Genomic DNA, 72,089 nt, shown 5'->3' with positions numbered 1-72,089 from the left:
ACCATTCCAAACCATCATAGAATTGGTACCTAAGTATGGCAGTATACATTTAGCATCAGTAGAAGTAGGAGCCACATGTTGGTTTGCTCCTGTATCCAGATACCAAACATCATCCGAAGTATCACCAGTTCGAATGGTAAGAAAAGCTTGATAGCTTTTGGCTTCTTCATCAGTAGCACAACAATTGTCGACTTTGTGGCTAAATCCACCACAATAGAAGCACGTTATATGCCCATTATGTACAGGAGGCTTGCCATTGCCACAGGAGAAATTTTGTTGAGAGTGGCTGAAATTGGTGCGACCTTGGGACCTATCAACCCCACGATTTGACTTATATTTGTGCTAATTATTCTAATAACGCCCACAAGAAGATGAGTTTTTAGCATTACGATTTGGAGAAAGGATAGTTCTATTGGTGTAGAAAGCCACAGCTGAGTTTCTTCCTGCTTGAATCCAAAGATCAAAGTCCCTTACCTTTGCTGATTACAACTTCAAGTGAGGGAAAACTATCTCTTATATTAATAGCAACCACTATTGGATCAAATTCAGATCCTAATCGTCTGAGTAAACAAATGATAAAATCATTATCTTCCATCGGTTTGCCAGTACCGCAGAGTGCAAGGGCGAAAGACTTTGCTTCATGAAAGTAATATTCTATTGAAGCAGTATCTTTGGTGAGGGATTGGAGCTCACCTTTAATTTATTGGACACGACCTTGAGTATGTTGACCATACAGTGTTTCCAACACATCCCAAGCTTGATAGAATGTCTCACTATTGATCACTTGAGAGAGAGGAGCATCGGACAGCAAGCTGTTGATTCAGCGAGGATCAGTTGATCAATGCGTAGCCATTTGACAGCAACGGGGTTCTCAGTTATAGTACCATCAGCAGCAGCAACAGTTGTAGGTGGGCAAGAAAATTCATTGGTTACATAGCCGAGGAGCCCATGGCCACGTAAAATGGGAACAACGTGGGTTTTCTATAGTAGGTAATTTGTAGAGGCTAATTTAATTGAAATGTCTGGGAGATGAGTTTTGGAAGAAAACCGATCAAAGGGGGCCAGCTCGTCCATAGGAGGGATCTAAGAGGAAGTAGAGGAGGAAGACATGTTTGACAAAGTTCCTCATGTGTGGCTCTTGATACTATATAAGAATGAGAAAAATAGTCTACATGTATGCATGGCTCGTATTTCATTTATATTTACAAGATACAAAAATAGAGGATAAAACAAAGGTTTACAGTTGTACAAGAAATAAAGAATGAAACTATACAACTGTGAAAGAATGCTATGGAAGTTCTATTTATAGTAGTGCAAGACTAACGTTATGCTTAAAATAAGAAAGAAATCACATCAGTTGTTATTTGGAGAGATTTGAGAAGAAAATCATGGAGACCCGAGAATTATGGAGTTATGGCTGATATGTCTCTTCAAGGTTCAACATTATGGTCTCAACTTTTCTTCATTTGTGTTTTCTTTGTTTGGCCTAATGGTTGGGGCATCAAGATTGTGGTATTGATTATTCTTCATTTGTGTATTATTCGTTTGGCCAAATACATGGGACAGTCAAAATTGTGAATTTGGTTCTTGTTTTCTCTAATTTTTTTTTTCTACTTTTAGAAAAAAGTAATAGCCTTGGTTTTTCTGTGCTTTTTTACTCGTTAAGTTTTATTGCATTTATTTATATAAAGTTTGTCAGACTCTTTATTGTTGAGCGCTTTAAAGTCTACATCTACGGTTTATGATAAAAAATGTTTGTGTAACATATATATTTTGCATTCTATTTTGGGTTTAATTTGTGCCTTTTTTTTCTTGCCTTTATCTTGAGCCTTTCTCCTCGTTAATTACCGTTGTAACTAAATTGGACAGTTATGTTGCTCCAAAATATCGATCCATATGAATGATTATGCGATGGACACGTTTAATTTGTCGCAACTTTAAAGTTAATATTATAGATGTAGAAATTGTTATTGGTCACTATCAAGGAGAAAATGTTACTTATTTTAAGAACACTATTTTTATTTAATGAAACTAAAAATATCCCTTTCGCATTCATAATGACCCAATAAATAATCAAAGTTTTGTCATGACAATAAATAAAGGGCAAGGTTAGATACTTGATTATGTTGGTATTTATCTTTCCCGACTAGTATTTGCTCATGGACAACTATATGTTGCTTTGTCTAGAGTGTGAACATCAAAATTGATAACAGTTTTCATTGGACCAACTTTGATGATTAATTATACCTATAATTCAACAATAAATATTATCTATAATGAAATGCTAGAACTTATTAACATACTTTGATTAATGAAGACACATTTACTCTTGAATAGGTATAATTACTATGTAAAAGTAATTTGTTTTTTATCAATTCATCTTTAATTCTTTTAATGAACTTATACATTTCAATCCATTCAAATGTAGTTATTCGGTGATAATAACTATTTCTTTTTTCATTTTTATAAGAACATAATACTTTTATTCATCTATTCAAACATTACAAAGATGAATCAACCCAAATAGCTTGGGATATACAATCTGGAATTGAATCCCACCAAAGAGATACATCATCAAGATGCCAAGCAAATTTAGCCAAAGCATGAGCTACACCATTTGATGCATGACCTCTATGTTGAATAGACCAATTAGAGTGACTGTTGAGTAGAGTTTTGATTTCTTGAACAAGGCTACCCCACAGAGTTGTTAAACACCCATCCTTAGTCAGTTCTTCTACAACAAGGAGTGCATCACTTTCAATTTGTAACTCAGCTAGGCCTAAGGGAATACACAATTGCAACCCTCTCAAAATAGCAAATAGTTCAATCTCCATCGAATCAGCAAGTGCATTTTCTGGTTTACTAGCAGCAAAAAATCACTTGGCCTTTATCATCTCTTAAGACCACACCAAAACCAGATCTACACTGATCACTAAATGTTGCTCCATCCACATTAAGCTTTGAAACACCTGCTGGAGGTAGTTGCCAACAACATCTGTACTTCTACTTTTGCTTTTGTGCCTCTGCCATTGCTTTATGTTCCTGATGTAAAGACAATGCATACTCTATGACTTGATTTGGTGACAAGATATTCTCATCATACATCTTTTGATTACGCTTATACCGTAGTCCCCATGCCATCAAAAATAGTTTCTCTAACTCCCCTTCAGTTTTTCTTCTCATAACAATGTGAACTAATTGTAAGAAGTCCAACCTGTGAGTTGAGTCTTTGAGAGAAGGAAAATACTGGATCCAACTGTCTATAATTTGAGGGTAGTAAACTAATGCATGGTTTAAGTCCTCTTCTTTTTGACACCAATGACAACTTGCATTCTCAAGAACCTTTCAAGTCTTAATATTTTGAAGTGTAGAAAGAATATTATTTTTGCATACCCTCCATGCAAAAACTCTTACTCGATGAGGTATATGGAGTTTCCATAAATTCTTCCATAACAATTTCTACTCTGCAACACTAGAACTCTCAGCCATCTGATGTCTATTTTGTTTCATAGTAAGGAAAAAATCATAAGCACTTTTAACACTATACTTCCCACTTTTCTCATGCTCCCAAACAAGTGTATCTGGTATATGTTTCAGAGAGTAATTTGATACTAAGCACCTCATTTGCCTCTCTCACTGGTAATAAACTCCTCACCTTCTCAATATCCCAACATCTGATATTATCTTTCATTAGAGAGAAGCCATTGTATTTCTCATATCTAAATCTGTAACATTAGCAACTGCAGCAGGAATAGGAATCAACTTGTGGTTTGGAAGCTAGAAATCAGTCCAAATGTTAATAGATATGCCATTCCCTACAAGCCACCTACAACCATTGAGTAAACTGTTTTTAGCTTCCTAGATTCCTCTCCAAACATAGGAAGGGGCACCACCGAATTTAGAATCTTTAAAACTAGATATTGGGAAATATCTAGCCTTAAAAATCTTATGAAGTAGAGTGGTTTCATCATTCATAATCCTTCAACCTTGCTTTGCTAAAAGGACCATGTTGAAAATCTGCAAGTTCTTAAAGCCCATACCACCACTTTGCTTTGATTCACACATTTTCTTCCAACTAACCCAACACATCTTCTTTTCTTCTTTTTTTTTCTGTCCCCACCAAAAATTAGCCATCATTCCCTCCAATTCTGAACATAAGGACTTTGGGAGCTTAAAACAACTCATAGTATAGGTGGGTATTGAGAGAACCATTGTTTTCAACAAAACTTATTTCCCTCCTTGAGACAGTAATTTCTCTTTCAATCCTTGTAATTTTGACCAAACTCTATGCTTTAAAGATGAGAATGCTTGATATTTTCCTCTTCCAACCATTGGTGGCAAGTACTTTTCATATTGCTGGATCTGTTGGACTCCCCAAAATTGCATTATCTCTTCCTGTTGAGATGGATGGATATTGTTACTGAACACCATTGAAGTCTTTTCTCGATTTATTTTCTGATCAAATGCTTTCTCATAGATGTCCAGCTTGTGTTGAAGAGTTAAGCAGGTTTGCAAATTAGCTCTGCAGAAAAGAACACTATCATCTGCAAACAACAGATGATTTAGCTTAGGAGCCCCTCTACAAACTCGAATCCCCTCTATTTGTTGATAACCATTAGCCTGGTCTAGCAAAACTATGAGACTTTCAGTACATAGACGAAAGAGATAAGGGGAAATGGGATCCCCTTGTCTCAATCCACAAGATGGAAAAACAAATCCCTTTGGCTCTCCATTCACAAGAATTGAAAAAGAAACTGAGTGGACACAAAACATCACCAACCGCATCCATTTTGAACTAAATCCCATCTGTTTCATCACTTCCTCAAGAAATCTCCACTCTATCCTATCATAAGCCTTGCTCATATCCAACTTCAAAGACATAAAACCATCCTTTCCACTTCTCTTCCTCCTTAGAAAATGAGTCATTTCATAAATTGTCAGTTATTAATCTACCAAGAACAAAAGCTGTTTGTGAAGGTGAGATAATGACAGGTAAGATTCTCTTGAGTCTATTAGCTAGAATCTTTGAAATCAACTTATAGACAACATTACAAAGGCTTATTGGCCAATAATCAGACACTAACTTAGGCTTTTTTTTTTTTCTTTGGTATCAAGGTCACAAAAGTGTGGTTAATGTCAGTTGGAAATTGATCACTATTACGAGCATGAAGTACTGCATTAGTGACATCTTTACCAACCACAAACCAGAATTTTTTATAAAAGAGAGGAGCCAGACCATCTAGTCCAGGTGCCTTTATTGGGTGCATCTCATTTAAAGCCAACTTCACCTATTCCACTGTAAAGATCATATCCAGTTGTTCCACCATATCAGTTGTTAATCTGCCATCTAGTCCTTGCAAAAAATCCATGCTGCCAAGATCATCAGCAGCTTTAAAGAGAGTATTAAAATATTCGAGTATGGCTGCATCTCTTCCTTCATCAACTTGCCATCTTTGCTTCATCTTGTAAATACATTTTTAATCAAAAATACTATAAGGCTTTATGAAGACACTATAAACTTGGTGGAGTTAGAAACTGGTTATTTTCAATAACTCTCCCACCAAGCTCTAATAACTAATATTAGGGATAAACAACCATGCAGTTTAGTTTTGATCTAGTGATTGTTACTTAGATTGAAAAATAAATAAATAAATTCGAGGATCCAAATACGGGGTTCACAAATGTGCAAAGAAATCTATAAGTTTTCTCAAACTCAATTCTTTGGGTGTTAAAAGACATGTATGTGTAAGAAAATGAGTTAGAAAGAGTACCTACAATTAAGCTCTATGCCAACCCTAATCTAGAGGCTGACTGAAGTGAAGGTCATCTAGAGGCCTAATATCTTGTTAACTTACAAGATTGAGAACAAATCTAATCCCATGTGTGTTTACATGGGATTAGATTAAAAAGTATCTTATATTTGAATTTCGCTTTTCCTAAATTTATGAATTGTTACGAAATAGTTCGCTAGAAGCACACAACACGATCAAGAAAACCTAGTTGCATCGAAATGTACAAGGTTTATAAAACCCAATTAATTTTTGAGTTTGTTTTGAGCCAAATCGTTTGATGATGCATGATTTTCAAATTGTCTTGGGCATTATGTCAACAATTACATGTTTCTTTCTTATGAGAGAAAACCCCTTTTGTGACATAATGTGCCTATTAGCCTAAACAGTTTTCTCTCGTGATACATAAACCATCACCTAGTTGATCTTTGAATCATTGTATTCTTAAGAGTGCCAGTGAGTTCATTGGTATATTGGAGGTCTTAGTTTCTTTGTGGGAAAAATTATAAAGATCAGTAATATTAATTGTTGAATAATTTTTATAGGGTTTGGCTTGCCTCTGGTTGTCTAGTAATGGAATATCTCCGTTGGATTTTACAACATCACAAGCTTTCCAAATATACCGTTGTTGGGCATATTTTCACCACCCCTGGGCCCATAAAAAGCCCACCAAACTGGAGCCCATTCAAATACAACAAGAAGAAAAAGTAAAGCATGCCAGCCAATACTTAAAAGGAAATGATTTATATAGTTTGCTATTCATATTACTAGCTTAACAATGACATTTAATAGATAAATGTGCCAATGTTATGGATTTTATTTTATATGTAATATACTCCAAAATATGCTTGATATTTTATTTTTTTAATTAACAAATTTAACCATTCCGCTAAAACCCCAATTTCTTTGGATGATACGACATACAATCAGGATTCTTAATATAGTTAAATCTAAGAATCTAAATCATTGAATTCTGTCCCAGTTGTATAATGTTTGCTATATATATATATATATAGGACATAGGAAGATCATTGTCATAGAACGGCAGCAACAACCGAAAACAGTATCTAACAAACCATTTGAATATGACGAGGGCCCATAAAAAGAAAGATAAAAACAAGTCAACCTCGGCCACCTAAGCCGGACCACACGTGAAAGACAATATCCAAGATCAGGAAGCTTCATTGCTTCTTCCAAAGACAGAAGAATCAAAACCACAAACAACCTACCCCCACCCAATTATTAAACAAATAGGGAGGGGCGACAAGAATATCACGGAAGATAAACCAACATTACTTGACATTATCTCAATGCAGCACAGCCCTACCAATCCCAACTTCCATTTATGCATCAAAAACCATAAAATAATATGCATCATATATGTTTCTGCATTCTGGCTGGTGAATCTAATTTCAGGGCGGCCGCAGGCCGAAAAAGAAATGCATACACACTTGGATACTTCACCAGTAAATCCCCATAAGATACAATTTCTTTGGGAAGTAAATCATAGATTCAGAGCATGCGCTGATAACCGGCTTTTATAATTTACACATCTGATATGTATGCAATGGGAGATGGGCAGCCAGTATTAGATTTCAGCTTAAGAAAGCTGATGCACCATTCTTCAACTGTATAAGATGACATCATAAGTATTAATCAACAAGTGTATGTTATCATCTTCAAATATTGAAAGGCAAGTCACTTGAGAAGTAGAAGAATATCTTCAGCACACCACATGAAGTAACAAGTATGTTGTGTAACAAGGAAATCACAGCTGGACTGGAACTTGGAACTGTAAAAACTAACTACAATATGCGTAAGGAGAACTGCCCCAGATTTCAAGGTTTTAGAGAAGCTCGGCATCCTGAATCTTGGAAAAGCAATTTTCCTTCCTAGACAATTCAACAATCTGACTCCCCAATCTCCATAGCAAGTGACATTCAAAGAGTTCTCCAATGATAGTCTACCGTCTACTGCAACTTCAGCGAGGGCATGCAGCAATATAACCAAACAGTTGTGCCCCCCCACCCCAAAAGAGAACTGTAGATGCAAAGTGTAGGGGTTTAGTGTAGCATCGGATAGAAGAAAGAAGGCTACAAAAGAGATTCAGAAGCTAACCAAGTTGAACTGTCCATTCAGCGAAAAAACGTACAACTGTCTACTACATCCTTGCAACGATATTATAAGCATTATTGTTTATAACTAAAAGAAAATAAGGCAGATTGTGGAGCTAGAGTAAGTAAGGTAATTGTTCGTAATTGCAGAGGTTGAGTACAAGCACCCCAATATGAAAAGTACACATCCAAGAACAATCTCCATGAATTGTACGTAAGCATGGTCAGCATCTACAATGTGACCAAATAAATCTGATATCCAATGAACCTTACACGGTGTTATGCATGTCGAAGAAAACATAGGCAAGAAAATAAAAATCCAGTATGAAAGCAAAAGAATCTGGTCCGGTGAGCATTTTGAAATGAAATCCTACATCAAAAGAAATATCATGTTTCAGATTTGAAGTGACCATGTAACCCGAAAATAAAGGAATAGCAAAAGCAAAATAAGTCTTACTGATACGAATCCCTTCAATACACAAAGCTTCTTTCACCAGATAACTCTGTATAATAATGACATCATAACTAATCATACTTAGCAGAAGAGAAAAATTCAATAAGCTACTAGAATGTCAAAATACATTCTGAAATGCAATCACTGTCCCTTAATCTTGAGCCAACATAGTTCTGAATTCTTGCAATTTTGTTCAGCTTTTATCCAAGACATATCAGAAGAATAGTAATGAGAAATACAAAAGGTTTTAAGAGCATACAGCAGTTTGTAAGACACAAGTGCTGGCGATGACCGCTCTTAACTACAAAGAACTGAAATTAAGCATCTGGCCAGCCAAGCTAATAAGCTTCTAGGTTCATACTATCTCATCTCACTTTTCAGGGAACGAAGACGACAGCTAGAGATTTACTTCCCGCATTTGAGCTGGTTGGCTTCCCAGGAAGGCTGGTTCATCCTATTTCGGGTAATAGAATGCTGCATTGTAGCTAAATAATTATGGCTGTGGATATATAGATTTGTGTAGTTAAATTGCCGCTATTTGAAACTTCCCCAAAACAGGTAACAAAAGAGCTAACCATTCATTTCATCTTTATTTCACAATGTACAAGATACAAAAGAACCATGCCCCCCTTCCCCCCGCAAACAACAACCACCCACCCACCATCATAATCTAATCGGTTTTGTTTGTACAGAAACTATTCAACAACGTTCAACCAATTAACCAAAAAACCAACTCACCTCCAAAGCGATCACAACCCCAACTCTATGCCCGCAAAATCGAATTTTCCGACAGCAAATTCACCGCATCGACCCTCCACTCAGAACCCGAACCAAACTGGAAGCGTTTCGCCTAATCTTCTCATTATCACCCTCCACAAAGCCCATACAAAGATCCAGAACCCCTTCGCTCCTCGCCTCCGCGCACATTTCTTCGCTATGGCAACAAAGCGAGTTCAGCGTTAACAAAGCATACTCAATCCCTCTCGAGTTCCCATTCTTGACCATTCTCACCAAAACCATCACACACCCATTGAACCTCTCCATTGCCTCCCTCCCTTCCTTACTTTTCGCCAGAAGACCCAAGACCTCCACGGCTCTCTCAAGCCCCGAGTCCGCAATTCTGATCAAAATGGGTACCGATCCACACTGCACGGCTCGTCTCCGGTTATCGGGAAAAGAACATAGGGCGTAGAGCGCCGTCGCCGCCTCCTTCTTCCCGCGGCCTTTTCCGTCACGAAGAAGCAAAACCAAGGCTCGTATAGCATATGGGTATGCTCCAATCGTGGCCTTGTTCACCTCCACAACAGCTAAACTTGTTATAATCGTAGCCGCCAGGGCGCGCGAATCAGCCGAGCCGGTTTGCAGAGCGGCAACTATTCGCGAAATCGCGCCCTCGGCGACGAGACCCACTTTGTTATCGTCGTCGAGGCTGAGATTGAGCAGCAGAGAGAGCGACTTCTCTTGGAGACTAGAGTAGTCGGAGGCGGCGCAGTTGAGGACGGCCGAGACGGCGCCAGCCTCAGTGATTCTCCGTCGGAAGGCCGAGTCGCGCTTGGAGAGCTTGGTGAGTTGGTCGAGAGAGTCGAGCTTGGAGTCGAGACAGGAGGAGGGGGAGGCGAGGTTGGAGATCAGGGCCTGGGGCTCGGGGTAGGGTTGAGGTTTTGGAGGGAAGACGAGGGCAAAGTTGGAAATGAGGCTGCGGAGGGCGTGGTTGGGAATGAGGGAAGGGTTATCGGGGAGGGGCAGTTTGGTAACTGGGCAGGAGCGGTGGCCTGCGTCCAGCCACCGCTGGATGGATGGACGATCGAAGGTGTGACCCGATGAGAGGATAACCGGGTCAGACATGATCTCGAGTGAAATCGGGCACTTGAAATCGTCCGGGAACTGAGTCGCCATTTTCCTCCGCTCGCAATCCTTTTGTGTGCGCCCTCTTTCAGTCTTTCTTTCTTTCTTTCCTTTCCTTTCTGTCACTTTGTTTGGAGGAGGGTTTTCATGGGGTTTTTAAGTGGGAAGACCTTTTCGCGAGCCTTGAAAATAACAAAAAATTATATTAAATTTAGAGATATGTTTATTTTTTTAGAAAATTAAATTAATATTATTTTCTAAATTAAGATCCGATCAAAATATTTTTATCGTATCTCATTTTATATTATTATTATAATTTTTTAAAATTTTTATATAAAATATAATAAATAATTTTATTTTTTTAATTTTAAAATAATAATAATATTAAAAAATAATATTCTAACAATATTTTTTTAACTTTTATCTTTCATTTAAAAACCTCTTATATCATACATGAATCCAAACTAACTTCTAAAATGTCTCCTAATTTATAAGATGTTATATTATTAATTTGGAACATTATTTTTAAATTTATAAAAAAAATAAGAACGATTATGACTCAACAATATATAAAATAGAAAATGAAATTAAAGACTTTGATGTAAGAGTAATATTATATATTATATTATATTTTACTAAGTAAAATATATCATATATATTATTATTAATTATTTAATAATAATATATATGATATATTTAATATAATAAAATAAAAATAAAATAATAATATGATGTATAAAATTATATAATATATTTAAATCGATTGAAGTTTTTATATATATTTGAATGGGGATATGCAAGAAGAGAAGAAGAAGGTAGGAAGGAAGGTTTAAACGGTTGATAGGGATATTAAATAAGCATAAAAACCTGTACACGGTATCATAAATTTCTTGTCGGTTACTTTTGCCGGAAACTAGAGGGTATTGGAGGAGGGAAGGAAGGAGACGAAAAAGAGTGGATAAAGTCATCATTGCCTCAACTTTTTCATTACTGACAAAATAATTAATAATAATAATAAAAGTACTGGAAGGGCATTTCTGTAACAAATGCCGAGAATAAAAAGCAAAAGCAACGATCTAGTGTTCAATACAGATCGGGAGTGTGTGCAGTATTCTTCCTCCGCCTTAAAATATCCGTCTACCCCTTGAGAAAAACTTGAAGGATTATAATTTAAAAAAAGTAATTTTTTTTATATATATTTTTTTATTTTAAATAGAATACGTAAAAACTGTAAAATATATAGAAATTCCGACTCTGAATCACGAACCTTTCGGTACGGTGCGAATTAAAATGGGCGTTACTTCATGTCTCTCTTTAGTCCAAGATTGTGTGCTAAGCCTCTGCGTGGAATTGTTGATACGCGTTTACGTTGAATTCTAACAAACCAGAAGCAATTTTCTTTTAGCCCTTATTTGTTTTGCCAGAAGAAGGGATTGGTTTAGATTTATGGATAAGTTAAGATAAGTTAAAATAATTTATAAATAGTAAAATAAAAGTTAAATTATTTATTATATTTTATATAAAAATTTGAAAAAATTATTTTAAGATTTGAAAAAGTTAAATTATTTATTATATTTCATGTGAAAATTTGAAGAAATTGTAACGATTAGATGAGCTGAAGTGAGATAAAAAATTAAAAGTTGAGATAAAATATTGTTAGAATATATTTTTTTAATATTATTTTTGTTTTGAGATTTATAAAAATTAAATTATTTATTTTATTTTATGTGAAAATTTTAAAAAAATTATAATAATTATATAAGACAAAATATTTGTGAAAGTGAACAAGGCCTTAGTAATATTAAATACAATTATGACTTTATAGATCTTATATTTATTTATTTATTTATTTAAAAGAAATGCGTGATCTAAGACTATAAATATAATTTTATATATATGTATCTAACTTGATTTAAATAAATATATATTTGTTGAGTTATTCTATTATATAATCAGATATGCATATCATTCATGTCATTGAAATGATAAAATTATATTTATAAAATTTAAATTAAAAAATATTTATAATCTTAAAATATAGAAACGTAACGTAGTTATTTTAAAAAAATAAAATTCATATAAAAAGTTATTATTATTATTTTAATAACGAACCTACTTTTAACGGTGGATGATACTTTTATTTAGGCGTGGAACATGCTGTTGCTTTTTATATTGGAAACAAGCTTTCCGGAGGATTGATTTTAATAAACTAAATTGTAAATAAAGGATAAGGAAAGAGACTGACCTATGACGAGGAGGAGAAGCGGCACCGTGGTCATCTGACAGGTGTCCAGAAAACGACGGCTTGATTTATTTGAGAGAAAGTGGGGGTGGAGGAAATGGACGGATGGGACCGGTTCAAGATTCTGAACCTCAAGTTTGAGGCCAACGTGGTTGAGAGAGAGAGAGCGTAGAAATTAAAGAGTAAAGAGGGAGGACACCGCGTGCCCATATTTTCTTCATCTGCCATCTGTATGGACGTTGGGGGCCGTTTATACAGGTACATGATGGCCGAGTCAAAGACCATCATCCGCCTTTTATAAGTGTAAATTTATGCCAAATTTATAAATTAATATAATTAAATATTAAAATTTTTTTTATAATATTTTTTTTAATAATCTAAGATCTCATATTAAGACATCTGTTTATAAATTTATTTTTATAAAATTCTTGTCTATTTTGTTTTATAGAAAATGCAAGTCTTGCACTACTTAGATTGCAAATATCATTTAGCTTTATTTTTTATTTTTTTAAGAATAATTTTACATACAACTGTAAAGTATATAAACACTGCATAATTACTTTGAAAAAAATGAGATCTATTATTAAAAAAATTAATTTTTCATGTAAGGCTAATATTTTATTCACTTTTTTTAAAACGATTACGCGACAGTTACATAATTCACATATACAAATATATTTTTTATTTTTCTTTTTTAAAGACATTCTTTCTTGTCTACAATTGCCTGTGCCTTCTCACCAAAATGGAAACCATGTCCATAATAAGCAAAAGAAAAATTCTACTTATCATTCCCTACACCATACACCAACATGTAATTTGTCATTTTAACCCTTCTATTTAAACACACATATTGATGTGTAAATATGTATGTTTAAATAGAAAGATAAAAATGACAAATCACATGTTGGTGTGTAGTGTAGAGATGATAAATAATATTACTCAAAAGTAAAAATAAAACTGAAATTGTCAAACAATTTAAACATATATATTATAAACACACTGTGACACCAATATATTTTATTAAATCGTTGAAAATTTTACCAAAAATACAAAAAAAATTAATTCCTTTGTGGAGATCAAGTGTTCAATATATACAAACTAACGGATCTTTCTAAAATATTGTAAACAAAACTTGGTCATTTTTATTTTATTTTATTTTATTTTTTTCTGAAAAAGGTTGAAATCCGCTTGTTCTATCGTCCATCTAACATTGTGACAGTCAGCTCATTAGCTGTATGAGGATTTTTTCCGCTCGATGATGTATCCATTCCCTTAGAGGAACCTTCAATACAAAAACCAGGTTCTTTGGGTTGAGGCACAATTGCATTCTCATTTGCCAACATTAGCAACACAGACGACATCGTTGGCCTGTCTTCCACACGTTTCTGTACGCACAAAAGACCAACTTGTATGCATCTGACAACTTCATTTACAGAGTATGGCTCCTCCATCACTGCATCCACCAGTTCCAATGGAATCCCTTCATTCCACAATTTCCATGCCTGTAGCAATTTTAATAACTGAATTTGTCAAAGTAGAAACCTGAAGTCCATACCAATGAAATATGCAACAACTTATTTACCTAGAGAACATGGAAGGAAATAACTTGGTTTTGTATTCTTACATGTCCAAGCAGGTTGAGGTCATGGTCAGGGTGCCAGAATCCCCAGTTTTTCTTCCCGCTTATCGTCTCCAACACTAACACGCCAAAGCTAAAGACATCGGATTTCACTGAAAAGTGTCCGCTCATTGCATACTCTGGTGACATGTAGCCGCTGCATACAAATACGTACAAGAGTTTCAGCATTATTTGTAAGACAGTAGAATGCATTTTCAGAATATTCTTTAGGAAACATACTATGTCCCAATTACTCTCTTGGTCCTTTCCTGGGTCTGTTCTGCTCCAAAAATTCTTGCTATTCCAAAGTCTGAGATCTTGGGGTTCATCTCACTATCTAGTAATATGTTGCTTGCTTTGAGATCCCTATGGATGATTCTTAGCCTGGAGTCTTGGTGAAGATAAAGCAGTCCTCGTGCGATTCCCAAAATAATGTGAAAGCGCTTGTTCCAGGCCAGTAATTTCCTTCTAGTTGGATCTGGAAGAAGCATGTATTAACTGTCATTTATTGAGCAGCATGCATATAAACAAAATCTGCACTCCATTAAGTAGGATGAAACATATCGAGTGCAAGATGCTCGAACCAAAGATAAAGGAGTCCAAGCTTTTGTTCGGAAGGTACTCATAGATTAGCATCCTTTCTTCTTCATGAATGCAGCATCCTAAAAACTTAACAAGATTCCGGTGTTGAAGTTTTGCAATCAAGATAACTTCGTTCTTAAACTCTCTAAGACCTTGTCCTGAATCCTGAGAGAGCCTCTTCACTGCAATTTCTTGTCTGTTTGGTAGCAAACCCTATTATGAGCATGTCATGTCAAAACTTAGCAAACCTATGAGATAAAAGGAAATACATAGCTTCATTCTCCCAAATTTGATATGTCCAGTTCATTTTGTTTCTACATTATAATAGTTTCAGTACTCTCATGATGAAATTACCTTGTAGACAGGCCCAAAGCCGCCCTGTCCAATCTTATTTCTAAAAGAGAACTCGTTGGTAGCAGTTGATAGAGTCTCTAGACTAAAAAGAGGCAGCTCAAGGTCTTCCTCCTGAGTTTCTTCTATGAAATCTCTATAGGGATTGTTTAAGCTTTCTCCTGTTACAATACAAATTGATCAGCCGAAGGAAGATAAATTTATTACACTTCTTGTTGTAGCATACTCGAGCAATCCGACCATAAATATATGCAAAATAAATAAGGATGCGAACACTTCCAACTCAGAGTTCCAGAATTACGCTAAATGGCTAAAATTCAGATAATTTAACAGCAGATACAAAATTTGACAACAAATTCTCAAACCTGGCTTTACACAAAACAATTATTGGTGAAAGAATGGTCGATCTTGAATAATAACAATCATTGGTGAAAGCCAGGTTTTTATAAAATAATAACAATAAAGGGAAATTACATTTTTGACTCCCGAGCTACCACTATTTTTTCAATTTTCTCCTTAAACTATCAAAACTGGCAATTGACATCCTAAACTACCAAATTTGACAATTTACACCATTACTTAAGAGTTGACCCTTATAATGGTGCCACATGTCCTCTTTTTCGTTGATTATAGTGGTTAGGTCTTAACCAATTGTACAAAGTCCAAAAATTCAGAAAAGGATTGTCGCTCATGGCTGCAAAGAACGATTCTCCACAATAAATAACAGCATTTCTCTTTCAGCACAGTGCTATCAAAACTAGCAATTGACATCCTAAACTTCCAAGTTTGGCAGTTTGCACTCTTACTTCATAGTTGACCCTTATAACTGTGCCACAAGTCCTCTTTTTTGTTGATTATAATAATCAGATCCCCTTAAGTTCTTGCCCGAACTTGAGGGCCTGGAGTGGGAGAGAGTGATTTTTTTTTTTTTAATCAAGAGAAGAGGTCACATGTACAAGAGTGACCTCCTCCCAATTTATTAAAAACACCCTAACTTATGGCGGAGGAAAACCGTGGTAACAATCAAGCCATCCAATAAACACCAAGAAACATAATTAAAATCTAAACAACCAATAATGAAATCAAAACCAGAGAACAACAAACCCAAACGGCTTGACGGCAAAGATAAGGCAAGCCTAATTTATCCAAACGAATGATGCCCCTCAATTGACTAGGGCATTGAAGCCTCTCCCTCAAAACAACAAGTCACCCCTTCCTCGCCTTGACGTGCCAAAAAATCCGCAACTTGGTTAACTTCCCGAAATTGATGCCGAATTGAGAAACTAACACCCTGTAATTCCTGACAAACTTCCTCCCAGAAATCCCAAAGGTACCATACTGAACAACTCCCAGCAAGGACCCAATCCACCACAATTTTTGAGTCACACTCAATCTCCAACGAAGATAACCCAGCGATTTACATAAAGCCACCCCCTCTTTAAGGGCTCTAAGTTCAGCCTCATTATTAGTCCCCTGACCAAAACAAGCTGAAAACCCCCCCAAAACAGTACCCACACTATCCCGAATCACCCCTCCTCCACCACAGGTTCCTGGATTTCCTCTACAACTACCATCAACATTTAGTTTTACACAACCCGACGCTGGCTTATTCCAAGAAACAGCTCTAGAAATTCTGTGATTAATGGGTTGCAAAGGTAAATCTAACCGTTGTATAATTCGTTCATCCAAAGCAGAAAGGGAGCCCACCTTTGCATAAGTACTGGACAGAATTTTCAGCCAATATTTTAGAGACCACCAGACACTATCAACTGCCACCACACAACCCTCCATGAGCACACGGCATTGTCTATGCCATAACTTCCAGGTAATAAGACAAGGCAAAATGCCAAGGAGCATACTCTCTGTGAGTTCCTCTTTGCCAGCGCAAACCACTGGGAAACACATCCCCACCAAGTTCTCGGTGTCAAAACCGAAATTCCCACTTCCCTTGCTGCTTTTTGCCACAGCTGAGATGCAACCTCCCCTGAGAATACATGATCAAGCGATTCAACCTTCCTATCAACACAACAATCACATCGGGATGCCATGGAAATCCCACAAGACTAGACCCGTGTATCCACTGGTAAACACCGAAATCTAGCCTTCCACATACACACCGAAATCTTCTTCCGTAACACTATTCCAAATCCACTTCAGAGAAGAGTCTTGATCCGATTTTACTCGGATCAAATCCCAAGCACTGGCCGACGAAAAACAGCCATCCGTGGAAGGCTTCCACACAATAATATCCTTCCCCTCTTTCCCAGCAGCAAACGAGGACACTATTTCTCCCATAATGCCTGCACCCACCAAGTTTTCAAGAAGCTCAACATCCCAAGAATTGTCAACCCAGCACTCTCGAATTTGAATCAAAGGGTTTGATACTTCTGGTACTCTTAAACACAGAGGACCATTATCCATCCATCGATCAAACCAGAAAGAAAGCTTACCAGTTCTAACTTTCCATATTATATTATCACACACATCTGGCAAAACAGACATAACAGACTTCCAAAACCAAGAACAAGAAACTGTATTTTTAGCAAGCAATAAATGCCCACTCCTAGCATACTTAGCCTTGAAGAAACGGGTCCACAGATTATCCACTGCCACGAGACGCCATGCAAATTTCATGTGTAGTGAACGTCGGACCTCCTTGAAGTCCCGAAGCCCCAAACCTCCCTCCAACGTTGGTCTGCATACTTTGGACCAAGAAACCCATTTTCTCTTAACATAGCCATTAGCATCACCCCAAAAGAAAGAGGATAAGATGGAGTTTAACCTCTTCAAAGTCACCTTAGGCACATTGAGCACAAATAAGAGATGTGTAGCCATGCAGGATAGTACATGTTTTAGCAAAATAAATCGCCCACCTTGTGACAGTAATTTAACTTTCCACCCAGCTACCTTATCACGAATTTTCTGCACTAAGGGTTCTAGCGAACTCGCTGTGAGACGACCAGATATCAACGACACTCCCAGATAATAAGTCGGAAACGATCCTTCCGTAAAACCCGATACTCTTAGAAGACTACGACGTCGTGCAAGACTGATATACTTAGAAAGAAAAAGAGCCAATTTCCGTTCATTAATAATTTGGCCAGACCATTTCTCATACAGATCAAAGATTTTAATCAACTTTTTAACCGATCGAGAATCCCCGTTAACAAAAACAAGGAGATCATCCGCATAAAATAGGTGAGAAATCAAAGGCGCGCCTACCGGATGATAAAATTTTCCAATGCTTCCATCTTCAAAATTTTGCTTGAGTAATCTCGATAGAACTTCCTCCATAAGAATAAACAAATACGAAGAAAGAGGATCACCTTGTCGCAACCCCCTAGAGGGCTTGAAAAAACCTTTGTACGTCCCGTTCATCATCACAGAAAACCAAGGAGACTTCACACATTGCGCAATTAACAGGCAAAACTTTTCGTCAAAGCCAAATCCCTGCAGAACATCTAAGAGGAAATCCCAGTGTACTCGATCATAAGTTTTAGCCATATCAATCTTCATAATAATATTCTCTCCATGATTTTTCCTATGAAGTGAATGAACCATCTCTTGGGCCAAGATGATGTTCCAGGACTTCCAACTTCTCTTCGAGAGATTTAATATTTTGTTCCACCCGACCAAATACTTGGATATTCCAAGAACGTAAAGCCACCTTCACTTTTTTAAGCTTAGCAGCCAGTCTAACTAAACCAGTCTGAGGCTCCGGTTGTTTCCATATGGCTTCCACACATGGCAGGAAAGTAGAATGAGAACACCACATGTTCTAAAATTTAAACGGCGAGGGACCATAGGAAACTCTCGGCACATCAAAGAAAAGTACCATAGGACTATGATCAGAAGTTTTCCGAGGCAAGTATTCCACATAGGAAGACCCGTACACATTAGCAAAAGCGATATTCATCACCGCCCTGTCCAACCAAGCCCACTTCCGAGACCAACCCTCCTACCCATTGCACCACGTCATTGAGCAACCTTGAAATCAAATTTCCATAAGGCCACAAGAATCTAAACATTCATTAAAATCCGTCATAGACGATAAAGACTTGGGATTGCCTCCAAGCCGTTCAACATCAGACCGAATAACATTAAAATCTCAAATCACCACCCACGGGTATTCCTCCGTATGAATATCATTTAATTCATGCCATAGCCCCCTACGATTTGCCTGAAGACATTTTGCATAAACAAACGTAACCAACATTCTCATATTAGCCACACATAACCAACCAGAAAGTGATTGATCCGTGAAGCTGGAACCCACAAAATCATAACCGTCCTTCCATAGCACCCAGACTTTGCCACCAACGACTGCATTACTACAAAAATTTGGTAGACCAAAAAAAGAGCCAGTTTAGAAATATTTGTCTCCTCCTGAAATGGCTCTAGGACCGCTACAACCGCAACTTTTTTTTTCCTCACTAGCTTTTTATCCTCCTTCTAGAACGTCTCAAACCTCTGACATTCCAGACCAAGAAAGTTTCAATCATAGGTTCAGTTTTGATGAGCGAGTTGACACTAGCTGTGATTTTCGCACACTACACTGCAATTTATCCTCCTGTTGAGAGTCTTTACCAAAATGCTCTGGCTCTGAATCATAGGCCTTTTCTCTAGCCGGGTTTGGAATCTGTCCCTCCTCTTCATCCGAAACATATGTGATGGCCTTCTCTTTCCCACGTCCACATTCCCACTCCAATATTTCAGTAACTGCACCCCTTTGGCTACTCTCGAAGTCTGTATGAACAAACACGTCGTCAACCACCAGAACCTCATTACTAACTATTGGTCTCCCCTGAATTACTTCCCTTTCCATATTCACTGGAACAGGACTTCCATTCTCAGTTATAATATTCGTTTCACACTCAATCTCTTCACAGTCCTCTTCCTTTTCTACATTTACATCCACCAACAAAGGATTCATCATCCCAACCTCCGCCACCTCAACTCGGACATCTGTTAGAGTCTGACTACATATAGGGTCCTGTTCTCTATCATCGCCCACAATATTCTTCCCCTTATCTCCCCTATCATCCGTCACCGTCACCATGTCCCCCTTCTCCACCCCACTGTCTGTCACCTTCACCTTGTCAAGGGAAATCTTTTTTTGTTTCTCCTACCAAATACGACGGCTCTGTTTAAGCTTCCCCACAACCTGGTCCCCCTCATTCCTCCTCGAACCTACACGACACACCATTGATGTATGCCCTTGTCTATGACACTTCAGGCAATAGAATCCATGTTTCTCATACTTAGCCACTTGCCAGATCTTTCTATTAGCTGAAACAACAAATAGGAAAGCCTTGAACTGGGTCTGCCGATAAATCAACTTCTACACAGATTCTGGCCCCAGACGCACGAGTTTTATTCAGAGTAGCGTTGTCAATGCCTAAATACTGTCCAAATCTCGTCGCCAAAATTTGTAAACAATCCTTCCGATACAAGTGCATCGGCAGACCTGGGAGGAAAATCCATTGCGGTGCAATAGGCGATTCTTTCATCAAATCAAATTCTTTCGTCCATCTGAACAAACGGAAAGAATACCCACCAATCATACGCCCTTCAAGTGCCCATCTATGCATAGAGTCATGTTTATTCCTCATCTGAAGGAGGACATGGTGATCATCCATGAAACTAACAACAGGAACTTCTAAGAGGCCCCATGATTTAATAACAGCGTTCCTGATCACATCAATGGACGGCCATGTACGCATGAATTTCAGTACAAGAGCAAACTTGAAGTCATCAGCAGCCTTAGCCATCTCCACCTCTGCAAACACGAATCCTGGTTCACCATCAACGTCAACCGGGTATCTCATAGGCAAACGAAAAGTAGACGATTCCAAAGAATTCGCCGTTGCTTGAACATACGTTTTCTTGCCCGCATCCTCCGAAGAGAACCCCTCCGAGGGTGGATCCAACGGCAGAGCCATGGCCGCCACTCATCCAAGCCTCGCAAACAGTCGTAAACCTACCAAACAAGGTAAGTCCGGAAAAAACGAAATAACCAAAATAAACCCAAAAGTCGCCTCAGAATCGCCTCAAAATTTTTGAGGTTTGTAGTGGGAGAGAGTGACATATAAAGTGGGTCCTACAACATTTATTGTTGCCCACATAAACATTTTGGACGGAATTAAATTAGCAATAAATGTTGTAGGGTCCACTTTATGCTTCTCTCCTCTCCCACTTTATGCCCTCAAGTTTGGGCAAGAACTTGAAGCCCTTAAGTTGGGCCTTGATACCAGATCTTAACTAGCAGTACAAATTTCCCATATTTGGTAGTTTAGTGTGTTAATTATAAGTTTTGATAGGTCGGGTACAAACTGAGAAAAAGAATGGTCATTCATGGTTGCAAAATATGATTTTCGACAATAATAATAATAATAAATTACTGCATTCCCTTTCAGTACAGTGCAACAAAACATCTGGTAGAAGCAGGGGAAGTCTGCAGTGACAAACCTGATTATCAAATAGAAATTACTATAGATAAGCTCAAAACATTTGAGACATTACTCAAGCCAATACTGTGAGTTGATTGAACATATACGGAAAAACATGCAAGGAATTCTAAATTGACATTTTCCCGACAAGTTATTCATTTGAAGACAACAGATTGAGGTCTAACTCTATTATAAAAACCATCACATGTAAACTTCATAATTCTCTTTAACAAAATTATTCTATGGTTAAGGTGCCATACACACATTTTGTTAGGAACAAGGGGCATCCAAATAAAAGTTGCTTCTTTATATTATTAAGTGTGTTCCACTCAAAATTACTTGTGTGAACCAAAGACTCCTCGTATGCATACATATACAGTGGCAATGTATTAAGATAGGAGCAAAAGTAAGCAAACAAAGAACTTCAATCAATATCTGAACATCTATCTGCCAAGAGAAAAAAGATCTTAACATCTTAGTGATCAAGTAGGGTCAAAATTTGTGATATTTTATCAACCACTTCCACAAAAATGACAATACCATGACAGTTTATTAGCTGCTGTTTTACCTCTTCTCTTTGCTCTTATCATTCGAAAAGTACACCAGCCAATGCCACCAAATAGAAGCATCCCAGTAATTGCGCATATGACAATGATGATAATCATCTTAACTCGTTTATTCCTCTTAGCATCAGCAATTGACTCTGGACACCAAAGAAGTTGACAGAGTAAAGCATTTTGCAAAATGACGAACACATTGTCAGCAGCATCAAAATTGCTTGAAGTTTTAACCGACTTGGGCCATATTTTCAAGAGAAATGATAGAATTACTACTTTATAACAACTTGTTTACAACTAAGTAATAAAATAATATTATTCTAAACTTTATTTTGACTTTTATTTTTCATTTGATGGGTTTACATATAATAAAAAATACTATTATATTTAAAGTTGTATAAATTGTGATTAGGCTTAGTTGTATAAATTGTGATTAGGCAGTAAGCCTATCACTACTCATTCCCAAAACTTAAGCTAGCATAGCAGACTAGCACAAGGTACCGCATTTTGTGGCTTTAGATGTACAACCTTCCATATAAAAGACACGCACACAAAAATTGAGGCAAATACTAAGGAGCCAAACACCCCTGCAATAAAAGAAAAGGCTGGATTGAAAACAGTCTGGTTAAGCCAATGTTGGCCCTTCATTATAAAGTCTCAGGGACCAGTCTCTCGTTATCCCACTATCTAGTTCATCAGAGCAAAAAGACTTTTACAATGTGCCATGCAGATTCTCTGGGAAAAAAGAATGATGAAATAAGATGATTAAAAGCAATGCATCCGCTAATTTTATACACAACTTCAAGAGAATGTCAATAGCCATGAAGACCATATCCTGATATCACAACTTTGATTGTTATTTTGAGGAATAAATTATATCTTTTCCTCTATGAACTATCACCTCCGTGTCACCTACCCTCTCAAACTTCAACCAGACAAACTCCACCTCCATGTATTAAAAGTAATAACTTCAATTTGCCCCTCCCTTCGAATTAACACTGTTTCGGATGGAGGGGACAAATTGATATTGAAACGTCAAAATAAGGTCCGTTTAGTTGAAGTTTGTGGGTAAGAAAAGTGATCTTCACCTTAATTTTGTCCCTAAAACCTGATCTTTGCAGGTTGATCCGTATGCATATGTGAACTATTCTACTGCAAGAAACTATCACAAAATATCTTTTATGAAAGTTACATACCTAATTCCTTTTTTGCCATTCGTATATAGAGATCATCCCCACCACTGGGAAAGTTTCTCATATCAACCAAATCAGCAAACCACATCACACAGTCTCCCCCATTTCCATGGATATCTATTAGAGTAAAAGCCATACACGAGCAATTCCTTGAACACTCGGCCTCGCATTCCTCAAGGCTCAAATTCCTACTAGCCGCCAAATGTGAATGATCAGGTAACTTCTTTCCTCCATACTTGACAAACCCATCTCCATTTTCACATTCCAAGTCCCAGTTCCTCACACAGCCACCTGACCAATCAATCCTCGACCAGTCTTCCGGCGACTTTGGCGTAAAACCTTTCAAGCATTTACAGCTAGGGCCATCATTGTAACAATTCCCATAGGGCCCACACGTCCCATACCTATCACAACTGTCCCTCTGAAGGTTCACCACGGCCACCCACTCATTGTTACTTTTACCCCATGTTAGGTACTGAATCAAGCCGTCTTGAGTCACCACAAACCTTGACAAAAGCGACGCCTGATCTACAACCTCGAATGTGTAATAAACTTCATCACGGCTTGAATTGAACATGGGTACGAAGACAGGGTTGGACCTCAGCTCATTGCTGCCACTGAACCTGACTCCATCCCAAGGACCCCACCTGTACTGCTTCTGGGTCCCTTTGCTGAGCACAAGCTGAGGTGTCTCAGGTGAGTCTAGGCTGAAACTATAGTCTCCGGCAGATGGATCATCCGCGGACAACCATGATGTCATATTCCGGTACAGGCCGGTTTTCAGGTTCCAACCTAGCTTCATACCTGGCAACAAGGTGTCGGTTATGTTATCAAAACTTTGCCAGACATACCCCTCTGGATCATGATTGTTTTCCTCTCTCAAAACAAGATTTCCATTGTCCAAGAGCTGCAAAATGGGGCTCTCTAGCACCCTGGTGGAATTCACAGACCAAATGGTCTCTGATTTATTAGCCAAAAGTGAGAATCCATTTGAGCCCATTGACAGTGATCCTGATAGGTCAGTTATTGAGTTATTTCTGTTGCCGACCCAGACCACGGTGATAGTGATATTCTTGTACCAAATGCCCAAGTACCTATGTCTAGAACTGCCCGGGCTAAAGAACCCAAGCTCAAAGCGCTGCCCAGAGGAGACCAGGGTTTGGCCATCTTTAAGCACCTGATTCTTCGTCAAGCTGTCCGAAACTGTTGCTGCTGTTGAAGGGTGAGAGGCTGAAAATATGCAGAAGCACCACCATGAGAGAAACAGCAAAAAACCCATTTTTAATCATGGGAAAATGGAGAACTTCTCTGAAGAGAATAACCATAGTGCACGAGCCGGCTTTGGGTTCTGCGCGTTCTCATTCTAGAGCTCGGAAAGTCAAAGACAAACGAAGACCGGTTAGCAAATTGGGCATAATGCTCATCCCATAGTCAATTTGTCATAGTAAAGAGGAAAATTATGGAAAACTCTATTCATAGTTCGGTCTACTTTTTACACTCCACACGAAAATCCATCTGACAAACCAGTTCATGTTCAGCCTCCGGTCCAATTCTAAATTCATCTGTTCTCCCGAAACTCATTTCTCTCTCTCGCAAATCCTGAATCAACTCTCCCCCCGCGCCAACACTCCCTCTCTCGCCTCACCCTCCCTCACCATCTCTCGCCAGGTCCCGCAACCAGTTTTGACTCGGGTGTTCGTTCACATAATGTTCATCTTCCTATCTCCTACCTTCTAGAAGCGATAATTTGTCAATTATAGGTACATTCCCAAGATTGATTTTCTGTCTCATAACTTTATTCTTTTGAGATTTTTTTTTTATTAACATAAAAATGGTCCTTTGTAGCTTGTCCATATTTATATTTTTAACTTAGTTAAATTAATCCTTATACTTTCAACTTTGCTCAAATTAATTTTGTTTGATTTATTTTGTACAGAGAAATTAAAATTTGTCCTTAAATTTTAATTAAACAATTTTTTACTTCTTATATTTTCAACTTGATTAAACTAATCATTCTATCACTATTCTGTCACTCAACTGTTAAAAACATGAGTCAGCGCTAATAAATATTTGATGAATGTGCACCATATTTTGTAAAATAATAATAAAAAAAGCATAGAAACAAAATTAAATCTATAAAATCATGATTGTGCAAGTAACATACAATCACTCTTTTTTAAAAAAAAAAAATTGTTATTAAAAAATTATTATTTTTATGTGGATATCATATTTACTCACATTTTTAAAAGGAAAATGATAGAGCCACCGCTGGGAGTCACTGCTAGCTCTATCATGTGTTTTTTTATGTGTTTTTTTACAATTAATTTTATATAGATATTTTTAATAATTTTAAATATTAAAAATAAATAAAAAAAATTATAATATTATTAAAAAATACTTCATTAATTATGAAGTAAAAAAAAATATTTTTTTATTTTACTCCGTGATTAAGGAAGTATTTTTTAATAATTTTTTTACTTCATGATTAAGAAAGTGTTTTTTAATAATATTATAAATTTATTTATTTTTTTTAAATATTTAAAATTGTTAAAAATATCTATATAAAAATAATTGTAAAAAAAACACATAGAAAAATACATGCCAGAGCCAGCGGTGGCTCTAGCATCACTCTTTTTAAAATGAGTACGCGACGCTTGCACACTCTATGACTGTAAATATAATTTCTCGTAGTTAAAAATAATTCTCATTTTAAATTGAAGTTATTTTGTTTTTATTTCCAAATGATTTTTTTTAACAAAAATTCTATATGCAGTCACTTTTATATACTCTTTATACACTCCGCTAATGTGATTGGATGTGTCACTTTTTTAATATAAAATAATTCATTTGATCAATCACATCAATGAAGTGAGTAAGGTGTACGCAAAAATAACTGTATGTGATAGAATTTTTTTTTAATATTTTCTTAATTTTAAAATATGATGTACACTTGTCAAATACTTAATGGTGTTGACATACTTCTAACAAACAACTTTCTGTTTTACATTTTTATAGGTATTCTAAATCGTTTCTAACAAACAACTTTCTGTTTTACATTTTTATAGGTATTCTAAATCGTTTAAATCACGGGAACATCAACTAAGATTACATTTTGGTAGTGAGGTGATCTCAAATATTATGTAAATAATAATAAAAAATGAATGAAAAATGATAATAGAATATTGAATAGTAGTGAATAGTAATAAAAAATAGATAAAAAATAATAATAAAATAATAAATAATAGTGAAATATTCTGAGAGTTTTTAGTCGGTACATGAAAGCACAAGTGGAGACAAATACTATCTAGTCAGACTGCCCAATATATATATTAAATAAAAACCTTTACTAAAAAAACTCTCATTAAGGCGAATGAATAACCATATACAAGCAATCAAGATGCTAGGACTTATCTACGTAAATAAGGCAAGTGCAAATAGTCCGTTCGCAAAAGTCCTTGCAACCGTTCAATACCAATGTCGTAAAAAGATGCTAGGACTAAAAAAACTCTCATTAAGGCGGCAAAATCCTTGATCTTACTTTTAGCACATTCCTTTACTAAAAAATCAGCTACTATATTGACTTGACTTTTCTATATATGTGATAAACGCGGTAGTTTAGAAACTGGAATAGAAATTGTCAAAAGTCCCACATATACTAGTGATTGCAAGCACTAGATGTGATCCATCCCACAACTACTTTTGAATCCGACTCAACTAATAGGTTTCTACTATCAAGCTGCTGTGCCATTCTTAGGCTATCCAACAAAGCATGTCCCTTTGCAACTGAATTAGTCAAGACACCATAGGAGTGCGCAAATCCTGCCAAATCCCGCCACCACCAGAAGGTCTCGGGTTATCGTTCGAACCACCATCAAGATTAAGTTTGAACCATCCACTCCTTGGCTGGGACCAAGCTATTGCTTTGGGAGGCTTATCGGTAAGAGGAATAAAAGGATAGTTAAGCTCCTTCAAAATGCTTTCATCTCTACTAGACAACCTTGAAAATCGCTGAAAACTTGAAGAGATATTCAATAAGAAACATTTCACAATCCGAACCACAACCCCCCAATTCAAGGCCACATCCTCTATGTGCCGCTCTTGAACGCCTAAGAGCCCAAGTAATTAAAATGGGAATAATGCCTCTACACAAACCAGCTTGAGATGATTGGGATGCCCGAAGCCACAAGACATTCACCACTCCCAGCCAAGTACGAATTGAGGAAGCCTAATAGCAAAGATATCAGCAAAATAATCCCACACTTTACGCGCCACCTCTCCTTCACACAACACATGATCAATAGTTTCATTCTGAGGAGGAAAACAACAATTACATTTGGAAACTATTGGAATACCGAGTTTCTTAATCAATTCATCCACATGTAATGCTTCATTCCGGGCTCTCCAACAAACGAAAGACATATTTTTAGGAACATGCTTATGCCAAAGCCACTTCCTCCATGGACAAATATTTCCTTTCCTACGAATAATCTCTCATGCCGATTTAGGGCTAAAAATCACATCAGATTTCGGCAGCCAGATGAGAATGTCCCTACCAGCTCTCAACTTCACTTGTGATGAAACGATTTTAGTAACAATCGTGGCTGGAACAATTCACATAACCTACGTTCATCCCAAGTACTATTAGCAAGGATTGAATTTACTTTCAAAGAAGGATGGCCCCTCACCTCTATAGATTGAGCCAAAGGTCCATCGTCCAACCAATTGTCATACCAAAAATTTATCTCCTCACAATGAACCAAATATTTTGAGTTACTAATCAACAAAGGAAACACAAGCATAATACCCTTCCAGAATCTAGTACCCCGCTGGTTACACAAGACTGAAGCCAGATGGGTGTCCCCAACATATTTTTTTCTAAAAAATTCAGCCCATAAGGAACTCCCCATAAGTAATTTCCAAGCAAATTTCATAAATAAAGAGGATTGTACTTCTGAGAGATTCCGAATGCCCAAACCACCCTCTTCCACCGGCAAGCAAATTCTACACCAAGCTACCCATTTTTTTTTCTATGAATCCTCCCCAGCACCCCAAAGAAAATTAGAGAAAATGGAAATCAAAGCTTTATAGACACCCTTAGGTAGATTTAGCACAAATAATATATGAATGGGCATTCTCCTTAGAACATATTTGATAAGAGTTATTTTTCCCTCGAAGGACAAAGTTTTACTCTTCCATCCCGCTAGTTTTTTCTACACTTTGAGAAGCAAAGGTTCAAAAAACCGAACTGTAAGCCGCCCCAAATGTAATGTGACTCTAAGATAATTACAAGGCCACTTTCCCCTCCACAAATCCTATAGCCTGAAGCACCTCAACTTTCCTACTAAGAGGAAAATTATTTGAAAAGAAAATAGAGGATTTGGTAGGACTTACAAGCTGACCTGAGATAGCTTCATAGGAATGCATCATGTTCATAATCTGCTGATTTTTTTTCTTTTTTTAAGAAGAGTCGGTAGCCACATGTCTAATAGTGGCCCCGTCTCAAGTTTATTAATTTGCACTCACTTATGACGGATGAATATTATGGTTACAAACCAAAAATCTGGAAGTTTACAAATAGGAAATAAAAAAAACCTCCCAAAGACAAAACAAACAAAGCCAAAACACAAAACCAAAAGCAACAACAAACTCTAACGAGCCTAGAATAAAAACCATCTAAACAAGCCTAAAGAAAAAACAGAAAAAAGAAACTTAGGTAAGTATAGAAGGTAGCCCTGCCCTGTCGATTCGAATAACTCCCTTTAAAAACCTTGGCAAATGCTGGAGATCTTCATAAATAACATTACTTCCTAACTCACTTTGTTTAGCCAAAAAATAGTCGCTTGATTCCTTTCTCTGAATTAATGTAAAACACGGATATCAATTCCTTGCATTTTAGAAATAAACTCATTCCAATAGTCTCATAAATACCATAGAGTGCATTTACCTGTCCGGAACCAGTCCACAACCAACTTGGAATCACTTTCAATAATTACATTGAAAAAAGATAGTCTTTTACAAAGCCGAATCCCTTCCAACATAGCTCTCAATTCAGCTCCATTATTAGTACCAACACCAAAATGAGTTGAGAAGGCTGCTTTGAAATTTTCATCCATATCCCACAAGATACCCCCACCTTCCAAAGACCCTAGGTTATTACAACTACTCCCATCGTAATTAAGTTTCATCCATCCCGACAGCAGCTTTGACCATTTCATTAGGAGACATGTCCGAGCAACAAGTTTCAGCATCTCCAAATTTAACTCTTTTAACAATTAAAGATCCTGCTCATTAAGTTGCCTATGCACTTTCAATTCACCCGCCATCTTATTGAGCCACATTTTCACTGAAGTCCACACTTGCATCACACTAATTTTCAGAACTTCATACGTACTTTACATCTTCTATTCCATAAACACCAAGTGATAATGCAAAGTAGCATACCAATGAGATTACCCACAAAAGAAGACTTTTTTGCACAAATCATCCAAGTCGATATTCTTGCTTTCCAGGTATTAAACATCAAACACGGCACCTTTAAAAGTCGACGTGCAAATTTCCAAACCAGAGAAGCTATCTTACCCATAGCTAAAACATGATCAATGCTCTCCCAAGCTTGCGGCATACAACAATCACACATTGACGCAAGAGAAATACCTTTATTTTGAACCCTCTCATCTACAGCCAGACTATGGAACCAAGTTCTCCAATTGCACATGGAGACTTTTTTTGGCAAACTTTTGTTCCAAAACCAATCATGCCAAGGCAATTGATCCCCTTTTTCCCGAGTTACTTCCCAAGTAGTAGCAGTGGTAAATTTTCCATCCGAAGTTGGTTTCCACACACAAATATCCAACCCATTACGCCCACGAATTTTAGTCTGCACGATTTCTTCCATAATCGCTTCTCCCTCTAACTCCTTCAAGAGTTCAACATTCCATGCCTGATTCATCTAACAATCTCTGATACAAATTTGCTTATTAGTAATGTCTGTAATTCTGGCTGATAAAGGGCCGAAAGCTAGCCATCTATCAAACCAAAAAAAAAAAAAAGAATTTCCATTTCGAAACAAAATATGTACATTTTCCATTACTTTCGGAACATGTTTCATTATCGATCTCCACATTCTTGAATTCGTAGCCTTCGAGATATAGGAAAAAGGGTGACCATCCTTTAAATATTTTGATTTAAAAAAATTTGCCCACAAACCTTCAGTAGTCAGTAGTCGATAGGCAAAATTCATGTGTCGAGACTTCTAAACCTCATGTAAATCCTTCAGCCCCAAACTCCTTCATTAGAAGGTTTGCAAATTTTAGACCATGATCGCTAGTGCAATTTCCTTCTTCCCTCCACTTTGCCCCAAAGGAAATATAGAGTTTATCCAATCAAGAGTCACCTTTGGAACATTGATCACTGAGAGGATATGTAGAGGTAAACTAGATAGCACATGTCACATTAAATTTAAACGACCACCTTGAGACAGCAACTGGAATTTCCAGCCCACCACTTTTTTCCTTATTTTCTCAACTAGTGGCTCAAATATGCGAGAAGTCAGTCTACCTATAATAAGTGGCACACCCAAATAAATCACAGAGAATTGTCCTTCCTTAAATCCCGTAACTCTCAACAAATCATGCTTCCGAGTTGGATTTATAAATTTAGAGGGGAAAATCACTGATTTCTCACGACTAATCTTTTGACCTGACCACCTTTCATAAGTGGTAAGAATCTTAACAAGTCTCTTAATATACTTTTTCCCCCATTAGAAAAAATCAACAGATCATCAGCATACAACAAATGAAAGACTAAAGGAGCCCCCACCGGGTGAGTAAATCTTCCAATCTAACCATTTTCAAAATTTTTCCTAAGCAGCCTTTTTAACACCTCTACCATAGTAATAAATAAATAAGGAGATAAAGAATCCCCTTGTCGAAGCCTCTGAGTAGATTGAAACAAATCTTTAAAAGTCTCATTCATCATCACAGAAAACCATGGCGACTTAATACATTCACCAATCAATTTACAAAAATTATTAGAGAAGCCGAAGGACTTTAAAATCTCCTAGACAAAAACTCCAGTCAACCCTGTCATAAGTCTTAGCCATATCTATTTTTAACATGACATTACCACCCAAAATTCTCCTGTGGAGGGAGTGTACCATCTCTTGGGCAATCGTGATGTTTTCAAAAATTCTATGTCCCGAAACAAAAACACCTTGTTTATGGGATACCAACTTATGAATAATCCGAGTCAATCGAAACACAATAATTTTTGAAAAAATCTTATAGGTCATTGAACACAAACTAATAGGCCAGAATTTATCAAAACTGGAAGGATCAGGCACTTTCGGGATAAAAACAATAAAGGATGACGTAAAGAACTTGATTAAAGGGCCGCCCCTGAAACAATCTCTAGCAGCTTCATTAACGTCATCTTTAATGATCTCCCAACACTTTATGTAGAAACTTGACCCAAACCTGTCTGGCCCCAGACTGCTTTGCTGAGGAATTGAAAAAATTGATTCTTTCACTTCTATCTTTGTTGGCTCAACACACAACATATTATTATCAGCTTCCGAAATAACAGGATCAATCAAGCTGGATAAGTCAGCTTGCACCACTTCACACGACGTGGAAAGGAAGTCTTGGAAATACTATGCAAGACCCAAATGGACAGACTCAGCATTATCAAATGTTGTACCATTTGATAAAACCATCTGGGAAAGATGTGCCTTTTTATGCATTTAATTAATCACAGAATGAAAAAACATAGTGTTCTGATCTCCCTCCATCAACCACTTCTTTTTAGCAATTTGTCTCAACCAGACTGTCTGTCTCTTTTCCCAGGTGGCAATCTCCAATTTAGTCACAAGATAATCTGTTTCCACATCTTCAGAATATCCCAACTACAACTAGTTTTCTAAAATTTCCTGCCTCTCCTCAAGAGTTTTTAAGTTCTCATCAATCCTGCCAAAAATGTTTTTATTCCATGCTCGTAATGCAATCTTAGTTCTCTTGAGTCTTGTAGCCAGTTTATGCAATCTTGAACTGACATCATGTCTATCCCAAGCTTTCTGTTCACAATCTAAAAAAGTATCATGTAAGCACCACATATTTTGAAAACGGAAAGGAACCTGACCATATAATGAAAAAGGCCTCTCCAGATGAATCACCATAGGACAATGATTCGAGGTTTTTCACTTCAAATAGACTAAGTAAGCCGAAGTAAACTGATCGGAGAAGGTGTTGTTGATGGCCACTCTATCTAGCTTTGCCCAACTTCTGTTTACCCCAAAATGGCCACTACACCATGACATAGTACGCCCACTACTTTGAAGATCGAACAAACAGGATTTATCTAAACAATCATTAAACTCTAACATAGAAATTAATGGTCGAGGATGACCACCAATTCTTTCAGAGTCTATGCGAATAGCATTGAAATTGCCCATCACCATCCAAGGCACATTATTCAACTGTCGATTCTCCAATTCTTCACATAAACCTTTTTTTTCCGTGTAGGAACATTGATTCGCAGAAGCAACCTTCCAATTATTCCCATAAGTAACCTTTGATTCGTCGAAGACAGCCATCCTGATATCTTTTGAGAAGTACAAAACACCATCTGAAACCCATTCAACTCTTTCCAAAAAATCCACAACTTGCCACTCGTTGACTCATCAGAACAAAAATAATTAAGATTCAAATAAGAACTGGTAGCAACCATACGGTTATTACTAACAAAAGGTTCTGCAATCGCACAAATATTAATATCTTTTTTGATAATTAACGACTTTAATCTCCTCTTCAAACTCCCCAACCCTCTAACATTCCAATAAAATATATTTCTAATCATAAGTTTAGCTTTTGTGATCGGGTGTGAACCAGTTGGGACTTCCTCATCGACTTGTCTAATGTAATTTTTAATTTTTTCGTATCCGATTGATCAGCTCCTTCAAAATCGTAGGCCTTCTCTTTACCCCTTAATCCTGTTATTTCTCATTCTTCACGCTCTGAAGAATATCCCATAGCTAATTCCCCTTGCAATCTGTTATCAGAATTCAAATTCGCCGTCTCAACAACCAGGGTCCATGCCACGTCATAAAATTCCTTTTATTGCATTTGCACAATCTTCGGCACCACTTCATTTTCTTTATCACACCAAACCTCCTCACATTCTTCATCACTAACAACATTTTGATTTTTTGATTTTTTCTCTGAGTCCTGTAGAGGGTTCTTTGGCATCTTTACATTCATTATAATACTCGACACCTTCCCAGACTGATTAAATTTCGCAGACTCACCCTCAATGTTCAATGTCGTCCTTTCAGTTATAATATTAGGCGCTTCATCAATATTTTCTACTTGCACCACATTTGCATTCATATCCTCTCGTGTGACCTGCAATCTACTATTCGATAATTTAACATTTGCTTCCATCTCCTTGTCGTCTTTGGTCCCCGAAGAACTACCCATAGTTTTAATAATTTTTGGCTGCCACACTCTTTTATCTTTCGGCTTCCCATCCTCCTTGCGCCTCTCCCCAACCCTATAGACCACAACCATATGTCCTTGTCGGTAGCATTTCATACAATAAAAACTCAGTTTTTCATATATTTCCTCTTGTCAAATAAATTTAGTAGGTGAAACTACAATCGGAAATCCTTTCACTGGTTCCACATTCAAATCTACCTCCACAAAAATTATTGCACCCACAACTCCCGACCGGCTCAAAGTCGCATTATCCGTCTCGAGATAACGACTAAAACGTGTTGCAAAAATTTGAAGACAATCACGACGATAAAGATGCATAGGCAATCCTGGTAAGAAAATCCATTGAGGAGCCAATGGAGATTCTTTATGTAAATCAAAGTCCTTTGTCCATTTGAATAATCGAAAAGTGTTTCCTTCCATGACTCTTTCTTCACGAGCCCATTCATGCACAAAATCACGTTCATTCTTCATCTGAATTATAACATGAAAATCATCTATAAAGATGATCATCAGAATCTCTACCAAACCCCACTTTTTCACCATGTTCAGTCTAATCACATCAATAAAAGGCCGAACATGCATGAATTTTATAACAATCACAAACTTGTATTCTTCCGCCACTTTCGTCATCTCTGTTTATGAAAAAACGAAGCCTAACTCACAAAAAGAAGAAGGCCATTTGCCAAATTGATCTCTTTCTATCGTTAGAAAAAAGAAAAAGGTCATCTGCATAAAACAAGTGACTAATCATTGCCACACCCCCCCCCCCCAATGGTTGAATGGCTTAATACCTTTGTTAAACTTTTCTCGAATCATATGAGAAAGTATCTCTTTAGATAAAATAAAAAGGTATGGTGATAAGGGATTGCCCTGTCGAAGTCCTCGAGAAGGTTTGAAAAAACTTTTAACCATCCCATTCAGCATTGTAGAACACATAGGCGAAGAAATACAATTGAAAATAAGATCCCTCCATTTCGTCGAAAAACCCAAATGCCTCATAACTTCCATAAAAAAACTTCTAATTAATCCGATCATAAGCTTTAGCCATGTCAATCTTGATCATGATATTTTTCCCCCCGAGCTCGCCGATTAATGCCATGAACCAATTCTTGTGCAATGACAATATTATTGAAAATGCTACGCCCTTTAAGAAATGCCGATTGCTCTTCAAAAATTAATTTCCCCATTAACGGTGCCAACTTGCTAACCATTATTTTTGTCAACACCTTACACACCATTGAGCACAAACTTATGGGCCGAAATTGCGCAAAAGTATCTGGAGCATCAACTTTCGCTATCAACACAATATTTGTAGCGCCAAAAAAAGTAGATAGCGGCATTCCATAAAAGAATTCAATAGCCATGTTCAACAGATCTTCTTTAATAATATCCTAAGCATGCTGAAAAAAACTTGCCCAAAAACCATCAGGACTTGGGCTGCTATCTTGAGGAATCAACCAAAGAGTCTCCTTAACTTCCTCCATCACAGGAACCCTACACAAAAATAAATTTTCCTCATCTGAAATAGAGGGAGATAATAAACTCATGACTTCCGCATCCTTAGAGACCATAGACATTGGAAGTAAATCATGGAAATAATTCACCGCGCCACTATGGACATCATCCACTGTGTTAAGAATTCGACCATCTTCAAGTCGCATATGATCAATAGTTTTATTCTTCCTCTTACACTTTAACGACGCATGAAAGAACGCCACATTTGAAGCACCTTCCTTAAGCCATTCAATCCTTGATTTTTGACATCCCATAATTTCTTGGCGATGCAAAATTTGAAGATGTTTTTGCTTATATAACAATAACTCGGCCTCCGCTTCTTATGAAAAATTGTCAATCACATTATGTTCTATAGTAATCAGGTCCTCTTCAATAGCTTTAAGCTCTAGCTCAATCCTGCCAAATACTTCCACATTCCACTTTCTCAACTCCTATTTTAATTTTTTCAGCTTCAAACTCATCCTCACAATCGCACATCCAGTTACTTCCTGCACCCAACAATCACGAACCACTTCCATAAAACTTGAATGAGTACACCACATGCGCTGGAACAGGAAAGCTCGAGGACCCCTTTGTTGCTCACAAAACATCTCAATTATCACCAAGCAATGGTTCGACGATGTTCTAGATCAATATTCCATCCTCCCATCTGTAAACGACCTTGAAAACTCAATGTTGACTAACACTCTATCAAACTACGTCCAAATTCTACCACCTCCTAACCTCCCATTGCACCATGAAAAATGCTGACCCGACGAAGGAATTTCCAACAAACCACAAGCTTGAATACAATTATTGAACTCCATAATAGCACAAGAAGACCAAAAACTACCACCGAGCTTTTCATTCACTGCCCGAAAAATATTGAAATCTCCTCCAAGAAACCAAGGAGAACCCTCCACTGATATATCACAAAGATATCTCCAAAGAAGACGACATTACTGTTGGAAACAACTAGCATACACAAAAGTAGCTAGAACACTAGAAGAACCAAGGAGAACCCTCCACTGATAGATCAAAGAGCTTCTGGGCGACAAAAAGCCATCATTAAGATCATCAAAATCTGCCATGGTCGCTTCCTTCTCAGACATCTCAAACCAACTTTCATTGGGCTTATTCGACTGCAAAGGAGAGACATCCCGATGCACTGAAGTTTCACCAACCAAACCACTAGCCATCTCAACTGGATCGTCCTGCAAAGGCAAAGTAGAATCTTGCTCAAGTGCAAGGTGTAATTCTTCTTTTGAAAACACTTCACCATTCATACTTGCAAAAAGAACCTTCATTGAACACTGAATATCACCTCCTTGACGATCACGAATTCCAGCCAGGATAGCCTCTTGTCTAGATTTACGCTCCTCCACCTTAGCAAGATCATTCTCAACACCAAGATCTTTTTTTTCCCAACCACCTTCCAGACCTCCTTTAAAATCCCCTTCCCAGCATCCTCTTGCACTACTTTCTCTTTACCTTTCTCCATAGATTTTTCTTTAAGCTCACACTTTGATTCCAAGTGAACTTGTTTCCGCCACCATCCACAAAATGCCGAAATCGATTCATAAACAATTTCTTGATAATGACTCGACTCAAGTCCTGGGGGACCCAACTAGAAATGATGATGAAGAGGTTTAGAAATCCATTTCTACTCAGGATTCTCGCCACTTCTTGTCTAGTAACACATTTCATGGCATTATCTCACTTCAAAAAAGGCCCAAATCCACCTCCAATACTCTTCAAAATAGAGGAATGAAAATAATTAGGAGGTAATCCTGGCAAAGAGATCCAAACAGAGACCAAAGGAGAATCCTCTTCTTTAATGAAATCAGGAGTCCAATGAAAGATGCGAAAGGAACCCCTTCAATATCCACATTTCCCCACGCCATCACAGTCACAAAATCATCCTCATTCGATAATCTAACCAGAAAATTATGAGGGTTCTTCAACTGGCCCACCACTGGCATAGAGTGCAGCCCCCAACGATCTTTAATGAATCCTCTAACATGGTCCAGAGAAGGCCTTTGACGAAAGGATTTCAGCACAACTGAGAGTCAAAAAGGTTCTGCCGATTTATTGATCTCTGCCTTAGAGAAAAGGAAAAACATTTCACCATCATTGAACCGTGGTTCGCTATATGGGAGATTATCTCTGGTAAAGGTTGAGGCTTATTCACCACAATATCCGCATAACAATTCCTGCAGCAGGCACAACAACCATCCCAGACCCCAAATTCTTCACCGCCTTATTCCCCTGATACGATCCATCCGAATCGAAGGCCAAACCCACCAAGGAAGACGACGGGGTGGCGGGATTCACCATGCATGAAACCCTAGGTCGCACTCCAATCCTGAGAGAATCCTAATTTAGTCCATGTTAGCACTACCTCGTTCCAATAGTTTGCTTATAGTCTAACCACTAAAACCTACGCAAAATATATTAAGGTGCCGATAGATAGTTGAGATGAGATGAGATGAGTTGGAATAAAAGTTTAAAGCTGAATAAAATATAAACAGTGTTTAATAACAGTTTCACTATCTAAACATTGTTCCATCTCACCATCCAAATGACACCTAAAACAGTAGCCTTATTTATTAATAGATAGCAAAACTACGATAACTAATATAATAATTGTAAACTACTTTATAACCAAGTCTTTATCTAATAATAACTAAGATAATGAACTAACCGTGTTGGACTTGGTCTTTGATAGTATTATCCTCGACGAATTTGAGAGGGTGATTGAATTATTTCTTTTTCTGAGGTGGTAGTTGGGTAAAAGAATTGAACATGATAACTATAATATACATGATTACGTGGTTCTATCTACCATTTGTTTGACTTGGTGTTCTGAGGAAACTAGAACAAGCCGTGCACTATCCACGATAACTTTAAGATCATGATGTCCCAGAAGTTCACGATTCTGCAGAAAACACTCGTACCCTTTTAGTGATCCTCGTGCTTTTTTTTTTTTTTTTTGTCAACGTTTGAGCGAATTCGAGGATCTTAAGTGGAAGAGAGATATATGAACCATTTCCCTTTTCTATGATGTCTTTTCCAAAGAGTACTTTTTTTGGATTAGCTAAAGTTAAAGTATATTTTTTATGAATGTAAGATGAATTTAGCATTTAGCTATTACATTCATATAAGTTTCTACATTGGAATAGTCATTTTTTCATTATATGATAATAAAATAATATAAGATAAATTTAACTTTGACTATTCACATCAAATCTCTAAATTGAATTATCCATTTATTCATTATATAGTAATGAGTAATTAATAATTTTAAAAATTTTTTAATTTTTTTAATTATGAATTTATTTTATTTTATCATATTTTACTATTCATAATATTATATATTAATTAGTAATTGTATTCTAATTATATTTTTTCAATTGTCATTTAAAATGGAGAGAGAAATAATTGATATTAAAAGGAGAGAGAAAGAAATAATATAAAAAAAAATTGATGAATGAATAGTGTGTTCCAAATTTAGAAATTAGTTTGGATATTACTATAGCCAAATATTGAATATAGCTAATTCAATGTGAGCAATTTATTGACCTAATAGCTAAATTCTTATTGGATTTAGCTTTTAGCTAATCCAATGAGAATGCTCTTAAGGCTTGAAATCGTAATCCTCTGTCATTGCATCATGGAAAATTGTTTGAAATTTCAATTTTGGGGCTGACAATGGTCGGTCCTGCAGGGAACATTTGACTAACATGACATGGATATGAAAGTTGTAACACCTCGTATTTTAGTGTATTTTTAATTGAAAGATTATTTGTTATTAATTTAAAAATTTATTTTCTTATTTTAAAATTAGTTGGATTTTTAGAGGATTTATTTTTATGATTTTAATTTTGTAAAAATTATTATGAAGTGCTTTCTTATAATTGATTATTGTAATACATTTAAATTGTTTTTCATATTAAATTAACTTATTGTTGGGTTTAATTATTTATTTTCATTTTAATCATTACGTTTGAATTATTTTATTTTACTTGCTATTTTAAAATCGTTTCCGTTGGATCATTTTTGTGACTTAAGATATGAAGATTGGACCTCATTTCTTTCCTTACATTTTCTCTTTCCTCTTTTCTTTTTATTCTTTTCTTCTTTTCCTTTCTTTCTTTTTCTTTTTCTTCCCCTGCTTCCCGCGCGCCGCAACCCACCCTCCCTCTCTTCGTCTGTTTCTCTTCTCCCCTAGCCTACCGCCATGCGCCGGCGGTGACCGACACTGCCCCTCCCTCTCACCTCCCCTTCGACCGGCAACCACCTCCCTGTAATTTCATCCCTCCTCGCGCCGCCGTTAGCCCCCACGCACCACACCAAGCCGTGACATTCATTGCGCTGCCGTCGCGCCACCTCCGGCCACCATTTTCTCACCACATCATCATCGACCTCCTAACAACCCATTGGACCCAACCCCTCCTCCAATCTGTCACCGGTGAAGCACTTCCAACTCTATTTTCGTTTTAGGTGTTTTTGCACTTCAACCGCCTATTGCGCCGCCACCCACGGCCAACCACCACTACCACTAGCTTCACCGACATCCCTAAGCCCTATCCTATCAATCTTGGGTCTTTGTTTACACTCGTTCAAAAGTTAATTTTTGAGACCCACGGCCACAGTGCATTTGGCACTGTTTCGTTGCTGCATTGCCGCTTCTAGCACCTCCGTAATCTTCAAAAATTATATTATAGCATTGTAAGTATTTTTCCCAAAGAACTATTGAGATTTAAATGTATTTATGCGCTAATTCATATTTACTGTGAATTTGTTGGTTGTGCCGGACTGAGTCCGAGAAGTAAGGGGGTTAGTTGGATTGGATGATGGAATTGTTTGTGTGAGATTGGTTTATGCTATGAAATTTGTTGGCTGTTTCGGGTTTAAATATTGGTGTTTTGAGTGTGACGTTGGTCATGGTGAATATTGGAGATTTTTAGGAAGTGATGATACATTTTGGGATTATGAGGGTTTTAAGTTTTGAGATATTAAAATAGGTTATTTTAGAAGTTTAGGATTAAATATCGAAATCCGTGATTGATTGAAAACTTACGGAAATTATGTGATTATTTTTATAGGTGAAGATTTATTTTCGACTCGACATTTTTGAGGAAAATTCTGAAAAGCTAAGTTATCCATGTAAGCGGAGTTCCCATTCTAGGTTTTATACAAGTTAATAAGATTGAGGTTGATTTTATGAAAATTTGCATATTTTGTGATATGATAGGAACTTGTGAAAATAAAGATCAACCTCGGTCACTTATCTGCATTATTCATGAAATCTGTGTGAAAAAAGAAAATTATGTTTTGACATACATTGTGTAGATATGAGCTAAATTCTATCATGTGTTTTTCTGAAATCTGAAAAAGTAAGCGATATTGAGAATATGAAAAATTGTGTATTTATTTAGAAAGATGTTCTGGCTTTTGTGGTCAGTGTGTGTAAACTGTCTGATTCTGTTTTGGTACTCTGTATTATTTTGATATAATATCTGAAAACCTTTGGCATGGTGTACTAGTCAGTGTTTTAAATTTCGTACCGTACCGGCCGGTACGGTCGAAATTTTTCGTTTCGGCCGTCCGGCCGGTACAGGTACTATATCTGTCCCGTACCGGCTAAAATATCGGCCGTACCGGCCGGTACCAGCCATACCGGACTAAATTTCGGCCTGTACCGGCCTATATTTCGGCCGGTACCGGCCGATATTTCGGCCTGGGTGTTTTTTTTTTTTCATTTTTTCAAACTACAAACTTATTTTTTAACCTCTAATTCAGACTAGATTATTTATAATTTTTATATATATGTATTTATATATAATTTATTTATATATAGACTATTATTTTAGAATATAATTTATATATATATATTTATATATATAATTTATTTATATATCGATTATCCCGAAATGTTATCCCGAAACGCTATCCCGAAACGGTACCGGTATCGAAATATTTCGTTCCAGTGCCTTGACCGGTACGACGTCCGGTACGGTATTCAAAACATTGGTACTAGTACTTGTATCTGACTCTGTCTCTGCTCTGCTCTGTTATGCTCTGCTCTGTTTGGGTTGGTACCAATTTCTCTGTCTCTGAGTGCACCCACTTTGGAAATAAAGTGGTTTTGTTGTGGTCTTTCCTGTGTGCACACTCGGGGCTCCGTGAAGAATAAAGAAAAGATTTCACCTCTGTCTCTGCCTAGTTTGGCCACCGGGGTTAGCACAACCCTACCACGGGGGTGAAGTATGGTATCTGCTCTATTTGATGCTCTGTTTTGATCTGATGATGATACTCAGTTTATGTTATGCCAAAGTATTATGGGTTTTACGTGTCTTAAAACCATCGCTCTGTTACTTTTGAAAATATATTCTGCTCTGCATGATAACTCTAGAAAATGTTTTGTTCTGCATGCTATACTTTGTAAATGCTCATATTTGCACGCTAGCATATGCCCTCTGCTTACTGAGTTGTTGATAACTCACCCCCTATCTTCATAATATTTTTCAGATAATATGGAGAGTCCAACTGAGGACCTGGATTAGATTGGTGAGCATGATTAAGCTGTGAGAGGATGTTAGAAGAATGAATTCTGATGTCATTTAGTTTTAATGTCTTTTAGATTTAATTATATATAGGACTTGGGTTTAGTGAGACTTTTGAAGTTATTAGTTTGATTTTTTATGACTTCCGAGAGATTTTGGACTCCTTAGTTTATTTTGCTGCAGTAATGACTTTATTGAGTTTCAATGTGGTTATTTAGGGCAGGTTTGGGACATCAACCAAAATATAAAATTCTCATCTCATCTCATTTCATCATTACACATTTTTCAAATCCCCATACAAAATATAATAAACAATTCAATTTTTTTAAATTCCAATACACATTTTTCAAATCCCAAAACAATAATAATATTAAAACTTAATATTTTAAACTTCAAAACAAAACACAAAATTCTCATTTCACTTCCCAAACCTACCCTTAGAGTACTTGAGATTGAGTTTTGCTAATAAAGTTTTGGAGTTTTATTTTAGTTGTGTTGAGAAACATGTTCTTAAGTGACAGGTAGTAATTCTCCAGGCCAACCGGGTTTCGGGCGTTACAAAAGTTTTGCTTTTGCTTGCATATACCGAAACACCACCTTCAAGAGATTGTGAGTACGTACTGAATGTATGTGAACTTGATTTTTCTATTACAATTTTGTGGAATGAACTTCAAGAGAAATTGATGTAAGGTGTATTCACTGATATGGATTAACAGGGTTATACCTTACAAGAGGTTCAAAAATATAGAGACATCCTAGATGGAGCCTTAGCTTTGACTACCTAGCGTCTAGCATTGTAACTGTGACATTGTTCACAGTGCATGATTCTTGTTTACTAGACGAAGAAGTAGTTTCAACAGGATTCCTTCCTAGGCAGAAGCCAGGCTGTTTCGGCTGGGGCAATGTCGCAGTTTCACTGCTCAACATCAACACCACAGATGACATGGTAGGCCTGTCTTCAGCCCGCTCCTGGACACACAGCAGACCGACCTGTATGCATCTCATCACTTCAGATGGGGAGTATAGATCACCCAAGGATTGATCAATCAGCTCCAAACCATTTCCTCCTCTCCAATGCTTCCATGCCTGCAGCAATGTGATTTTAAATTTTTGGCTAGTGATACAGTTAGGTGAAAGATATGTGATTTACATTGAAGCAATGTTCTCTTCACTTACATGTCCAAGAAGGTTTAGTTCATTGTTTGCATAATAAAAGCCTCGGTTCTTTTTTCCACTTATAATCTCCAACACTAGAACTCCAAAGCTAAAAACATCAGATTTCACAGAAAAATGTCCATCCATTGCGTACTCTGGAGACATATAGCCACTGCACAAAATATATATTTATAGGAATGATGTGAGAATTGTGAAGAAATTGGAGTTTGGTCCAAGAAAGGCTAGAGAGATCTTGTTATGGTACTCACTATGTTCCAACAACTCTCCTTGTGTTAGCTTCTGTCTGATCCTTGCCAAAAATTCTGGCCATGCCAAAGTCTGATATTTTTGGGTTCATTTCTCCATCTAGTAAAATGTTACTTGCCTTGAGATCCCTGTGGATAATTCTAAACCTAGAATCTTGATGAAGATAAAGAAGTCCTCGAGCAGTCCCGCATATGATATTAAATCGCCTTGGCCAATCCAGTAAAGAGCGTTTTGCTTTATCTAGAAACCATTGGGTATTACAAATAGGTAAAACAAAGAGAGCACAAACAAAGGTAAATTCATAGAATGCCAAACAGAGACTTACCGAATAAGACATAATCCAGACTTTTGTTCTCCATGTACTCATAAATGAGCACCTTTTCATCGATCTCAATGCAGCAACCCAGCAATCTAACAAGATTTCTGTGCTGAAGCCTTGCAATCAATCTAACCTCATTTTTGAATTCTTCAACCCCTTGTCCAGAGCTTTTTGAGAGCCTCTTTACCGCTATTTCTTGATCTTCTACCAACCTACCCTGACAATCCCACACAAACTAGTGTCAACATTAAATTCTGAGAGCCTTTGTGATTTCAATCCAGGGGAAGGACGAATAAATTACCTTGTAAACAGAGCCAAAACCGCCTTGTCCCAGTTTATTTTCATCAGAAAAATCGTTTGTCGCTATTGCTAAAGTACTAAAATCAAACAATGGCAATTCTAGATCATCTATGTTGCTCTCACCCGAGTACTCCTTCTTACTTGAAATGACAACTTCATTTAACAACAAATCCTGGCTTCTTTCACGAGGACCTGGTTTAGAGAATGTAAGAAGAACATTAAAGAAAAGGTAGTGACTTCATTTCACTCTCATTTTGCTCACAAAAGATTACAAACTATAGATTTCTATACCTTTTCTTCGCTCTGTTTTTTCTTTCCATATCATTTGCAATCCCTTCCTCTTCCACACAAAGAAGACTGTCAATCCTGACAGTAAAACAATGCCGACCGTAATGCCTATTACCATGATTATTTCTTTTGTCTTGTCAGAGCCATTTCCAGAGTCTGCACTTCCGCTATAAGCTGAAACAAACAGTTTTGTGTGAGTCACAACAAATGTATAAAAAGGCTTCTTATTGTTTTTTTATGCGTTCTTCATCACATCATAGCGTTAAAGGGTTTTCACAAGTTTGTATAGAAATGTGCAGATAATTAGCACTGCCTTAAGAGAGAGCAATGCATAATTACAACCAGAAAATCTCACAGTACCATTAAAGCTAGTTTTTTTTTTTAAACAAAACAATGAACAATCTTTGTTAACTTGTATTATTCCAGTTGCACCCAACACCATAAGATATGAGAAGGTGGATAACAGTTTTCAAGTAGAAGAATCATTCGAAGAGTCAAAGAACTTTATGAAAACAATCCAATAAACAACTCTACACCCAGTACTTGAAGCATCACTTTCGATTGAACAGGCATACATGGTTCAGAATATGATTTTTAAAGAGAACAGAAGGCAGAAGCCATGCAAAACGATAAGAATTCCTGAGAAATTGTCCGATCAGGCGACTTTAGAAACACCTTTCAAAAGTAGTAGATACCTAACTCACTAGCAAAAGGGCCATACAGTTTCAAAGACATATCACATCATCGGGTCAAATTCTAATTCTTTCCTTTGACATGGGACAATTACTATGCCCATGAGCCAAAACATTTCCACTCTGGGTCCTGGAAATGACAAGGAAGAAGAAAGCAAAAGGCCAAAAGGACAAACAAACAGTGTGAACAACAAACAAATATAGAGACTTTGATACACAGGACAAACAGTGTAGGGCATTATTGATGTAAGCTAAGATGGTGTGTAGCAGCAGCATGGGCATATTTTGCAATAAAAACTTTCTAAGGAAAGAAAAATCACTCACAATTTCAAACGTTTTTGAGTTTTGCTACAAATTAGCAACGGTTCACATCACACACCACACACATGACGTGAAAATTTATTTATTTATTTGTCATAGGGTGTGAAAGTGTTTTTCATAAGGTGTGGAGTGTGGGGTGGTGAATAGTGACTGATGAGAATAATTTTTCTTCAACAAAAACACAAAATGGAAACTTTACACCCTCAAATTTCCAAACCCTTGACATATTGTGTCTAACATCAACTATTTTTCATATACTTTAATGCTCAGAATTGAATGAGAAAATGAGAATACAAAATTTAATTTTTTTGATAGTTAAATCGTGTAATATATTAAATTTAAGGGATTTACTATATATCAATTACTATTCATTCTCACACTCCATATCTATAATTTTTTATAGGGTGTATGAGTTTTTTTTATAAGATGTAAAATATAAAATGGTAAATAATAATTGATGAATTTTTTTTTTTTAAATTTAATAATTTGAAAAATGACGGAAAAAAGTAGTGGGTGCTAAGAGACAGCAGCCACCAGAGTCAAAAAGGACGGCCCAAAGAGCGTTAGGATTTGGACCCCAAAGGGCCAAAAGCATTAATGAATAGTGGGGCCCTAAGTAGTAGTAGTTGTAATCTGTGTAACTCTGTCTGTGGGTCTACCTATCTGCTTTTTTGTTGTGTCCACCAAAATAGAATTAAAGAAACACTTTATCAAACTTTATTTGTATTACCCAACCAATCAAGGGGGAAAGTAAAATTTATCTTTTAGCTTGAGGGGAAACAGCCATTATATGCCATCTATCAAGCACACGCACCTTAATCACCGGTAGAAACTAGATATCCATAAACAAAGCATGTCTCGAATTTCAAATCGTGTTTGAAATTCATAAGGAATGATGTTAGATATAATTTTGAATATATAAATGCGTATATACCTATGATCATATTCATAGAGGATAGCTACGCTGGTCACTCCCACCTCACTTTTTATTGAGAAAAAAAAAAAGTGCACATACACCTTTTAAAAAAAAGTAGAGATCATTATAGAAAATTAATTTTTTTATATAAATTGAGACTTACTTTTTAGAAAATAATAATAAAAAAAATTCCTAAGATTTAGTAATTCAAATTAAATGAATATTAGGACTCCTTGTGCATAACATGCATGTGATGTGACTTTAGCAGAACTCGTGTTGATGATGGGGGTGAACGTGAAACATTGCTTTGTATGACCTGTCCGGTCTAGCTAGACTATAAATTGGATCTAGGTCCCCCAAAATGGTAAGTTTGGTTTCTGATCGAAACGGACGGCTACACGGCTAGTAGCTTTAAAAGCATATTGGCTGAATACAAAATAAATTCTTGCTATAAATTTTATGCCAGCTCTCTCCGGTTGTTATCAATCATAAATTCTACTTTTATTACTGTCCTTTCAAATCTCCCTGCCTTATGTTTCAATCCGCATGAGAATATAAAGAATGTTTTTTCATTAAATATTTAATATTATTTTAAAAAATTTATACGTAAATAAGTTTAACAAGTGAGACGAGATATTAAATTTTTATTTTATTTTATTTAATTATTATATTTTTTTAAATTATTAAACAAAATATAATAAATAATTTTATTTTTTAAAATTTTAAAATAATAATTATATTAAAAAATAATATTTTAAACTTACATCTAAAACTAAAAATTTCGATATGAAATTTTAACAATTTGAGGAAAACTTAATTGGTACAATATGCCCATATTGAATAATAATCTAAAAGGTTTAATAGAAGAACAGGTGCAGCATCAAACTCAGAATTAAACGAAATTAAATTGAGGCATAGGACAGAAAATATAACACATAAGAGTAAGAATAAGATTAGGAACAAAGGCAGATACGAACATACCAATTTCTGATGCTGCCAATCGAACGTATAGATCTTGGCCACTGCCCTCTGTATAGGCTCTCATGTCTACGAGCTCACTGGTCCATGTCACACACCCAATTCCTCCATCGTTGATCATGTAGTTGGCATAAGCAGTGCAGGAACAATTGTTGAGGCACATTTCTTTACAATCCTCGATACTCATGGTCTTGTCCACAAAAGCTGTCGTTGTCTCCGGTAGTTTCATGTTTTTCAACGGCAAGAATCGGTCACTCCGACAACCCAATGTCGTGTTTCTCACACACCCACCAGACCCATCTCTCAGATTCCAGGCCTGCAAGTTCTTGGGAGAAAACCCTTTCATGCATCTGCAGACAGGCGACGCGTTCGTGTCGCAGATGCCATATGGGCCGCACTCTTTGTAGTTATCGCATTGATCTTTGGGGGCATACCAATATGAATTCCACTCCTGGCTGCTCTCGATCCACGTATATCGTTCAAGATGACCGGTTGAATTCATAATCAACCGAGAAATTAGAGACGCATTTGTTATGGAAAATGAGTAAGTTACCTCGTGTTCATCCATGACAAAGCTGAATTTGAGACCGTTCAAAGGCGCCATTTCCGGTACCCCACTGAACCTCATGCCGTTCCAAGGCCCGCTTCGGTACTTTGGTTCTTGGTTGTTGAGCAAGAAAATTTCCGGGAATCCGTGGACATCTAACTTGAATGAGTAGTCTCCCGTTGAAGGGTCCTCCGAGCTCTTCCAAGAAGTCAGGTTCCATTCGAAACCAGAGTCGAAGTTGGACCCCATCTTCATATCCGGTAACAGAGTGTCCGTAGGATAATCGAAGCTCTGCCATAGATGCTTTTCGGGGTCCTTTTCGCTGGTTTCTCGGACCACAAGATTTCCTGAATCTAAAAGCTGTACAACTGGATCAACGGCTTCCTGGGTTTGCTTGGACGACCAAAGTATGGTCCCAACTTCGTCGACGACGACGATGTTTCCACGGTCACCGATCTTGAAGGTGCCGGAGGATGAGTTTGAAAGTGGGCTGTCTTTGTTTGCAACCCAAACAACTGTTTTACCAGGGATTTTCTTGTACCATATTCCAAGGTACCACTTTGAGTTGCCTGGATCGAAGAATCCCAGCTCAAAAACCTGGCCGGGGGAGACAAGGGTCTGTTCATTTGTGAGTGATTGAGTTGCAGTCAGGGAGCCCAGAGTGAGAGAGATGGCCAGTTTGGGGAAGAAAGTGAGGCATAAAATGGTAAAATAATGGAGCTTAGCGATATCTTTCATAGTTCACTCGGAGGGTTCTCTTCTCTCTGAAACTGAAAGCGTTTGATTTTTGGGGGGATTTCGTGTTCTTCTATGTTGTTGAAGCCATCTGGTTTTCTTTGATAAGTAGAGAGGAAAGCGGAGCATGATGACCTTGGCCGTTTATTTTCTTGGTCCTCCTTGTGTCTTCTTTGAATAAGAATTTTCGGAGTAGACGGCGAAAATTAAAAGATTTTTGTCTGTATCATGGGCTCCAAAAATTAATTGGGCTTGCAAATTAATTATGAGGTTTTAGTCCACAGTTCACACTGACTCAGAAAGATTCCAAATTAGAATATTGATTTGATCTTATTTTTATTTTTTATGAAGAACTACGAAGACTGTGGTAAAGCAACATGTTTTCTCATCCGTGAAAAATTCAAATTTTGGTAACATCCTCCCATTACACGCATAAAATAAACAACCACGTACCTTTCTTTATAGGTAGGATGTAATTTTATAAATTATTTATGCCTAAGGATTCGAACTAAATATTTAGAGGAGTATATAAGCAAGATCATGATTCTTGTCCCATATTATTGTTGTCAAATACAGGCCCAAGGAAAAAACATCTCTCCCTCTATCTCTCTCTTTCTTTAGAGGAGTCCGTCCTCTCCTCCACTCCTCTTTTTTTATTATTGTACTTGTTAATGCATATATTCGCACAATAAGCTGGAATGGAGAAAATAATCACCCTAGCCCACAATAAAGATTTGGTAGTCAATATGGTACTCTAGACATTCATCCATAAAAATAAATAGTAAACAAGTAAATAAAAGACAAATAAATTGAGATACAGAGACTTACGTGGTTCGACATAAGGTCTATGTCCACGGATTGTTTGAGGGTAAAATCCACTATAATAGGTAATTTTACAATCTTTCATGCCCACACATATCTTTCAATACAATGGAGTAATTTAGAATTTTAGGAGGTAAGATGATGCCATCCATGAGAGAAGATCATTCAGAATCACTGTGAGTGGTGGAGGTTGTACGTAGACAAGTCATTGAGAGTCTATAAATTTGTAGAGACCTCCTCCTTTTATAGAGGTCCATTTTCGTATTTGGAGTAATTATATCCTACTTGCCTTATTTCACTTTCACCTTTTTGTATCTGAGTCAATCTCTTTTGGCTTATCCCTTCATTATCTTATCTCTTGGATTTATTTCTTCCCTTGTTATTAGTAATATGTTTTCAATGGGCTTGACCCAATCAACTTTATCCATAAGAGATGCCTATGATTTTTAAGGGCAATTTGCTCAATAAGAAAGCCTTGAAAATCTTCAAGTCAAGCCATGATAGAGTTAGTCTGAAAAATTGTAGAAAAATTATGGGAATTTGTCCCTAGTTTTCTGTTGTTGTGTAATGAAATGGAGATCCTCATGAGTGGTCCTTGAGGAGAATCCGCGAAATTTCTATTAAGGGACTTCGAGGATGGGCATCTAGGAAGTTTGTTTGTAAGAACGTTTGCTTGATAATCGAGTATACTGATGTTTGTAAGAATTTGTCCATTTTCATATTCTACGGACTTTCGCAATTTGGTTTTGATGTTAAAGTTTGTTTATTGTAACATGCGCTAAGTTGTCAGGGAGCTCGTTGACCTCCTAGGTCCATATCAGATAGTTGTTGAGTCCATCGACTTATTCCCGAAAGTAACCCGCGCGTGGCAGTTACTGTAACAGCCCATAAGTGGAATTTCTATTGACTTTAGGAATCTCGTGAAAAACCCATAAGTTTTTACGAATCGACCAATCGTTTAGGTTTTAGTCTATCATCATAATCAGTGTTATCACTTACTATGATGCTAGATTTATGAGTTTAATTATTTGAGATAGTTAGATGTGTTAGAATGTATTATGGTTTGCACCATTAGACTCAATGGATTATTTAGGATTTTATGACGCAATATATTTTCATAATTTCGGATGAAATGTCTGTTGAAAATTGTGAAATTTATTTTTAGGGGCACTTCGGGGTTGAATTTGGGTAAACCATTTTAACCATTTTCACTATAGGTTAATATGAATATTTAGAATTTTTTAATACTAAATTTATTATGTATTTTTTTTGGAGTGAATAGTAACCTCGAGAAGCGCACCCAGTGCAGTGTTTTCAAAATCACAGTGTGAAATGTCCAAATTAGGTTGGAGGAGTTTTATTTGGACACTTGGTAAGATTTTAGCTACATATAGTGAATAGTATTAGACACTTGACACCATGAGGAACCATTAGATGGATCTGTGAAGGAAGTCAAGGTGTGAGATGATGCCACCTAAGCAAAGCTCTGTTTCATCTGATCAACTAAATTGTGCCAGACCAAAGAGGATTTCAACCCTAGCAAAACCCTAAATAGTTGGAATTCAATTTAAACCCCAAAAGCTTGGTTGAAACCAAAACCCTAAACGGTTTTCCCAAACCCTAAAGTTGGCCTCCAAACCCTTTTTAATCCGATTTCTAGTATTGTATTTAATCACTTGATTAAATCACTTCAACATGCTATTAATTAATAAAATCATTGTTATGACATCATTATTCAACCTTTTAAATCTTGGGAATTTGATTGGGCCAAGAAAAATTGGTTTTGGGCTTGATAGCATCTCAAACCCTAACCAAACCCCCTTTAAACCCCAAATTGAAGCCCACTTGGTTGGGGCACACCAAGACCCACGAAATTGGCCACCTTGGCAAAGCTTCTTGGAGAAGTTTCCTTCCCCATATGGTAGACCATCCACTGCCATTGGTTGCAACCCATTAGTGCCTTGATGTGAAGAGAAGTCCACTCCATCAACCTCCATCTCTCACAACTGCTATAGACAGTCCATGCCTCTCTCTATTCTCCACTTTATGTCACATAGCCACCTCCAATCAAGGGTCATTCAAGCCCATAACTTTCCCCTCCAGAAGTCTAAAGTCGTGCAAGACACACTTCTCTCCATTTTGTCACTTTTTTCCCCCGTTCTTAGAGAGAAACTCAAAAGAGCTCTTTTGGTATATGGATTTTCTAAACTTGCTTTTTGCTTAAGACCAGTGAGTAAAGTGCATAATTGCTTATTCTTGTGGAATCCTGAGGAATTTTGTGGGGACAGCATCCAACAAATTTGTTTTTGAAATTCAAATAGCAAGCTCAAGGGAGGAAAATCAGGGCCATTTAGTTGTTGCTTTCAATTCTTTCTTGGTTGACATTGTTTGCTGCTAAATGATTTTTGCATGGGAGAGGTTGTTCGTCCTTGAGCATTTTTTGTACTGATGGAGATTGTCCATCTCCAGGCCAAGACAAAGTGTTTGAGATGAATAAACTTGAGCCAAGTAGCTCAATTTTTATGTTTTCTTCCGACTAGCAAACCGTATTGCCAAACAAAATTCACTATTCACACGTCCTCCGGATTAATTTCCTTCGTGTTTTGTGGAATGCGATCAACGAGCTTTACGGTATCCTTTGAGGTAGGACCGATGGACTCCTGGGCCTTGCTATTGGTCAAGTATAGTGGCACTTGTGGCAAGCCCTATTCCCTCTCTTGCTTTCAAGTGGGGTTAGTGGGTTAGTGGATTAATGCTTGCCAACTTTGTACTTAGTTTGCACGTGGTCTAGTGCCATGTGACTTGTGCAGCAGGCAACTTATTGTGCGAGCAACTTGTCATGGGCAAGCAAATGCAATGAGATTGATGGGTGGCAAGCAAACCCAGTGGAACTCAAGTAAGGCAAGCAAACCAAGTGGGATTGAAGTCTATGTGGCAAGCAAACATGGCAAGCAATGGCCTTCCAGCAATCGTGCTCATGGTGGCTTTCACTCTCCTATGATGATCAATGTGATGGTGACGACCAAGGCCGAATCAGTGAGCTCCTCTAAGGCGAGCATCGGTGGCGGCCAATATCCCATGGTGAACAATCCAAGCGGGAGTGGAACTTCTAGCCTGAGCAAACATGACGGGTAAACCCATCGAGTGACTAATTGTTCTGGGCTAAGTGATGGAGCAACTATGGTGCATTGGTGTAACTGTGAATGGCCATCAGAGTGGTCAAACAACTATGGTGCAGTGGTGTAATCGTGAATGGCATTCAGAGCGGTTGAACAACTATGGTGCATTGGTGCAACCATGAATGGATGCTCAACTGGAAAATGACGATGCGCACGTGAGGACTTCTAACGGTGGCGCTTAGGTTGGAGCTAAGCAAGTTGGACGTGGTGACAACTATGGTGTCATAGTGGACGTGCATGGCAGTTGAGAGCACTCTGTTTTTGGTATCATGAAATAGGAGATTATTGTGGCTCATTATGGCTCCTTGTCCCTCATGAAAGACTGGGTGAGGTAATGTAGTGCCAAGGATGCTGGCCAACTGGTCAATACCTAAAAGAATGGTCAAACATGTAGTAATTCGAGAAAAGTACACATGTATGGAATTGATTCAGTTGCAACAGAAATATAAATAGGACACACTGAGTTATCAACATGATCAAGTATATATGTACGAGAATCTAGACTTCATAAAAAGGGACTTCTTGCCCTTCATATCCTCAAAACATTACATTGTTCAAGAATACGTAGGATTAGTCACCATAGGCGATTGACTAAGTTACAAATGAGCCCTTTAGCTTGGTTATGAACATCCTTCAAAGGATACGGAGTAACTATGACGAATATTGTTGCTAAGATGGTCCTATTCTCCTTGGTCAAGACTTAGGTGGGATTGACTCCTCTTCGTCACGCGTCATACCGAGGTCTAAACCTGCATCAAAATATATGAACTCAAGACAAGACCATATGTAGGTTATGCAGGTATGACAAGAGCGTTAATGAAAGAAAATGCTATCGGAGATGTAATGAAAATATTTCATGTAAATACTGAAAGGACGCGTAAGTGCATGGGGAGGTATCACCCTCTCTTGCAGATTCGTGTATCCTTAGAATACCTGGCGAGGAATAATCCTCTTAGCAAAAACATATCTATATATAAAGGTACAACGAGGAATCAACATCTCAAGACGTAGCCCTCTTTTTATTCAAAATAGATGAAAACTCACTAATACTATCATGGCAAGTAGTTACCCCTCTCCATGTAATAGAAAACCTATAAAAAACTAGTATTAGGTCAAGTATCGTTCTGTGCTCGTAGGCACTTCCACCATTGCTAGTAAGCACACAGTTACTCATAGGCACACTCTTGCTCATAGGCACACACTTAAACTTGTTGCCTCGAGGATGCTACTCTACCCGGTCACAACCGACTCGAAGACACCAACATGTGATACTTTGGGAGATCCCACATCTCAACTATCAGGTGAGGCCAAGTAAGGCATCGTTCCACCCTACTCCTCATGAGACATTCTTATTCTCATGTGATGTATGTGGTAACATTTCGTAGAATGGTTTTGGGGAATTCTCCATCTTGTACCATGATGATATACTCTCTGATGGGCACCAAGATAGATCTAGTCTTAAAGATCCTTTACAAGTTCCAGATAGGCCAATTACAAGGTTAAGAGCCAAGAAGATCAATGACGCAATGTAAGGATTGGTGCAATCTACTTGAGACGAGTATAGAAAGAGGCCAACATTAAAGATGGGCTTGAAGGATGAAGATACATTTTTTATTCAATTGATACAAGTTATGGAAGAAGACAACAACATGACTTAAAGACTTTGGGTACTTGAAGGCTTTCAACTTATTTAATTCATTTAAAGGACTTATTTTATTAGTTTATAATAATTGGGTTTATTATGAGAATGACTTAAGGGGGTACCTATTCAAGGGTATGCTGAGAAAATTATTATTTTGTTGAACTAGGGTTTGAAGAAGTTACTGTAGCCGAGTACTGTAGCCTCACTGTAGACATAACACTATTAACTTAGGGGCATTTTTGGAAGATGGAGATTTATTTTGGCTAGGATTTTAATTAGGTTTTGCTTTAAATAATCTTTGTAGCCTCATTGTAATCAATTTATGAAATTTGATGAATTTATTCATTGTGGGTTAAATTTATCTCCTCTTGTTTTTTAATGAACTTTTGACATTATCAAAGGTAAATCATAACTTTTGTGGCGTTCTTCCTTATAAATTAGGTTCTTGAGATAAGTTCTTCAACATGTTTAGATTTTCATATAATCTAGGTTCTTGAAACGAGTTCCTCAACGGGTCTAAATTTTCATTTGTTTTGATTTTGACTTTCTTGGGTGAGTTTTCAAATTGATTGTGGGTTCAAGGGATTCTATTCCCACTAGTTCATATCATTTGGTATTAGAGCGTTTGCGGGTGTATCATTTGTCTTTCATTGATTTTGCATATAATTGGAGCAATCATTTTGGCGTAAAGAAGATTTTAGACGTGTTACATGAACGTTTGTAGGAGTATCATTTGCCATTCATTGACTTGTTGTATGAACGTTTGCGGGAGTATCATTTGCCTTTCATTGAGTTTGCACATAATTGGAGTGGTCATTTGGGTGTAAAGAAGATTTTAGACGTGTTGCATGAACATTTGTGAGAGTATCATTTGCTATTTATTGACTTGTTGCATGAACGTTTGCGGGAGTAATTGGAGTGGTTATTTTGGTGTGAGGAAGACTATAGATGTGTTTCATGAACATTTGTGAGAGTACTGTTTGCCATTCATTGAGTTTATATATAATTGGATTGTTCATGCTACTACTAAATTTTTACATTTTGAAATTGTTTATAGACTTAACCATTTACTCCTTTAGATTTAATGCATTTACTTGTTGACGACAGGAGTAGCTTGGATGAGCTTTTCCAAATTCTTGAACAAATTAATGATAATGCATATCAAGTGGATCTTCTAGGTAAGTATCATGTTTCTGCTATTTTTCAATGTTACTAACATTTTTCCCTTCAATGCATGTGGAGATTCGAGATCGAATCCTTTTGAGGAAAGGGGGAATGATGGGCACCAAGATGGATCTAGTCTTAAAGATTCTTTGCAAGTTTCAGATGGGCTAATTATAAGGTCAAGTGCCAAGAAGATCAAGGAGACAATGCAAGAATTGGTGCAATCCACTTGGGGCAAGTCTAGCAAGAGCCCAACATTCAAGATGGGCTTAAAGGATGAAGATACAGTTTTGATTTATTTGATACAAGTTATGGAAGATGGCAACAACATGACTTAAAGGCTTTGGGCACTTGAAGGCTTTTAACTTGTTTAATTCATTTAAATGACTTATTTTATTAGTTTAGAATAATTGGATTTATTATGAGAATGACTTAAGGGAGGTGCCTATTCAAGGGCATGTTGGAAAATTTATTATTTTGTTGAACTAGGGTTTGAGGAAGTTACTATAGCCGAGTACTGTAGCCTTATTGTAGATGTGGTACTATTCACTTAGGGACATTTTTGAAAGATGGCGATTTATTTTGGCTAGGATTTTAATTAGGTTTTGCTTTAAATACTCTTTGTAATCTCATTTTAATCAGTTTATGAAATTTGATGAATTTATTCATTGTGAGTTGAGTTTATCTCATTTTATTCTTGAATGAACTTTTGAACTTATTAAAGGTAAATCACAATCTTTGTGGCATTCTTCCTTATAATTTAGGTTCTTGAGACAGATTCTTCAACGGGTTTAGATTTTCATATAATTTAGGTTCTTGAAATGAGTTCTTCAACGGGTCTAAATTTTCTATTGGCTTGATTTTGACTTTCTTATGTGAGTTTTCAAATTGATTATGGGTTCAATAGATTTCATTCCCATAGCTTCATATCACACACACACACACACGCGCACGCACGCACACAGGTATCCAAGCTCCCACAGATATCATCATCAGTAGTAGAAAATAGTTAAAAGCACTGAAAACGTTTAAAGCATCATAAATTAACTAGTAAATATAATTAGAAACATAATGCTAGAAATATTATTTATACTTGTAGAAACAGGAAACTAATACTTGAAAGATGATACAATACCTCTCAACACAACATTCACCCACTATTATCCAACACTATATCAGAAGCTAACCTACATTCCTATGTCGAAAGACTCCTTATCTTCTTGGTCTTTGTTTTTTTGCATTAGTCACCTTCTTGAGCTCTTTTACTGAATATGGTCTCAAAAAAGAGATATTTTCCACATCCAAATACTTTAAATAGAGTGGGATTTTCAAAAGTTCTTTTGGACGTATCTCTGACTCCAAATATACTTAGACAATAATCTTTCATCATTGTCCTATCATACTGCAGGATGACAGAGATATGTAATTAGGTATGGTCCGCACACCCATATGGTCCGCCAATTCCTCCATCCCTCCTTGAACAAGGGTTTTCCATGTGGCGTCAGGCTATGCTTTTGCGTCCAGTTGACATTAATTGCAGACCCACCCCTGACGAGACCCTTCAGATAGGGTATGTCTCTAAGTACAATACTGACACCCTTTTGAACTCTTCCGTGCTATCCCGAACAGTTCTCATGACTAGTTACATCATTAGTTTTTTATAGTTCCTCTTTGGCGAGTAGCTGTTTCTCACCTTTGGCAATTAGTGCAAAACTCGCCCAAGCTCGTGGTTAGTGCAAAACTTGCCCGAGCTCGCCCGTCCCTCTGAATTATTCTTCTCATCCTCACAGTAGGCGGCTTTTCTCACTTGCCTACCATGGTGGAGTTCCTCATCTCTACCTCGCTCTGGGACATATCAGCTGGATCCCCACATGGTGCCTAATCGCTTAGATATTGGACTAGCTACACTCAATGTCTCTTGCTGCTGGTTCTTAAGACCATTGGAGTGCTTCTAGTGTTTGAATTTCCTTCAACTCTATAAATAGTTTGTCCCCTTTCTCGTTAGTTAGGACCCTCACACTCACGTTTGGCAGAGTATAGAGGGTTGTGACAGTCTCATGGTGGCGTGATTAAGATAGTTGGTTCTTGATCGTGGCTAAGGGAGGTGGCATGGAGGAGGCGTTGCGGTTGAGCCTGGTGAAGTGCAACAACTTTCATGTTGCAAGCATGGTGGTTTTATCTTCTCGAGTGGTGGCCTAAGGCTGAGTGGTTTTCCCTTCTCTTGGCCTGACTGGGTGTTGCTATGGAGGAGGATGGATGTGCGGGGACCAAACTAGTTTGTTTGGTGATTGCTTCCAATGGTGCTTTTGGGGGCTGTAGTGCTTGTGTTGCTCGTTGGATAGGCGGTTGACGAAGCAGCCTGATTGGGTGAGCGACTACTACTATGGCTTATAGTGGAGAGGATCTTGGGGTCGCAGCAAAAACCCTAGCAACTGGCTATATAAGATAACTCACATGGGTTATCCAATTATCTAACGTGCATGTTAACTCTAAAGTTTGCATGCTGGCCATGCTAAACCTGTTTGTCAATATTCCCTAACCCAACAGAGCCATATCGGTCCCTTTGAGTCTCAAGTATTCTAAATGATATATGTGAATTAAATCAAGTAGATAAATATATATATATATTTATATTTATATATATATTCTTTTAAATGATGAGATGTGCCTTGTTTGTCAATGTCTAGGATTCACACAAAAGTGAGATTTATAAGTGCAATAGAGACAAAACGCTTTTGGTGAGATAAAGGGTGGTGTGACTTATCTTGTTTTTTGGAGACTTCCTCTTTGAGTTAGACGATTTTTTGCTCAAAGATAAAAAAATCGTATCCTACAGATGGCTCCAACTGTTAATGAAAAAATTCGCACAACAGACTAGAATGGAGGAAAGAGTCATTCCGACGTATGATAAATTCGAGCGTCGATATGGTGCTATAAGCATTCATCCATAAAAATAAATAGTAAATAAACAAAATAAATAATAAATAAGGAGAGACACAGAAATTTATGTAGTTCAACATAAAGTCTACGCCCATGGATTCTTTGCGAACGAAATTCACTTTAATATGATATTTTACAATCTTTCATAGCCTCACGTATCTCTTAATACAATAGAGGAGTTTACCTTTTTAGGAGGTGAAGATGATACCTCTCTTGAGAGAAGATACTTTGGAGTCATTGTGCATAGTGAAGGTCGTACGTAGAGAAGTCGTAGAGAGTATGTAGATTTGTAGAGATCTCCTCCTTTTATAGATGTTTGTTTCCTTCTTTGGAGTAATTGTGTTCTACTTGTCTTATGTCGCTTCACCTTTTTGTATCTTAGTCAACTTCTTTCCGTTTATCTCTTTTTTGCATTATATGTCAGCTTTATCTCTTTTCTTATTATTAGTGATAGATTTTTAATGGTCTGGAAAAACAAGAAGCAACGAAGCTAGAAAAAAACAAAGGGGAATGAAAATATACAAGGCAAAGGGGATCATTGCTAGTGGAAAAAAATGGTAAGCCATGAAGCCAAGTGTGATTCTAGATGAAATAAGCTTGCAATCACAAAAACCTAAGGAATGCAAAAGCAGAGAACAAATATAAAACAAATCATATGTTCTGGCAAAGGAGAAAACCAAATAGATCAATCATGGTGTACGTGAAGTGCAAGAAATATACAAATTAGACATAAACATAGATAATGGACAAGATTGGAGGCAAAGGGGAGACCAAGGCACATAATGTAATTGGATCCAGCATTTGATATTTAAAATTATTAGTGCTACATATACTTACTAATTATACTTACAAAAAACCTACAAGACTTATTTGATCAATTTTCTTTTGAAATTCAAATTTCATAATCTTTAGCATATTAATAACTGACATGTAGAGAAATAAATTTCTCTTTAAGTACAATTACCATTTCTCATATAAAATTGAGCATTAATATAACATAAAAAACATACTTACAATAACATTCATGTGACAACCCCAAATTTCTTTTGGGGGATTTGACGGAACTTGTAGCGTTAGGACATGTAACACAAGGTTACCTGCCCCTGTTCATAACAGATAAATATGCAATATTGCAGCATATAGTTTTTTTTTCTTTGAGCAATATTATGTACCAGAAGTAATATATCCAAAAACATAAACATGCTTTATAAAATTCACATGATAACTAATACCCAAAATGTTACAGTATTTATCCAACAGGTCTGTAACATATATAGTACTGGTGACAGAGCTCCTAAGTACATCCAAAACTAAGGTAACTACTATGCTAATCCATCGAGTAGCTCGCACAACTCACAAACGGAGCATCAAAGTTATGGGCTCTGCGTCATGCTGTCACTGTCTAGTCGACCGCCTCCAGTCGATCATTTGCCAGGTCGGGTCTCCTGATCCTGGCACATGATCTATCATTCCGGGGGGGAATGGTAGTTGGGTAGTTGAGACTACCACGGTGAGATTTGATTACAAATCTCAGTAAGCTAACAAACAAATTAAACTGACAGTTTAAATATGCATGAATGCATAATCATAAATATAAATAAGCAAGACGTGACTTGACATATAACATAGCATAAACTGACATAACTTCTTAGATAGAGCATGGACTGAACTTGAAAGTCGAAATGACATGAACTGATATGAGAAGAACTGGATTGACGTGAATTTAAACATGACATGAAGTTGAATGTGAACTGAACACGAATTGAACTTGAACTTGAACTAAATGTGAACTAACTGAAATCTAACATGAATTGAAATGAACATTAAATAACATAAATGTGAACGTGAACTGCATGAACTAATTGTATTCTTGTCTCATGGGATTACCATAATCAAGTTATTGTCTCATGGGGTTACCACGATAGTGTAGTCTTGTCTCATGTTATTATCATAATTTAATAATAATGACTTGAATTATAACCTGACAGTACGTGGACGTAACATGACTAGACTTGAAATATATTGTTTTGGGAGACATACTTTGAACTTGAGACATGACCTGACATGAAATGAGAAGGATAGATAGACTGACGTAAGGTAATGTGCCATGTACATGAGATGAATGACATGACATGACTTGAAACAGACAAACATTTTGTAACATAACATAACGTGTAATAGATGGACATTTTATGACATGACATAACATTTAATAGATAACATTGTGTGACATGGGATAACATGTGATAGATAACATTGTGTGAAATGACATAACATGTAACATACAAATATTGTATGAAAGAATATATTATGTAACATATAAATAATGTAGTGAAATGGCATAACATGACATATATGATAACATAAGTACATAAACAATAGTTCCCTTACCAATTATACATACATAGTAATCTAACAGTAAGTTAGAAGCTAACTTACAGTGATTGTCGCATTTACACGAAAAAACACAAAATATGAGAAACTGTAAGAAGGGATTCTAAATGTTAGAAACTTGATCACTAATAACTTAATAACTTGAAAAATGCTAACTTAGATTAAAATGACTATTTTACCCTCTACATATGGAAAAATGACTATTTTACTTCTAACTTAAGGATTTCACTTCCTAACTCAAAAATCACCAAACTTCACATGAGGAATGTAAATTTTATCCTAAAATCAAATATTAACTTAAAAAAATTTAAAACCAATCACAACTATGAAAAACACCATAAGACTGAAAAACTCCAAAGGTCATATCTTTGTTACAATTTCATCCGACTTTAAAACTTATGCTCAAAGCAAAATATTGCAACAAAGATCCCAATATCCTAAGCTTAAAAACATGCTTAAAACTTCCAACAAAATCTACTTCACAAAACACAAAAGTTTTTAAGCAAAAAGATTCAAGCTTTTAACCAAAACACAAACCTTTAAATCTCAAGGTTTTGACTATTTTCAAAATATCTCCAAGAACTCCAAAAGTTTAAAAACTTTCTTCTAACATGTTCATAACACACTCCTAAGAACTAACATACTTTGAATTAACACATAAAAAACAATTTTTTTTCTCAACGTTGATTTGCTCAAACTTGGTCTGAGACATACCTTGATAAAAAGGTCAAAGCAACAACATCACATGGCTAAAAATAAACCAAAACATGTATCTAGCCGAAATCATCAAACTTTTTATCTAACCAAGAATTCTTTGCATAAAAATTATATCTTTATAAATCAACACCTAAAATCTTCAAACCAATATCCTAACATGTATATCAAAGGCTTACTATCATCAAATAAAAATATCAAAATCTTTGGAGTAAAATTAAACTACAAAAGATCCAAGCTTTCATAAAACATAAACTGTTTCACTCCTTTCAGTTTCTAACTTTCTAGATCTAAGAAAATATTTCATCAAAAGCTACACTCCATAAACCAATATCTGTCCATTAGCTGTATGTCAAAAACTCCAAAATACAATATAGTATCCAGTTTATCTCCTAGAATGCTTTCCATGGTTAAAACAACTTTTCACTGATAAAATGACCATGAAATCAAACACAAAAGGTACTAAAAGAAACTAGACTTAAAGAGAAACAACTTTCACGAATGATGCTTCATAAGATAAAACTTACAAAGGCTTCAAAAATTGTACGAAAGAAAACTCAAAAAACTGGCCGAGAGAAAACTTTGAGTGTTCTCCCTAAGAATGTGAGTGAAAGGGATGAAATGAGTGTTGAAATGACATGCATACCTCTTACACATTCTAAAGAGTGAAAGGAGGGCTTGAGGAATATTTGGGTGATGGTGGTTTTGGCCAAAATAAGGGGTAAAACAGTGGGCAATTGTGAGTAGTTTTTAGCCAAGGAAGCTTCCAACTGAAGGGTGGTCGTGAGATGGCCTTTGGTCTTCACATCATGCACGACTTTGTAGTTGCCTTGGGCAGTGGGTGGTCAACTTAGTGTGGGAGGAAACTTCCCCAACAAGTTTTGCCAATGTGGTCCAAATTTGTGGGCCTTAATGGGCTATAAACAAGTGGGCTTCAATTTGGGGTTTAAAGAGAGTTTGATTAGGATTTCAGATGCTATCAAGTCCAAATCTAATTTTTCTTGGCCCAACAAAATTTTCAAGGTTTAAAGGGTTAAATAATGATGTCGTAATATAAAATAAAATTGAGGGATTAATAGCATGTAAAAGTGATTTAATTAAGTGATTAAATATAATGCTAGAAATCAGATCCATTTAGGGTTTGGAATCAAGTTTGGGATTTTGGGGAAACCGTTTAGGGTTTCGGTTTCAACCAAACTTTTGGGGTTTCAATTGAATTCTAAGTATTTAGAGTTTCACTAGGGTTGAAACCCTATTTGGTTTGGCACAAAATGGATGATTGGATGGAATAATGTTTTGCTTAGGTGGCATGATCTCACATATTGATTTCCTTCACATTTCTATCTCATGGTTGCTTTTGGTGCCAAGTGTCCATTAGTATTCACTAAGTGTGGCTAAAATATTGCCAAGTGTCTAAATAAAAATTCTCTAACCTAATTTAGACATTTCACATTGTGATTTTGAAAACACTGCACTTGATAATACTATCGAGGTTACTATAAAAATAAACTTTGCACTTAAAGATCCTAAATATACATACTAACCTTATAGTGCAATTCATTTATCAAATTTCAACTCCAAAGTCCCTCAAAATAATCGAAATGCATTTTCGAACGAACACTTCATCTAAAAACTGAAAATGAGTTTATTGTTCTATAAAATCCTAAATATTCAAATGAAACTAATGGTACAGACTGTGTCTCATTCTGACACTTCTAACTACCTCAAATAGCCACAAAATACACAAGGATTCCATACCTGATGATTGCCACTCATATTAACTGTAGTTGTTCCTTATATTTGTACAACTTTATTGTTAACATGACATATATAAGATGAGATGAATTGAGATTAAAGTTAAAAGTTGAATAAAATATTATTAGAATAGATTTTTTTAATATTATTTTTATTTTAGAATTTAAAAAAGTTGAATTGTTTATTTTATTTTGTGTGAGAATTTGAAAAAATTGTAATAATTAGATGAGATGAGATGAGATGAGATGAATTAAGATAAAATAAGGTGAGAGAAGTTATAAAAATAAACTAGGCTTTAATAATCTGTTATGAACTTCTTCGGAGTTGGGTTCTTTGATTGGATTGGTATTAACTTTCATAATACATGGAAATACATATCTCTTAGAATTGTGCTAGCGAGCACTCCGGGCAACGTACGAGGCAGAGGGTAAAACTGATAAAATTTGCAAGATGACTAATGCTGTGCTTGGGTAATGACTATTATTTAATATTTTCTTATTATTTTTTATTATTATATTTTATCGTTAATTTTTTATTATTATTAACAGATCATCTAAGATCATCTCGTTACCTAAACATAGTCTTAAAGACCAAGCTTACACCCATAAATAGAACTGCACATTCACTAGTATTTTCGTCAATCTAAGTGTCAAGAAAATCTGTAACTCGCTCTTTTCTCATAAGATATAGATTAGAAATCAAGCTTGTCTTTCCATTTACTTTCGTTATTATTTTTTTCCTTCTAGGTTGATAATGTCTGATCTACAGCTTTTTGACCATCCAAGATATGCATACGCGCCTCCAGGCGGTTTAGTGCTTGTTTGGATTTGAGTTTGGTCCAAGTGCTTCTAACAACTTAAAATTCTTTTAAAAGAAAAAAAATAGAATGTTTAATAAATTTATAAAAAATACTTTAAACACTTTAAAAAAATCTGAAAGTCCACTTTTAAAAAAGCACCAAATAAAAAAATCTTATTAAGAAATTTAATAAGAAACTTAAAAGGTCACTTGGGATTCTATATTAAGAAATTTAATATTGTATAATAAAAAATCTTGGGGTCAATGTTAATAGTTTATTAATTCTCTTAATTTTAGTTTTAATTTAATTTTAGTGTGATCACATCCTTAAATAGATCATATAAAGAAATTATACAAAATTTAGGGGTTATAGGAAAAAATTAGAGAGAGACATTTTTATATATATTGAAATAAATTTTTTTTGTTAGGTCAATTTCTATATACATGAAATTATGAATAAGGTGCTATTTTAAATTTTGAAAAATTTTTGGGGGACGGGGGCATTCACACAATTCCCACAAAACGGCCAATTTTCTTGTTAAAAAAAAAATCCACCGATACGCTTATCGGTGGATTCTTTCGGTGGGAATATCATTTCCCTAATTAAAGAATTTACTAGACAGCACAAGTTCTTATCATCGCTTACAATTCAAAACTTTTTGCCCACCATTTTCAAACGTCAAGTGGGGTCAGTTTTCTTATCGTAAAAGGTCTTGCATGATCCTTGGCTGGCCATTCAATGTGCTCGATCTCATCCATCTTTGGTATTTCTTTGATAAAAGAAGTACCTGTCCATAATCATTTATAAGTAAGTTTGAAACGAGTCCCAAGTGAACTCTTTTTGTAATGGTGGATATATAGTCTATCTTTCAGAGATAAGAAGTAACTTTGAAATTATGCAAGTCATGTCATATATGAAGTTTTCTATAAAGTTTGATTCAAACAAATTACGCCTTTGAACGACATATATGAAGTCATGTCATATAAAATTATGTTAGTTTGTGAGTTTATTTTTATATATGATCCGTTTTTTAAAATTAAGTGTCTAGGCTGAACGGTAGGATAATAATTAGTTTTTACTTCTATTTTATTTATAATTTAATTGTGAAGTTTTTTGACATGATATTCTTCTATTACTAGCTTTAATAAATTATGTATAAATTAAAGAAGAAGAAATATTATTGTGGAAAGGTGTGATATGAAATTATTTAAATTTATCATCATTTACCACATGAATGGTTGAAAAAAATCAAAGCAAGTTCTAGCTTAAATTTAAGGCCACAACTAAGAGAGATTGATATATAAAACGAGTCATACACTATCTCAACAAATATTGTATAATTCACTTTGATATGTTTATCTTTTTCTCACATGAGGTTCTCAAATTTCTCAAATTCTTGTATGAATTTAAGGATTTTGGTCCCATAAATGGACGACGCGAAGCATGCCATAGGCAAGGAAGAAAAAATAAAAAGTAAAACGTCTTATACGGTCCTAGGATGTGTGCAAGCTCCGCAAAAAGCTATGGAGGGCTTATACATCTTAGAATTGTATCGAACATTACTCAAAATAAAATTTGGCTAGGATTAGGTGACTAAGATGATAAAGTTTATCTTATAATTGGGTTTGTAATTTGTATGAATGTAAATTATATTGACTTTATCTATAACTATTTTGAGTTTATCTAGAAGTTATTAAGAAATGTTTTAGACAAGTAGTGTGAAAATTGAGTCCCGAGGAGTCTGTAATTATCCAGAGAAGAATTTGAATGGTAATATGTTTCTGTTGAGAAGATTTAGTGTTAGATGTCAGCATCCCATCAGGAGAGTTATTCGCGACAGAGTCACTCCGTCAGTAGAGTCTTACTGCAACTCAAACTGCTTTCAAATTATTTATTTAAGGATTCAATTGGGTAACTGACTTGGAGATTTTTGCTTGGAATTATTGAAGAGTGTATTCTAAGTGCTTGTGTGTGAGAAAATTCACTTGAGAATTTTCTAGTTATTCTTCTCTCTTCAAGTGTGATCATGCTCCATGTTAGAGATTGATTGAGTGTGATTCTGCCACTAGAGTTCCAGGATAGAAGTCAATATTTGAAGATTGTTAGAGGTTCTGGCTACTACTGCGGTAGAGACAAACAAGTCGTTTGTCTAGGCAAGAGAGTCAATTAGCAAAGATTTTGTAATTAAGATTTACTGTACATGATTTTCAAATGAATAAAATTGATTTTTATGGGTTTGGCTACCATGTAGGGTTTTACCTTTAAGAACTTCTTCAAAGGGTTTCCCTTCATAACCAAATTTGGTGCAACTATCAGAGTTAATATTTGGCTAAATTCAATAATATTTTGTATTGCATTGCTAGTGATATTTATACACAGTTTGTACATGAATCCAAGAGAAAACATTTGTTACAGAACTTGAGAGAAAAACTAACAAAGTTCCCTATGGTTCCAATACAGCGGCCTTTGATGATGTAGCAATATTCTCTATGTTAATATGCCCTCTCGAGTCCAAGGGAGTGTCAACAACATGGAGACTCATCCTGAGTTTAAAAAATCTGTTAGCTACCAATGGTTTTGTAAATATATTAGCTACTTGATCCTTTGAGCTGATGAAAGCGATATTTAATGTCATGGCCAATCCTAGGTCTCTAACAAAGTGGAAGTCAATATCAATATGCTTTGTCTGTAAGTGGTAAACAGGATTGGCAGCCAAGTAGGTGGCACCAATGTTGTCACACCAGAGTGTTGGGGCCTGAGTTAGAGGTAAACCGAGTTAAAAAAATAAGGTTTGAAGCCAAATAAGTTTAGCTACTGAGGAAGCTACATACTTATATTCTGCTTCCATACTTGATCTTACAATAGTTCTTTGTTTCTTTGAACTCTATGAAATGAGGTGTTTACCCAAATAGATGCAAAAACCTCCAGTTGATCTTCTATCATATGGTTAGCCAGCCCAATCCGCTTCTGAGTAAGCTTACAATTTGAAGGAAGATTGAGACAAGAAAAATAGGCCATGGTTGATGGTGCCTTTTTAATAATGCAGTATTCGCTTTACTGCAATTCAATGTGGCAACTTGGGTGAGTGCATGAATTGGCACACCTTATTGACGGCAAAGGATATGTTGGTCTAGTGAGTGAAAAATACTACAAACTTCCAATGATACTTTGAAAAAGTGTAGCATCATCAAAAGTTGGTGAGTCAAATTGGGACAGTTTCAAAGAAGCTACCATAGGAGAGGTTATCGGTTTTGCTTGCAACATCTAACTCCGAGACAATAAGTGCTTAATATACTTTTTTTTTTGAGAAAGCAAAAGGCGACCATTCAAGTGACTTATTTCCAAGCCAAGAAAATACAACAGAGACCCTAAGTCTTTAACAGGGAAGGCCAAACTTAAGTCATGAATTAAGGTGTCAATTGCAAAGGCTTTAGAGGCAGTTATGATAAAGTCGTCAACATAAACTAGAAGGTATATGCGTAGATCTCCATGATTAAGGATGAATAAAGAGGCATCAACTTGAGAAGCTTTAAAACCATAAGTGAGCAACCACGAACTCAACTGGGCAAACCTTGCCCTAGGGGCTTGCTTGAGGCCATAAATTGCTTTATGCAATTTACACACATGAGCGGGATATAGATGATTGATAAACCTTTGATGCTATTGCATGTATACCTGGTCATTGAGGGTTCTATGAAGGAATGCATTCTGGATATCAATCTGGCACAGGGGCCATCCACGAGCAGTTACAATTGATAAGATGAGTCGAATTGTCGGAGCCTTAACCACTAGACTAAAATTCTTGCGAAAATCAATGCCAGACTGTTGATGATAGCCTTTGGCTACAAGACTCGCCTTCCTTCTCTCAATGGACCCATCGGTATGAAGTTTGGTTCTATACACCCATCTGCAACGAAGGACATTAGCAGAGGAGTTAGTAGGGAATAAGGTTCATGTATTATTTTGGAGCAAAGCACTGTACTCTTGCTGCATGGCATCACGCCAGTCCGAATGTTTGGAAGCTGCCGAGTAGCTTGAGGGAGTTTCTGCGGTATGTATACTAGTACTGAGACAGATTCGTGAAAGATAAGGGATGGTGCCATCCAGACGGACACGAGGACGAGATGAATTGGTGTGGGATCTTGTGATGATTGGAGAATCTGGTGGAGTTAGGATTGGGGGATTAGAGGGCATTGGGGAAGAAGAACTAGGGATTTGAGTTCAATTTTGATTTTGGGAAGGAGAGGGTTCAAGTGAGGAATTTTGATAGGAAGTTGGGAATGGACTTGGACCTGGCCTGGAATAGATGGAGATAGGATGGGTAAATGGGCTTGTGAGGAGTGAGTAGGTAACGGGTTTTATGGAGAGAATCGAGAGGAATTCATAATGGGCCGAATATTTGAGTAGGGAAATGAATCTTCATGGAAGACTACATCACGAGAGATATAGAGCATTTGGGTGTTTAAGTCCAAACACTTATATCCCTTGTGCACGAAGCTATAACCGAGGAAAAGACACGGAGTGGATCTGAAATTACTTTTGTGTTGGTTGTAAGGACATAAATTGGGAAAGCACTAACAACCAAAAACTTTTAAAAAATGATAATCATGATTATGGTTATAAAAATGAAAAAATGGTGATTTATTTTGCGTATTTGATGATTGGTAAGATATTAATAAGAGAAACAACCGTGTCTAAGGCTTCGGCCAAAAAATGGAAGGGAAGAGAGGCATGGGCAATAAGAGCAAGCCTGGTTTCAACAATATGCCTGTGTTTCCTTTCAACGAGCCCATTTTACTGATGGGTATGTGGACAGGAAAAATGATGATGAATACCAAACTTTTGACATAATGGCGTGACGGGTTTAAATTCACCACCCCCATCTATTTGGAAGGTAACAAGTTTGGTATTAAAAAGACATTCAACGGAAGATAAAAAGTTAGAAAAGATATGGAGAACATCAGATTTAATTTTAAGGGATAGAACCAAGTGAACTTGGTGAATTGATCTACAAAAGAAACGTAATACTTGTATCCTAGTCTAGAAACGTAAGGGGCTGGGCCCTAGACATCTGCAACACTAGTTCTAAAGGCCTAGTAGAGGAGGCCCACTTAGTTGAAAAAGAGAGTTGATGGATTTTGGCAAGAGGGCAGTCAGTGCAAGTGTATTTTGAAGTAGTTGGAGAAATCTTCAAACTGGTGTGCAGAATGTTGGAGACAACAGAGTGATGAGGATGGCCTAGCCGATGGTGCCACTGAGCCATGAAGGTTCTTTCGTCGAGATGAGCAGAAGGAGAGGAGGGAGATGGAGGAGCAGTCATTGAAGTGGAAGGAGAACATAAAGTCCATCACATAATTATCCTGTGAGGAGGGGCTTCCCCATCGAGATGTCCTTCACAGAAAAGAAATTTTCATGAAATTCAAAATAGCAAAAATTATCGCGACATAATTGTGAAATCAAGATCAAATTTTTTGGTTATACTAGGAACATGAAGCAGATTGCAAAGTAAGAAAGAAGAGGAGGGAGAAGATAGAGAAGAGTCACTAGTGTTTTGTATGGATAGGCCCGAGCCATCTCCAACCCGAATTTGTTAATTACCGTTGTACGACTCAGAGGAGAGATTGAGGTTGGTAAAATCATGAGTGATGTGGTGGGTTGCTGCTTTGTCTGGGTACCATGTGGAGTTGGAGAAGCTAGTGGGACTTGTGAAATTCGCAGAGAAGGAAGTGGGAGTAGCATACTGATAGCCGTGATTGAAGCGATGCCGACATTGTAAGGCCACATGACCTGCTTTGTGGCTGACTTGACAAGTACATCATTGATTGTAAGGAGTATTTGGTTTTGCAGCAGGAGAGAAATGATGACCACCACGGTTGAAGTAGGGTGGCCTGCCTCTGCCATTTCGACCATTATGACCACCACGATAAGAGCCTCATGCACGTCTGCTAGTGTTAGTAAAATTGACAGAAGGTTCAAGGGAGGTAGAACTCCTTGTCGTATGAGAGAGTCTACTTTCATGAACAAGTAACAATTGAAAAAGTTCGTTAGATGAAATGGGCTCAGCTGGTGTAGTTACAAAAGTAACAAAAGATTCATATGTGGAACCAAGTCCCATGAGAAGATAAGTAACAAACTCTTGATCAGGTAAGGGATTACCAGTGGCAGCAAGTATATTAGTGAATGAGCTGAGTTATTGCATATTTTATACATTTAGATCCAATATATTTTATTTATTTCATTACATTATTATTGATTTTAGATAGAAAAATGGTTAAGATGATAAATCCGAGTTGTGATTTAAATTGGTTAATAGCATGATTTATGCTTAATTTTATAACTTGTGATTTAATTGAACAATGTTCATTTACATGCACAATATATTTTTGATATTCTATTATTCTTTTTTATTTTATTTTATTTTATTTCTAATTTCTATTATTTTTATAGATCAAAAAATGAAAATGCATGAAAAAAGTCAAAAAGCACCAAAAGAAAAGGCTGAAAAAAAATAAGCAAGAAAAGTCAAAAACGACAACTGGGCAAAGGAAACACATGGAAGGAAAAAAAAAAACCAATGCAAGCACGCAACGGAGCGGGACGCGATGGGCAGTTTGAAAAAGCAATATTACTTTTATGTGAGGGACGACGCAAACAAGGGGTGATATTTTTTTTTCTTTTGGGACTTTTTGCATAGCAGCACCGGTTGAAGAACTCCTTTGGGTCCAACTGCCGTTCTATCATTCTCCTCCATTGCCTATCACCTCTATTTTCATTCATTTGGCTTGCTCTTTTTATTCTCTATTTTTTATTTAATTTTAATTTAAAGTTTATGGAATATTTTTGAGATTTTTAACTTAGAAGTTTCGGTAATTTAATTGCTATTTATTTTACTTAATGTCGTTATTTTTCTTGCTCTTTTAAACTTTTCATTGAATAATGATTACAATTGCTATGGATTAATTTTGAGAATTTGTGATTTGAATACAAGGATGAACCCTAGAATCTTGATTTTGGGACTTTTCAATTTTCAGTTCGTATTTTGTCAATTATTTTCTAATCTAATTTAATTTGTAATTTAGTTTTATTAATCTCTTAGTTTCATTGCATACTAGATTAATTAAAGCTTAATTAGGACTTAAATAATTTCAGTTTTATTATTTAATTTTCAGATTAATTAAGATTGTTTAGTTTAGTTGATTCCTTGATTGTTAATTTCAATTTATTAGTCTTTTACATTTCATTTTGACACTTAAAAATCTAAAAATATGAATCTAGTCCATGACTAGTGCCCTTTTCATTTTTGTTGCACTCTTCCATTCATTGCACATACCACCATTTTTATTTTCTCTTTGTGAATATTTTCACAATTTTAAATGAGTTTGATTTTAAGTAAGTTTCCTTGAGGAGACGATCTAGGAATTTATGCCTAATTATTATGCGACATCCTCCTGCACTTGGGATAGCCTTTGTGCTGCTTATTTTTGAGTGATTCAAGTTTTTGGCGCCGTTGCTTGACGTAAATTTAGACTCGTTATTTTTTATCTCAAATGTTTATTTCACTATTTTAAAAAAAAAATGGCGGTTTATGATTTAATGGTTATGAGCACCATTTTCTAGGAAAATGGTTGGTTTATGTTTGGGCCATTTTCTAGGAAAATGACGGTTATTATTGATGGCGTGTTTTGGGTCAAATGGAATTTTTGGCGTGAATTGAAAAATTATCATTTTCTGCAAAAAAGAGGGTTTTGGGTCACGTTCGTGTTTCGTCATGTGCACACATGTTTGTTGGATGCAATAATGTATTTTTATCTCTTGGTTTGTTTGGGTAATTACTTACTGAGATTCACAATCTCATGGTATTCGACACCTTGCGGTTCCGTTTTATGGAACCATAGACTTTGATGCAAATGAGGACGATAAGCCTAAGGCTTTGGCTCTGCCGGAGGATTGATCTGGTGTTGCTCTCGTGTATCAAAATTTATTTTCTCACTTGTTTTGTATTTTGCCCTGAGTATTATATTTTTGGGATAACTGTATAACTTATTTCTGTACTACTTTTATTTTGGTAATTGTGTATTTAAAATTCTGGTACTTAGTTGACTTATTTAATTTATCTGTTGAGTTTTGTGCACTTTCTGCATGTACACACACTTGACACTTATGTTCGGATGCGTGACCCGTGTTGTCATCATCCCAACATCACTATTCCCGTGTTTCCGTACGTGGGAGTCGGGGCGTCACAATCACTATTTTCAATTTCGTACCGTACAGGTCGGTACAACCGATATTTGCCGTATCAGCCGTAGGGCCGGTACAGGTATCATATATGTTTCATACTGGCCGGTACCAGTCGTACCGACCTCAATTTTGGCCTGTACCAGCCGATATTTTGGTCTTCAATTTTTTTTTCATTTT

The 72,089-nt window shown here is 36.5% G+C and overlaps 3 protein-coding genes across 8 annotated transcripts; all 3 read right to left on the bottom strand.

Annotated features, from left to right (window-relative positions):
- Positions 1–7,348: 7,348 nt before the first annotated feature.
- On the bottom strand, positions 7,349–10,343 carry LOC108983467 (U-box domain-containing protein 8). Of its 6 annotated transcripts, XM_018955106.2 has the most exons (3): positions 9,096–10,343; positions 8,361–8,406; positions 7,836–8,273 (listed from the first exon to the last, which is right to left on the bottom strand). In XM_018955106.2, exon 1 carries the CDS (start codon positions 10,251–10,253, stop codon positions 9,156–9,158), a length of 1,098 nt encoding a protein of 365 aa, XP_018810651.1. In that variant the 5' UTR covers positions 10,254–10,343; the 3' UTR covers positions 7,836–8,273; positions 8,361–8,406; positions 9,096–9,155. The 6 variants fall into 6 exon arrangements, with proteins under 6 accessions (XP_035545468.1, XP_018810650.1, XP_018810651.1 ...); XM_035689575.1 differs by lacking the exons at positions 7,836–8,273; positions 8,361–8,406 and adding an exon at positions 7,349–7,829 and having other exon boundaries at positions 8,617–10,343; XM_018955105.2 differs by lacking the exons at positions 7,836–8,273; positions 8,361–8,406 and adding an exon at positions 7,349–7,829.
- A 3,240-nt stretch (positions 10,344–13,583) lies between these two features.
- Positions 13,584–24,893, bottom strand: LOC108983466 (G-type lectin S-receptor-like serine/threonine-protein kinase At4g27290). Its single transcript, XM_018955101.2, has 7 exons — positions 23,198–24,893; positions 22,013–22,147; positions 14,999–15,156; positions 14,647–14,857; positions 14,303–14,540; positions 14,069–14,219; positions 13,584–13,946 (listed from the first exon to the last, which is right to left on the bottom strand). Exons 1-7 carry the CDS (start codon positions 24,471–24,473, stop codon positions 13,638–13,640), a joined length of 2,478 nt encoding a protein of 825 aa, XP_018810646.1. The 5' UTR covers positions 24,474–24,893; the 3' UTR covers positions 13,584–13,637.
- Positions 24,894–42,374: 17,481 nt separating this feature from the next.
- On the bottom strand, positions 42,375–48,440 carry LOC108983465 (receptor-like serine/threonine-protein kinase SD1-8). The gene is made up of 7 exons (XM_018955100.1): positions 46,987–48,440; positions 44,080–44,250; positions 43,790–43,980; positions 43,495–43,705; positions 43,172–43,409; positions 42,924–43,074; positions 42,375–42,833 (listed from the first exon to the last, which is right to left on the bottom strand). The coding sequence occupies exons 1-7, from the start codon at positions 48,266–48,268 to the stop codon at positions 42,525–42,527; spliced, it is 2,553 nt and encodes an 850-aa protein (XP_018810645.1). The 5' UTR covers positions 48,269–48,440; the 3' UTR covers positions 42,375–42,524.
- Between the last annotated feature and the right edge of the window lie 23,649 nt (positions 48,441–72,089).

Source organism: Juglans regia, chromosome 4 (genome assembly GCF_001411555.2).
Source record: "Juglans regia cultivar Chandler chromosome 4, Walnut 2.0, whole genome shotgun sequence".
NCBI classification, from domain to species: Eukaryota; Viridiplantae; Streptophyta; class Magnoliopsida; order Fagales; family Juglandaceae; genus Juglans; species Juglans regia.
The sequence above is the reverse complement of the archived record's forward strand: the minus strand, read 5'-3'. Positions and strand labels throughout refer to the sequence as shown.

Excerpts from the sequence above, each read along its gene's own strand:
- LOC108983467 (XM_035689575.1), bottom strand. The coding sequence starts at position 10,253 with ATGGCGACTCAGTTCCCGGACGATTTCAAGTGCCCGATTTCACTCGAG.
- LOC108983466 (XM_018955101.2), bottom strand. The coding sequence starts at position 24,473 with ATGGGTTTTTTGCTGTTTCTCTCATGGTGGTGCTTCTGCATATTTTCA. Across the intron at positions 22,148-23,197 it reads AATGGCAAAAAAGGAATTAG|AGTCAATTGCTGATGCTAAG; the intron begins GTATGTAACTTT and ends TTTGGTGTCCAG. Across the intron at positions 14,220-14,302 it reads AAGAGAGTAATTGGGACATA|CGGCTACATGTCACCAGAGT; the intron begins GTATGTTTCCTA and ends ATTTGTATGCAG.
- LOC108983465 (XM_018955100.1), bottom strand. The coding sequence starts at position 48,268 with ATGAAAGATATCGCTAAGCTCCATTATTTTACCATTTTATGCCTCACT. Across the intron at positions 44,251-46,986 it reads ATTGGCAGCATCAGAAATTG|CTTATAGCGGAAGTGCAGAC; the intron begins GTATGTTCGTAT and ends TGTTTGTTTCAG. Across the intron at positions 43,075-43,171 it reads AGGAGAGTTGTTGGAACATA|TGGCTATATGTCTCCAGAGT; the intron begins GTGAGTACCATA and ends TATTTTGTGCAG.